Here is a 71,540-nt window from a genome sequence, read left to right as displayed (position 1 = left end):
TCACCACTTGACTGATCTATAAATGGAATCTCATTGAATGTTGAACTTGGGCTTGGGATGAACAACTTTTTGCGTGTGTTATTTCGAGGATGTATTTTAAGGCATTTTTAAAGGCACCGGCAGCTGTGTTCATGGAGCCTAGCTATCAGGGGACAGGACTAGAGTATGTTACAGTTAGGGTTGAGAATGGAAGCCCCAGCTGAGAGGTTGTTGCTAACGTACCCTTTTGTGTCTTGTGCGTGGCTCCGCGCGGGGCAGCTGGGCTTCTACAACGCCGTGGCCATCCCCTGCTACACCACGCTCACGCAGATCTTCCCGCCCACCGAGCCGCTCCTCAAAGCCTGCAGGTACGTACCACCGCCCGGCCGGGCTGGGACGGGGCTGGGGCGCCGCAGGAAGAGGAAGACTCTGCTGGATGTTCCTCTCCCGCGGTCCACACGGATGTCATTTCGTGGGCTGCGTTTGCCTTGGGAACAAGGCCACGTTAAGGGTGTTCGTAAAGTCCTTCATTCACAAAAAAGGAGCAGGAAGGTGTCTGGTTTCTGTTTTGGTAGGATCCGGGGATGCACGCCCAACGTGTTTTTAAAAAGACAGCCCCGTAATGTGTGCTCAGGGCTGCTTGCTGGGGACGGGCTCAGCTTGACCCCGCGTCGTGTGGAGGAGGAGGGGGAGGAGGGGGAAGCCTTCACGGGGACCTTCTTTCTCGGTGAGTTTTAGTTTCTTCCCAAAGAGGGATGAGCCCCCTCTCATCCTTCCCAGCTTCCGACTCCCCTGCATTCTTTTCCCATGGCTTTTGAGGGATGCGCTAAGCTACAAACACTGGAATTTTTTTTAAGATTTTCATGTTACTTTGAAAAGAATTTCCCTCTGGGGAAGTCAAAGGGCAATGAGCAGAGCAGCCATATGTGCCGCTTTTCTGCAAGAGACCTGGCGTCCCGCTGGTTTTTCTAACTATTTAGTCCCAGAGCACCCTTGGGGGTTGGGTGGGCACACAGTCCGGGAGAGAACAGATGTGGGATTTTAAACAAATCCCAGGCCTTTGGTATACCCCACCCTCTGTTGTTGAAACGTATTTCGTGAATCATGAGGAAAATAAAGAAAACCAGTGAGGAGGGAGATGGGGGGAAAAGATCCTGTTTTTTTTTTTAATTAATTTTTTATTTTTTATAAACATATATTTTTATCCCCAGGGGCACAGGTCTGTGAATCACCAGGTTTACACACTTCACAGCACTCCCCAAAGCACATACCCTCCCCAATGTCCATAATCCCACCCCCTTCCCCCAAACCCCCCCCCCCCCCAGCAACCCTCAGTTTGTTTTGTGAGATTAAGAGTCACTTATGGTTTGTCTCCCTCCCAATCCCATCTTGTTTCATTGATTCTTCTCCTACCCACTTAAGCCCCCATGTTTTTTTTTCCTATGGAAGTGATGGTTTCTCTTCTCTGCTCTTGGGGAGTGGACATAGCACCCCAGCTGATTGCGTGAGCGGTCACTGACCTTGCTCCGCAGCTAGCGCATCACAGTGTCATCTTATTACCTCCGGGCTAAGCCATGTGGACAGTGTGGAGTACGAGCTGGAACTCATTCCTAATGGAACTGGGTTGGAAAAGTCAGTGCCCCACCAAAGACAAATGTCGATATCAAAATCCATGTCATTACAAACAAAATCGTAGGTAACAGTCAACAGTCCTTTCCTATTTAAAAATTACCTGTATTTTCCGTGAACTATCCAGAGCTAGCGGAATGAGTGCTTGCGGGAGGATACGGACTCCTCCGTCCCAGCAGACTGCATGCGTCTTCGCTTCATTGTGCTTGGCTGAACCACAGAATCTCTTAAAGGCCATTTTAATCTTACTAACACTTAAAAAAAGTTCGTGTCTTGTTGGTGTCTAAGGAAACATGGCAAAATCAGTTTAGTGTCTATTTTCCAGTATATCAAAAATCTCTTTAGGCTCTGGGCAAATAATATGTGGTAATATGACACAGAAGCTAAAATTACTCCATTTTTAGGATACAACTGAGAGATTTCTTTCATCCAGAGGTGCTTTGCATTGTACATGCTTTGTATGAATTTTGTGTTTGCCAGTGCAAGGTTCCCTTCTGATTTTGGCTTTGTGTCTAAGAAAGCAAGGTCCGAGGTGGGAAGTGTTGGTGAGATCTCTGCCTGGTCAGCCAGATGGGGCGGGGGCGGTGGTCACTCTGTTCATGGAGATCAGGATGCCCATAGCATTTGAACCGCAGATTTGGAGAGAGAAAAACCGATGGACAGGGGGACGAGCAGGCTGAGTCTGAGACCACAAGGTGCCAGGGCAGAAAGATGCCTTTACCGCAACAAAGAAATTCCTAACGTTGGTACTGCATGTAACTTACAGTGACTTTCTATATATGACAGTGTTCAAAATAAGGCTACTCCCCAGTTTCCGGTATGAGGTGGCAGGGACCCCAAGTGGCACACTGCGTCCACCTGCACAGGGGGAGCTCCTGGCTGTCAGTGCTGCGGCCGAACGTTCTTGCCACCGGGGTTCCCTTCGTCTCCATTAGCCGCCGTGCCTCTGGATAGGACACCCTGTGGCTTGGGCCCCTTCCCAGGCCCTCCTTCCTCACTGATTATGAAATGGTATGTCCTGAGCTGAGCTCAGCGGTTGCCCCGTCGCCTGGAGCTCCTGGGACAAGGTTCCCAACCCCCCAGGCCCCCAATCTTTGCTGGCTGCAGGCTCTGCTGCAGAAATGAGCTGCGGGACCTCATCAGGGAGCCTCGCTGGGACCCTGCCCCTCCCAGCGGCTGCTCATTGTTGGCCTCAGAAAGGTGCCAGAAGGGGCACCTGGGTGGCTCCGTGGGTTAAGCCTCTGCCTTCAGCTTGGGTCATGATCCCAGGGTCCTGGGACTGAGCCCCGCATCGGGCTCTCTGCTCAGCAGGGAGCCTGCTTCCCCCTGCTCTCTCTGCCTGCCTCTCTGCCTACTTGTGCTCTCTGTCTGTCAAAAAAAAAAAAAAAAATAAAAAAAAAAAAAAAAAAAAAAAGGTGCCAGAAGGCCACGGTGCTCAGCTACGCCTCATGCGGTGGGGGATGCGATGAATGATGGAGACCGGCCCGAAATCCTTTTTTAAACACCCTTGTCCCCGCATCTTTTATCCTTAGGAACAACCTCAGCCAGTGGGAGAAGGTGATCCGAGGGGAGGAGAGCGCCGTGTGGGCCTCATCCCGGCCCGCGGCCCCCGGGCCCTCGGAGAAGCTGCCCGTGAAGGTCGACGACTGAGGCCCCGCGAGCCGCCGCGCCTACACCTGCTCGTCCCGCTTCCTTGACTTTTCTTCCTTTTCTTTTCGTGGGGGAAACCTACACCGGGTGACTCGGGCACAAGCCTCTCGAAGAAGGTGGCATCCGGAGAACACGTCAAGCCGATGACTCCCCGCCAGGCTCCCCTGTGACGCGCCGGAGACCGTGACCGCCCAGGACCCCCCCGTGGCCGCCCCGGGGGCTCCGTCTGAGCCGTGAACTGGCCTCTTCTAACAGGCGCGCGTGGCCGAGGCCTTAGTGGACACGGACGAGAATTACTCAGAAGGGGGTACTTTTCCACTGTATCTTTCTAGGGAGGGGTTAACATGGTACTATTATGGTATTGTGCTTTGGCTTAAACACCAATGTTGCTTTGATGTTGTTGGTTATAAATAGGAATTTTTACACATTACTGTTGTGAATGTTTGTGTGTGACCTACTCGTAATTAGCGTGAATTATAGCGGGCAGCCTCGGGACAAGCGTCACTGAGGTGACAGTAAGTGTCTTTCTGCAATCAGTGATGGAAACTAGATTCCTGTTTCAGAGCCTCATGAATGAAAAGCGAGGTGGACGAAAAGTGTGTTCTTCAAGTTTATACTAAGGGGCTTGGATGAGTAGATTTGCACTAAAGGAAGTAGCCCTTCTATCCTCTTGAGAAGAGATGCAGATACACATCAGAATAAATCTCAGAACTCCAAGTATCAGTTCAAAATATGTCAAAGAATGTTTTTTTATTTTTTGTTTCCTTCATTGTAGGCACGTTTTCTAAACCCTTTGCATAAAGAGCAACAACAACAAAAATAAGCCAGGCATATGAATTGTTCTTAACAGGTCTTACGGGATGTCAAATGTGAATTTTAATAATGATTTCTTTATATTTTCACTTGGTGTCATTGCAAAATTTTAGACTCACATTCAAAGTGAGAGGTTTATTCTATGAATTATTTAATTAAAATACCATACATTTCTCTTAAAACCAAATTAAACCATACAATTTAAGTCTTGTGTAATTTTTACTTTGCTCTGCTGCACCCATCCCCCGGTCTGGCCCCCGCTTTGTGCTCCCCGGTCACGCTTCCCAAGTGCTCTGTCCACGACGGGAGGGAGGAGAACACAGTGCGAACGCATCGTGGCGCGGTTCTGTTCTCTCTCCTCTGCTCCAGTATCAAGTGTCTACATCCAAACCTATAGTTTGGACAGTCTTCTGTATAATTTTTGTAGACTAATATTACTCTACAATGTAAGTGTTCGGGGAAAAAAAAAAAAAAACAAAAACCCACACAAAAGTAGAGGTCTGGACCCCTTCCTGCAAGGATTATAAGCCAGTTACTTCTGGTGCACACGAAAGCTGTTGAGATCTTAGCACAATGGCAAGGTCACCTCCAGAGCTGTGTTTAGTCCTGACCTGAAGGACTGAGAGAACTAGAGTCTCAAGAAGTGATCAGCAGATCCGTAACAAACAGCTTATCTGCTGTTCACTTGGCAGGAAACTGGAATATTACTTTTGATCAAATAAAATTTTAAAATAATGCTTTTACATATTCAGTACTGTACACATTGTTATCCATATGGTTTTTGCAAAAAGAAATCACATGTTCCTACAACATGACTTAAGTTGTAGCAGAGTTAGGTACATAGAAACATTGTTCTTATTTTAAAACTAACACTATGTGTTCAGTTTCCCTCTGGGCTTCTGAAAGTTGCCATCTTCCCTCCCTGGCACTCCACTCGCTCTTATGGTTATACCATATGAGATAAAATGAAAGATCTAAAGAGAGAAATACCACCGTGGCTTGACACACACCTACGGAAGTACATGTGTATAAAGGATAGAGATGCAAATGCATCTGCAGAAAGTAAAAGTCGGCCCCATTCTTCAAAACCCGATTTCTTTGTGTTGGAAAATGTGAGCAGAAAAGTCCTTTTTTCATGTTAGTGCATTTATAGAATTGAATTCTAAAATGTTGCATGTTTTTCTGCGCTCAGGTTTATGAAACTGGACCCACCCAATCAAATTTCAGTCCCAAGAGTTAGTATGGTCATGTATTGGAACTCGACTGACTCGAAATACCACTGGAGACTGTTTAATTAAACAGATCTTAAACAAATGCATGAATTTTGCTTTTTGATGTAGGAAACAGTCCTGAGGGGAGGGAACCTCATGGCTATTTTTGCTTTTTAAGATTCCTTTTCTAAAATTACTACCAAAAATTCTCTTATTTTGATAGAGCTGTCTTATATTATTGACCTTGTACCTGGAACAGTTTTCCAAAGAAACATTCATGGGTTTATGGGTTGGTTGATTTCTCTTGATATATTGTCATAATCAAAGCAAAGTTCGAACAAAGGAAGGACTGTATTCTAATGTAAACTGTCAATATTCTTAAGATCTAGTTAGGAATCATTTAGCATAAATAGGCTCAAGATGCGGTGTTATTTAGTCAATAATTTGCTTTGGAAAACATGCAGTTAGCAGTATTTTTGTATTGGGGCAGATATACTTAGCAGACAAACTTTTGAGTTCTGTTCTCATCTTTTTCCCAGATCTTTTCTTGAAAAGGCAGATGGTTTTTATTACCAAAGGTTTTGACGAGTTTCTCATGAAGGCAGCATTTTATATTGGGCCCAAATTTCCCCATTCGGTATAAATTTGGTAGCCAGCTGTTCAATTTGTGGAAGTTTTTATTGGTTGTGCTGATTTATAACAGACACAATTTTATTGTCAAATGCAATTATTTCATTAAATTCCCAGAGACAGTGAATAAAATTTTTAGCTAGAAATTTTCTTGGAAATGCATGCCAGCAACACGAAATACTGAATGTAGGCAGAGGAATAAAACTCTAAAAATTGCAAGCATCTTATTAATTAGTAGGTGACTTTGACTTAATGAATGATTTTAAATAAAATGGAGGTGGAAAGTAATTCTCAAAAACGGCCCTTTTCCTGGGGCAGAACTGAGATCCATTGCCCAGCTCTCGTTATCCCCACGGGGCTCATCAGAAGCGGTCATGGGAGAGAGACCACGCAGAGCAGCTTACCATAGCCGTCCTCATCCGGACTCGTCCCTCCGCTGGAAGGATGGGGTGCCACTGGAGGTGACTTTTCTCACGACGACGCAAACAGAACTACTTTGAAACAGGATTTGTCCAGTGTAGGTTTCCTCTTCTTAGCATGCTTTTCAGATAGCTTTAGATTTTTTTTAAGTTTTGTATAGTCTCAGTGACTTTGCTTTACTGGTACGTTTGGGCACACTAGCTGTGTCTGTACAGGACACACATAGACGCATAAAACCTTAGCTCCCTGGATTTTTAATAGATTTAGTTTGAATATTATGTTTCTGGTCTTTTAACTCAAAATTAAGGTTTGAGCTTTAACGGAACTAAATTATTCACCATGCCTTGGCCTGTGCCTTTATTTTAAATACTATAATTTTATTACCTTGTTCATATATTTATCATTTTGCTTTTCTTGCTTAACTAGAACTAAAAACATCTAAAGGGACATATCCATGGTAATTGGATCAAACCGAGTGGATAGGGCCATTCTCTCCTGTCAGAATCCTGTCCTTTATTTGATGTCATTCTGATGACTAGAAGCAGTGAACTGTTCAGATGTCATCTTTTTTGCAAGAACTTCCAAGAACTGTGACACAGTTACAGCGGGTGTGATTTTTTTGGGTTTCAGGTACCTATGCATGATTTAGATTTTGAAAATCACTTCTGACCTTTATCTATTTCAGACATGTGTTTGCTTTCTACACTTTGCTGATTTTATTTAGGGTTTAATTCTTTAAAGACTTACTCACTAAGTCACATTAATGTATCCCTTTTATTGCCTGACTTTAAATTCTGTAGAATGTAGCCTAGCGGAGTATGCCGTCGGTTCTTGGCCCCTGCCTGTCAGCAGTGCATGGCTATTCTGTTCAATCTTTGCACAGGTGTTTACCCTGATACACATTCTGCCCATTTCTTTAAGCACTTAATCTTAAGTTTCAATTAGTGATTCCCAAAGCAGCACTATACCCTTTCTGGATTTTGTCTTTTTTTGTCCCGGATATTTTGGTCGTCTGAAGCATTAGACGCATTTCTGTGATGGTAGAAATAGCAGAAAAGAAGGAAAGAAGTTTCAGTGGTGGTCTGGTTCTAAAGTGAAGGGGTGTGATAAAGAGAAAGACATTAATGTTTCCCAGACATGCTATTTCTGATTCCAAGAAGCATCACTGTCTTCACCCGCCCGCTCCGACGCTCCCCCTCTTCAGCCCCGCAGCGGACAGCAGTGCCGTTTGCCTCTCGCATCGCCGGACCTTGCTTTAAAGCGAGCGTGAGCAATCGGTTGCTGAACGCGTGCAGACCCGTGTGTGCCGCTGCTGGGTCGCTGTCGTCGGAGGACCTGGCCTGCCGGTTAAGAGCTGAATGCGATGTGTCAAGTAGAGAAGTCAGTTTATACACGTGCCCACTGCCAGCTGGTAGCCTGAGGTACTGTGTGTGCAGAAGTGTAAATGGAAGGCTTTCATTCCTGCTGCAAGGGAGGGTTGCGAAGTATTACCTGGCCCTTCAGCTCACCTGAAATATGATGAGACCATGAGTGTTGCAGCGTTTGTTTTTCCTTTAGGCACTTGAATAATAAGCAGTCCTGTGCCATCTCTTCAACAGCCAATGTAAATGCCACAGGGGAGCATTATTTCCCATACGATCTCGTGTATGGTGTATGTTCTACACATGCCTTTGGTGTGCACATGGAAAGGTCAACAGATTGATCTGGAGAAGGTATTTCTAGACAATGCCCGGACCTATTCACCTGACCCAACACAGTGACCCATGTGAAATCCTGTGCTTGCCCAAACACTGTGAAAGTTATTAAAACTTAGAGATAGGCAGCATCTTGAATCTTTCTGAAAAGGAAAGGTGGCTTTCTGTAGGAACAAAAGAATCCTATATCCCTACCTAGTTCAGTTATCCCCCGGGTTTGCCAGCTGTGATCTTGCTGACCCCATGCTGCTAAGGTGTAAGATGGGTTATAAGCTGTCCAAAATACAGTGCACTTAACAGACCGACTTGTAGAGCTGATGGCTCTACCACCAACATTGTAGTGGGCTCTCTTTTGGAAGGAGAAAAGATTTCAAGTTAATAATATCCGATTTCGTTGTAGTTGATGAGTTAGCAAACAAAACAATTATTTTATATGTATGACATATAAAAAATCTTTGTAAAATGCACAAGCGCAATAATTTAAAGAGGTCTTAACTTTGCATTTATAAATTATAAATATTGTACATGTGTGTAATTTTTCATGTATTCATTTGCAGTCTTTGTATTGAAAGAAACCTTTACCGTTACGTTTGTATAATAGAGCAGTAATCATTTATTATAACCGAGGCACGTTGTAAATAAATTCATAATTCAAACTGCCGGTATATATGCATATATGGGTGTGACACTGCAAAATGGAGCTTTGATTTTACTTACATGCTTAGGACAGCCAGAAATTTTTTGTCGATATGTAACTATACATACAAAGTATATATATGTATGATACATGAAATATATGTAGAGATGTTCATAATTTTAATGGATATCCTTTGGTGTGAATAATTGAATACAGAGTTTTTAAAATATCCCTTTTCACGTTTATCATTTGCTGTCATTTGGGGGGAAGGGAAGAGATGCTTTGTTGAGGAGGCGGGGCCATGGCTCCGTCAGAGTGTGTCTGCGTGGAAGACCCCAAGTTCACTTTGGCGAGATGTGGTGTGTCTGCTTCAGCTATTTCCTAGCAGAAAGGATGAGACAAAATACATTAAATTGTGTAACATGATTTATTAACTCCATTGTATAATTTTAAAGGCTCGAAGACTATTTGGGAGGAACTAGTCTTTTAGATCGAGTCCTTCAGATTACAAAGCTAGTGGCCCCCGAATGCTGGCTCTAAGACTCCTGAAATAACTTCCCTGGCCTCCAGGGGCCCCCAGAACCATCCGGATTCTCTTGGTCAAGAGCAGGAAGGGCTCCCATTGTGGGCATGCTTATGTGTCTAAGTGTTGGGATTCTCTGTTCCGGTAGAGAAGACGGTTAAAGAAGTCGGTAAAACCTCACATCATCTGTGTATCACAATAAGTATACACATGGCTTTATCTTGACAGCTTCAAGAAATTGTGTTTATTTGACTATCCCTGGTTACCAACAGGTGGGCAGGCGAATGGTCAATATTTGAGACCAGAAAGTTAGAAGTTCATTTGTATCCATAGATGCACACTACCACAAACATATTAGAACTAAATTTGGGCATTAACAAAATAAATGTTTCCTGGAATAAAGACCTGTTACATTGTTAAATATGAGAGTCCACAGCCTTGTTAATTGGACAGAAGTGTAGACAGCCTCTAAAATGGACTTCTCCTGCACCACCAACTCTCACTAACGGAATGCCCTCAGCGTGTGTAGCACTGTATGTGTCGAAGATAGGATTTTTGTTAAAGTATTCATTTCCTGTGAAACCGAATAAAATGTTGACTGTGTTAAAATGAATTTCACGAATTAATATATCCATAAACCTATTTGGTAACTCAAGTTGCAGATTGGTACTCCGTAGAGCTGATCTTAATTTGAATCCTTAATTACACACACTTCTGATTTTTCCATCAATCTTCTGTAACTTGAGAGCTTTGAGGAGAGGAACGTTTCTCCAATGAATCTATGTCCTGAAGCTAAAAAAAACCCTGAAGAGCAACACTTATCAAGCAAACATGCATTTAATGTGGGCACTTAATGTGTGCAAGGTGGAAGGAGGGAATTCGGAGCAGAAGGCAGGGCACGCACGAGGTTTCCTTGGGTTTAGAATCGACGGCTTCATCTCCCTGAAGCCTCTGCTGCTTTGCCATTACTTTCTGTGCACCTGCCCCGGCCTTCCCAGAGAGGTGAAACTACACATTTGTAGACCTGAAAATCTCGCATAGTTAACAAGATGATTCCTAAACACGTTCCAAGTATCCACACCTGCTGCTGTTCTCATCAGAATACCAAAGTTTGGGACCCCCGCGTGGCTCAGTTGAGTAAGCGTCTGCCTTCGGCTCAGGTCGTGATCTCAGGCTCTCCGGATCAAGTCCCATGTTGGGCTCGCTGCTCAGCGGGGAGCCTGCTTCTCCCTCTGCCCCTGCTCTGCCTGCTTGTGCTCACTCTTTCAAATGAATAAATAAAATCTTAAAAAGAAGAAGAAGGATACGGAAGCCTAATGCAGCAGAAACCACCCAGAAGTGCTGTTCTGTGAACTCTCTGCCCTCCTCTCGCTGTCAGAGCAGAAGTCTCCCGCCCACTGCCCACAGATGTAGACTTTTCCTTGAGTGACATGGAGGAGAAAAAGGAAACTGACCAGAAAAGAAAATCAGGAACTAATTTGAAACACAATCTTCCACCTTTTTACTTGGTCCTATGCATAATCACATAATGTCTAGCCTTTCAGTTGCCGGTACCACTGATCAGGTAGACGTCTTGCTCAGAATGATCCTCTCAGTGTGCGGTGAACGCTTAGTCATTAGGGGAAAAACCCAAACATTTTAGCATATGGAAAAACTAAGACACATGGATTCAATTAATATACATCAAGAAAATAACATAATAGGCCAGGGGTGCCTGGGGGGCTCCATCAGTGAAGCCTCTGCCTTCAACTCAGGTCATGATCCCAGGGTCCTGAGATCGAGTTCCGCACTGGGCTCTCTGCTCAGCAGGGAGCCTGCTTCTCCCTCTGCCGCCCTCCCCTGTTTGTGCTCTCGCTCGCTCTCTCTCTCACGTTCTCTGTCTCAAAACCTTTAAAAAAAAAATATTTAACTGCTTGCCCTTGAATTAACTAGAAAAAGCATGCATTAAAACACCCCATTTGCTAAGCCTTCTGAGTTACCGAGTTTTTGGCCTCGTGAAATCATGATGGCTGGGGCATTGGTTCAACCTTCCACCAGGGGCAGGAGATCTTTCCTTTGCGTCGATAGCCGGTCATCCAGCTTCATACTCTAGGACTGAATTCATTAGGGAGGTGACTCCCACCCTACCTCCTTTCTTGGAAAGTGACAATGAAAGGGGAAAAAAATAAAGTATGTCCCTCCTTGGAGATTAGTCCCAAATAGCTCTTTTTCACAGAATCATGGCCGTGAAAGGCCCGAGGCTGACTCAGGCGGGGCAAGCCCCATAGGAGAGGGGAAGGGTCCCCTCACAGCACACTCCCCAAACACAAAGGAAACAACCTACCTTCAGGGCCACAAGACAAGTGGTAGCCCCTCCTCCTGCAAGGAAGGGATCCAGCTGCACTGGGAGAGCCCCAGACCCCAAGGGACCTCAAGCTCAGAGTTTCCTCTCCTTCTGGTCGGCTTCTCCCCCACCGAGGCTCTGTTCTTCGCCGCAGCAGGTGTCCTCCCGAGCCACTGTCTTCCAACACAAAGGCCACGCTCCAGAAAGGAGACTCAAGGCAAACACCTCTGCCCCTGCCTGCATCACCGCCCTCCCCAGAAGTGGAAGTGGACAAGGGAGGCGCAGAGGACAAAGCAGACATCAGAGCGCTCTACCGTCTCCTGGAATCCCCCCAAAAGCAACTATGATGCTCTCATTTAAGGACGAGGAGGCTTAGAAAGGGAATCCAACGAATTCAGCTTCTCTTAAAGCCTGTTGTCTCATCAGAGTTGTACCTTAAAAACAAAAAAAAAAAAACAAAAACAAAACAAAACAAAACAAAAAACTAGAAAGTTCCACCATCAAGTAAGTTTGGGGCCGCTAGAAAGAATTACGATTGAGCGTGAACTTTCTCTGGCGTGTTCTGAGAACTGGTGCAGCAAATGAACTGGGGACAGCATGTGTCTTGTGGAGGTGGAGGCGAGCAGAGCGGGAGCAGGGCAGAGGGAGCAGAGACATGTGGGGGAGGGGCAGTGCAGTGGGGGCTCAGCGGGTTGGGGGCAGAGGGCCCAGCGGGGTCCCCGGCCCATCTGCTGCAGGCTCGGCACCCGGCCTGGCTTCCCTCCTCCGGACTGGCACAGCTTTTCTTCTTACAGTGGCTTAAACTCTGGCTTGATTTCTTATTGCAGTAAGTGTTTCCCCCACCTCGGGAATAATCCTCTCGCTGCCACATGGCCAGGAAAATACCCCTTGGAAAGACAACAGGAAGAACTCTCTTCTTCTCCACTGACACCTCCGTGGCTGCCACATCTGCCTTCTAGGGAAGCATCTGCTCTTGGAAAGGCGAGGAGGACTGTCCTCCCCCTAAGGAGTGGGACGCCCACACCTGCCCCTGCAGGGAGCTAGGATCTCCACGCCTGCCTGTATTTGCGTTCAGGGAAGATTATGCCACTATTATCATTATTATCATTAATGTGAGCAACTCTTGCTTCCAATGGAAATACAAGTGATGCAAAGTAAGGTTAAGAAACAGGAAGTGGGGGCTCCTGGGTGGCTCAGTTGTTAAGCCTCTGCCTTCTGCTCCGGTCAGGATCCCAGCCTCCTGGGATCCAGCCCCGCATCCCGCTCCCTGCCCAGCGGGAAGCCTGCTTCTCCCTCTCCTACTCCCTCTGCTTGTGTTCCCTCTCGCCCTGTCTCTCGGTCAAATAAATAAATAAAATCTTCAAAAAAAGAAAGAAAGAAAGAGAAAGAAAGAAAGAGGAAGTGATCAGCAAGCCAAGTAGGTTTTCAGGGGCGCCTGGGTGGCTCAATAGGTTAAGCCTCTGCCTTCTGCTCAGGTGATGATCTCAGGGTTGTGGGATCGAGCCCAGGATTGGGCTCTCTGCTCAGTGGGGAGCCTGCTTCCTCTCTCTCTCTCTGTCTCTCTCTCTATCTTTGCCTACTTGTGATCTCTGTCTGTCAAATAAATAAATAAATAAAATCTTAAAAAAAGGGGGGGGTGAAAAATCAGGGTCCTCTGGCACGCCCCTCCCCCTTCATTTGCAGTCGGGTGCGGGGCTGGTGCAGGGCTCAGGCTGGGATCTCCGTGACCCCTGACCGTGGCCTGACTGTGGCCTGACTGTGGCCTGCGGTTGCTCTTGCTCAGTACCTCACCCTGGGGAAATTAAAAGGCTCTAGTACCAGGGTCTCCCATGTCTGAGAAAAGCCACCCTGGAAAGGATTTTGTGCCTTAAGGTCACGGCTTCTACATGGTCCCATGTGGAGCTCGCAGCTCATTTAGATTTGTACTTTTCCCAAAAACTGAGTTAACATCAGAGCGACTGAGAAATGCCTGGCAAACTAGATGGAGTACGAGTCTGGTTTTCGTTCTGTTTTCTGCAGGGACAGGGGATCCCATACCCCCTCCGTGGGGCAGAGGTGTACCAGTCCAGAATCCAGTGCCCTTCTTTTGTGGATGGTCAGCCCTCCCTACTCTCCTGGATGGGTTCCCTCAACATGCCCGGGCCTCTCCAATCACAACGAGTCAAACAAAACTCAAAGAAGCCCAAGTCTGCGACAATCCACAGTCCGCTGCTGGAGAGAGGCCCGACCTCTTCTGTCCTGTCAGAGACAAGTTTGGGGGCAGTGGGTCCCTAGGTCAGCTCTAGCTCCAGCTCAGGGCCTCCCTGGAAGCCAGCAGTCTCCTCCTTGGCTCCCAGCACAGCACTTCCGACTGCTGCCTAAGGGCTTCACCCTTGGTTGGGGCTGGGGGGCGGCAGTTGGCAGAATAGTGGTCCCCAGAAAGGTCCATGGCCTGAAGCCCAGAACATGAGGATGTATCAGGTCAAGCGAGAGAGGGAAACTGAGGCAGCAGGTGGACTGAAGGCTGCTGCTCAGCTGACTTCAGGATGGGGAGAGCAGCCAGCATTGTCCGGGAGGGCCCAGAGCTGGCCCCAGGGTCCTTGTATGTGGACGAGGGAGGGTCAAGAGCTTCTGTGGTGAAAGAGACCAGCCATGGTTCATTACTTGTTTTGAAGGTAGAGGAAGGCCCCAGGAGCCCTGAAGGGCAGACGCCTCCAGACCTGGGAAAGACAAGGGAACAGATGCTCCCCTCAGCCCCCAGAGGGAACGCAGTCCTGCCGACACCTGGATTTTATCCAGTGAGATCTGTCTAGAACCTCTGAACTATGGAACTCTAGGATAGCACATTTGTATTGTCTTAAGCTACAACATCTGTGGAACAGGAGCAACAGGAAACACGGAGAGGCCTCTCCGATCGTCCACCTAAAATAGCAATCCTTCCACTGTTTTCAAAAGTTATTACATCTTATTTATTTCCTACACAGTTTAATGGTGCATTTTTCCTCTCTCACCAACCAGTTTGCAATTTTGTATTTGCAAAGATCAGGGATGTGGTAACATATTGATGGGTGCCCCACGTTTGGTGGTGAAGAAGTGGGGACAGGCACTCTTGATGGTTGAGAAAGGAGCAGAGGTCAGGCCTCGCTGGGGCTGTCTCCGGGCGGGATTCTTGAGGATGCAGATGGTCACACCCCTCCTGCTCCCTGTGACTGTGAAAGACTTCCCTTCATGTGTCCCCAGAGCTCGGCTTCTGACGGTGTTGCTCCCCTCTGATGACTGTGAACACCACCCCACACCCAAGATACCTGTTAGCGTTCATCTTCCAAAGCTATGGCCCACCCATCTGAGGGTCTCAAGACTAATGATTTACTAGAAAGTAGTTAATAACCTTATCTGCATAGCAGCCAGCCCCTCAAGGTCATGGAAGCCTTGCTGCCAATTCCTTCGAGACTTATGCACTCGGTACCCTCACTAAATTCTAAATATAAATAAAGAAATATATAAATTATAAATGTATAAATAAGTTTATATATTAAAATTTTTAAAGATTTTTTAAATTTATCTGAGAGAGAGAGAGCACACAAGCTGGGCAGAGGGAGACAGAAGCAGAGTCCTCACTGAGCAGGGAGTCCTGTGTGGGACGCTATCCCAGGACCCTGGGATCATGACCTGAGCTGAGAGCAAACACTTAACGGACTGAGCCACTCAAATAATATACTTAAATTTGTATGCTTACTTATATATTTATATAAGTATAAATTATATAGTTTATAATGATAAACTCAAGTATATGGTCAGTGACTCCTCACAGTCCCAGAGCAGTGCGACCTGCCCCTGGGTCCCATCCCTGTGCTTTAATAAGAACACCTTTTTTGCACCAAAAACATCTCCAGAAATCTTCCTGGACCATCGACTCCCAGGCGCACATCACCCTCACTGTGGCGCGTCCTGGGTGAATGGGCACAGCCTCTGGTCACAAACTCTGTGACTGTGGGCTCACCTGGCTCCTTGGGTTTCCCTGCATACGCTCATACCTGAGAGGTGACCTGAGGGGAGCACAGGAGTTTAATATAAAAGAGTGGAAACAATACATATTAGTCCGTTGTCTGTTGATTTTATAAAAACGAAATACAGCTGTTTAAAATCTCAGGATGGGGCACGTGGGTGGCTCGGGTCTGCTGAGTATTTGCCTTTGATTCAGGTCATGATCCTGGGAGTCCCGGCATCCGAGCCGCACTGGGCTCGTGCTCAGCCCCGAGTTGGCCTCTCCCTCTTCCCTTCGTCCTGCTCCTGCACACTCTCTTTGCTCTCTCTCTCAAATTAAAAACAAACAAACAAACAAACAAAAAACACACCTGGGGGGGGGGGGAAGAGAGAAAAAAAGAAAGCCAGACTCTCTAGATACTGGTGTGGAATGATTTCCAAGACTTTTTTTTTTTTTTTTTTTTAAAGAGAAATAATCCAGGTTGAGGAACTGTCATCCTCTGTGCAACGGAAATCATGGGGGGTGAGAGGCGGGGCGGTTAGGGGCCCCTGTCTGTGGGTGGCCTGACTCTTGGAAGCTAAGTAAGAAACCAGATGTGGTTTGTTTTGGGGGAGAGAAACCGGAGGCTGCAGGGGTGGGGGGCGGGTGGTTAGCAAGGGGAACTTTCATTACCCACTTATCCCTCACTTGATGGCTTTAATTCTGGTTTTCCAGAAGCCATTGCATCAGAGATAGTTTCATTGTTTTTAATGAAACATCCTGACCCAAGATAGCAATTTTCACAGTTGAAAAAACATTTCAATGAAACACGGAAACAGTTTTAGACAAGCAGTAAATGGCAGTTTCGAAGTAAAGAAACGCGGTTGCATGCACCACTCGGAGGAGAGAAGGTGTATTTTACTCTCTGGACAGCGAGGAGCTCGTGGAGGACATGGGCGGGAAGAACGGCGGGGGCCCTTCAGGGGAAGTTGTGTTCTCCATCCCATTTCCAACCTGCTTGTGTCTCGTAGTTATTTTGTCCTCGAACGCCACTTAAAAGTGAAGTTATATTGCAGAAAAGCCCCTCTACGGCAAAACCGAGGCTGCAAGCCGGAAGGTTTGAGATCCGCGGAGAGAGCGCCCCTTGCGGCAGACGCGGGCATGGCGGGGACCCCTGCGCCAGCCTCCGGGGCGCGCGCAAAGCTGCGGTGAGGTCCCCAGCGGCGCGGACCCGCCACGGGCCCTCCCGGCGCGGGGTCTGTGTGTCTGCTGGAGGGGAGGGTGCCTTTGCCTTAGAGAGACGCAAAGTCAAAGCAAATACTTCGTTTTGTGCATTTCTAAGATTGGAAGACCAAGAGCACGTGCGTTCTCAGAGAAACGGGCCTCCGGTGGAGAGCAGGGAGGGAAGCGGGAGCCCGGGGCCGACTTTGCCCGTGGGGGCGGACCTTGGGAAGCAGGAGGCAAGAGGCGGGGACCGCGGCGCTCGGGCCTTCGGTGGAGGAGACTTGGCCCGCACCGCGTCGGGGCGCGCGGGTGTCGGGGCTGTAACCGCGCGCGGACCGCGAAGCGCGACGGCCTGCGCTCGCCGCCGCCCGCTTCCTCCGCCTGCAGTGCGAGCCCCAGCGTTGTCTGTCTCCGCGCCAGCTCGAGGTCTCTGTCTGTGGGTTTGGAATTCTTCACGGACGCGTGCAGCGGGCGGGAGCGGCCTGGCCGTCCCCGCGACTCGCCCGGTGCGCGCTGGCAGCTGGCGGCCTCCTGGTCGCACCCCGCGTCTCCGGGTCGGGCTGGTGGGTGATTTCGGTCTACAGTCGGCCCGACGTCCTTAAACGCGGCACCCGTGTCACCCCGGAGCTTAGAAAGCACAAAGGCGCTTTAAAAGTGGTCTTCAGGGGCGTCTGGGGACTCAGTCGTCACGCGGCTGCCTTCCGCGGGTCAGGATCCCACAGTGCTGGGATCGAGCCCCGCGTCGGGCTCCGTGCTCAGTGCGGAGCCTGCTTCTCCCTCTCCCACTCCCCCTGCTTGTGTTGCCTCTCCTTACGGTCTCTCTGTCAAATAAATAAAATATGTAAATAAAAGATAAACAAAAGTTGTCTTGACTTTGTCTATTTTTACACAATGAAGTCTTACAGCTGGAAAGGCGGCAACTAAACGTTTGTTTTTGGTCAATGACGTTTCCAAAGAGTTGGTTGTTGCGAGCGCAGGGGAGGCTCTCCACTCCCGCTGCTGGCCCGCGGTGGGGCGGTGAACGCGGGGCCCTCCGGGAGCACAACCCCCGCCCCCATTCCGTCCCCTGCGCTGGTTTGCACCGCTCTCTTCCCTCCCTCGCGTCTTGCCCTTAAGGGGTTCGTCTCCTCTCCACGGAGCATCTTTAGAGCAGGGAATGAATCGTGCGTTTCTGCATTCTTGGCAGAGCGTCAGGAGCCGACAACACGTCGTGCTTTCTCTTTGAATGCTCCGAGGGTGAGAGGCCGTGCGTGCAGGACGGAGTTCGCGGGGACGCGCGCCCGAGTCTCATCCGCAGGGGCAGCTTTCAGCAGCTTTCTGCCGAGGGCTTCAGGGTGTGTTCCAGCGCCACCCAGAGCTGAAAAACAAGCTAGCACAGCACGAAGTCAAGTATCTGCTCGCTGTTTGCGTGGCGAGCAGGTCTTGGGGATTCCTACCCAGAAATCTGGCCTCAAGCAAGATCTCCTGATCTTGGCGGACCGGTTAGTTTCACCGATAATTATATCTTTCTGCCTCAAACACCTTGTTGAAATATTTAGCGGTCGGAGAGCTGCACTGGGTTTTAATGTTTGATGGCAATTTGACCATTGATTTCCTGATCTTTGGTGTATGAGAGACGGTTGAATTTAACTGTGTATGTGTCCTACTCGGGATGACTTGGGAGAAATACATTATTTTCTTTCTGATCTGTAATTCCATGTGGAATGAACCAAATCCGTTCTCGTACCAATGAATAGTACCAATATCCGTTCTCAAACCAATGAAGACGGCACAGGCTGAGCTCTGGAAAGTGTCCCACTGGTTCTGGGGGCCCACACTTTCCACGGCCTTCTCTCCCAGGGCCAGGAGCTCTGTCTTCTGAGCCCACCGTGGAAGGAGAGAGAATACCTCTGTCACCACCTGCCTGCCAGCCACCCAGTCACTAAACAGCTTGGAGCAGAAAGGCTCATTGTTTCATCAATAATAATTGGTAATACAAAAACATGGATTGCCACACATCTCACCCAAATTTATAATTAACAGAATGTGGAGAAATCTTCTCTCGTCCTGGGTCAATGCTTAGTTAGATAACCTTACGCAGTGTGTGTATTTTCATGTCAGCATTTCTAGTTATGGTCAGATGCCTAAAGACGGTGAATGCTGGAGAGAGAAAATCAGGAAATGCTTCTGTTCTTTCTTTATTTCTTTATTTATTCCAAATCGAATCCAGATGCTCCTATGTATGGAGCCACCGAAGCCATGCTAGGGCCAGGGCAACTTCATGCTTTCCAAAGCATTCACCCTACAAAGTGACCAGCACCAGGGGAGATGAAAGGAGATTGTGTGCCCGACTTTCTCACGCACACACTGTCTAACCTTATCGTCACCACTTCCTCGGTGAGCTGCGCAGCCGTGAGCGGCCGCCTGAGGTCACGTCTGAGAGTTGCAGCCACCATGCCAGGACACTCGAATTCTCCCTGGCTGAAAGAAATTTAAATAGAACGACAGTTTTCAAAGATAGGAAACTTAGAGAATTTTTGCTTTTCTTCCCTTGGCACATGGCATAGCCTGAGGAAAGAACACAGACTGCAAACTGATGTGCATTTACATTCTTCTACTCTGCTAACTGATGGTGGCCAAGTTATTTTACCTCACGTAATCTCATCTCCGTACTAGGAAAATAACTAAGTGATAATTTAGTGACTGGCACCTACTACGTGCTAGAAAGCCAGGTACGGTTGCATACGGTGTGCATTGTGCAACCTGAATGTCTCTATAAAGATGCCTAGCCAAGGACCAGTTGCTTTTTCGACCTCCAGGCTTTGGGAAAGTATTAGAGTACAGGGTATTTTGATGTTTCTCAAATGAAAGAAATTGTTTTAATTCAAAAAGTAAAATAAGCCAGGAAACCTGGTACTCCCGGTTCAGGAAGGCTTGCCTGGGAGGGCGGGGCGGAGGGCGGGGCTGGGGGGAGGGTGGCCCAGTAGCAGAGGAACCCCGCCCAGCGGGGGCGGAGCTTCGAATGTTGTCCGTCTCCGCGGTAACCGCGGCCGCACTCCTGAGCCGCGCAGCCCAGGCGATGGCGGGGGCTCCGGAGCCCGAGCGTAAGTGCGCGCCGGGCGCTGTGTTTGCAGGCTGAGGTCTGTGGGACCTGCGGTTTGCCCAGACCCCGAGGGGCTCCCAGCCCGGGGTGGAAAACGAAAGCCTTGCTGGGGCTGCCCCTCAGCCCCGGGTGCCCAGGGAGTGGGACTGCGTCTGGGGACGCGGTGCCACCTCCGAAAGCCCGGGAGCCACACTCTGGGGAAGCAGGTCGTGTGCGTGCGTACGTGCCGCGTGTGTGCAGGTGTGCGTGCCGCGTGTATGTGCAGGTGTGCGTGCCATGTGCGTGTGTGCAGATGTGCGGGCCGTGTGTGTGCGTGCAGGTGTGCGTGCCGCGTGTGCCTGCAGGTGTGCGTGCCGTGTGTGTGCGTGCAGGTGTGCGGGCCGCGTGTGCGTGCAGGTGTGCGGGCCGTGTGTGTGTGTGCAGGTGTGCGGGCCGTGTGTGTGCTTGCGCACGCGTGTGTCCTCTGCGAGGAGGCGAGCCGAAGGGGGAGACTTCCAGACGGTGGTCCGAGTGCGCTTTCCAAAAAGCCTCCCACGGGGGGCACGCTCCCCGGCACGCCGCCACCCTGGCGTCCTCCCCCAGCCGCCCACCACGGGACGGCCGTCGCGTTTATTTAGCTTCCGGTCCCCGAAGGCAAGGGTTACTGCTGTGATTCTAGGACCGGACCCCGAAGCCGTCGCTTTTCCGCCACACCGCGGCCTGAAAACGGGATCGTTGATCCCGAGGAATTTTGAATTGGGAGAAAGCTTGCTGCACGGAGTCGTAGAGTCTAAGTTATAACCATGTTGAAAGAAATTCCAGGGGCGCCGGGGTGGCTCAGTGGGTTAAAGCCTCTGCCTTCGACTCGGGTCATGATCTCAGGGTCCTGGGATCGAGCCCCGCATCGGGCTCTCTGCTCAGCAGGGAGCCTGCTTCCCCCTCCCTCTCTGCCTGCCTCTACCTACTTGTGATCTCTGTCTGTCAAATGATTAAATAAAATAAAAACAAAACAAACAAACAAAACCCCAGGAAACTCAAGCATGAGAAATTAAAAGAAAAGAAAAGAAAGAAATCCATTCCACTCCCTGCAGGGCATTGCGCCCCTTCTAGGCACCCGCCTTGGTGGGCTGGTGAGAGCAGGCGAGCAGGTAGCCTGGACTGACCCCCTCAGGCCAGAATGAAACCACCTGTGGCTCATTCTCCCCCGCGGTGAAGTGAGGGGTGCAGGGCACTCCTCTCCCGTGAGCTCCGGACCATGGGTGGCGTCGGGTCCTCCAGCAGTGACTGCACTCACTGACTGTGTGCACGAGAACCCCGTTTTTATAAAGGCTCTACATGCCCACGTCTGTCTAGTCTCTCGGCGCGGTCTGACTTTCCAGGCGTGCTGTTTCCGCGTTTCCAAGTTCCTTTTGGCTTCCGGGGGGGCTTCCCTGCACGGTGAGGTCCACCTGGGGCCCTGCCAGTCGTCCAATGGCTCGGTTTTGCACACGATACTTGTTTCTGTCTGGCCCAGGGGTGCTCCGGCAGCGGGAGGTGGAGCCCGTGGGGGCCCACAGACGCGGTGCTGCGTGCACCGAACGTCTGAGGCCCCTTTTGCCCCGTAAGCTCTGTGCGCGCGGTACTCAGCGTTCCAGAACTGCCCTGTAACCTCCATGTCTGTGTTCCAGAGTGGCTGCACCAGCTTGCATTCCCACCAACAGTGTAGGAGGCTCCCCTTTCTCCGCATCCTCGCCAGCATCTGTCATTCCCTGACTGGTTAATTTTAGCCATTCTGACTGGTGTGAGGTGGTATCTCATTGTGGTTTTGATTTGTATTTCCCTGATGCCCAGTGATGTGGAGCACTTTTTCATGTGTCTGTTGACCATCTGGATGTCCACGCGGATGGAACTAGAGGGTATTATGCAGGGCGAAGTAAGTCAAGCAGAGAAAGACAGTTATCATATGATCTCCCTGATATGAGGAAGTTGAGAGGCAACCTGTGGGTTTGGGGGGTAGGGAAGGAATAAATGAAACAAGATGGGATTGGGAGGGAAACAAACCATAAAAGACTCTTAATCTCACAAAACAAATGAGGGTTGCCAGGGGGAGGGTTGTAGGGACAGGGTGGTTGGGTTGTGGACATTGGGGAAGGTTGTGGACATTGGGTTGTGGACACCTCACATTGTGGACATTGCTATAGTGAGTGCTGTGAAGTGTGTAAACCTGGCGATTCACAGAGCTGTACCCCTGGGGCTAGTAATACATTATATGTTAATAAAGAAGAATTTAAAAAAGAAAAAAAAAAAAAAAAGAACTGCCCCGTAAGATTTAAATCACAAGCTGACTGCGTACCCTCGGGCAACCGTGTAACACGGTGGTTGGAAACAGAGAAGGGGCTCTTCTTATTTTGGTATTTCTTAGTAAGTACACCTCCCATAAGTTAAAAAATAGGAGGGAAAATGAGTTGCCAGATAAAACTCTTACAAGTAAATCGGGTGCAGAACAAAGGTATGCCCCCCAGAGAGGCAGGGTGCAGGCCCCGCACCCCGGCTCTGCAGCGGCTGTGCAGTGGGCCGCGGGGAGATTTTCACAGTCTTCCAGCCTTTGGAGGCTATATTTTCTTTAATATGCACGTAAAGAAACAGGAGCCTCTCCTCTGTAATGTTAGGCGGTATCACTGCATTCTTCCATTTGGAATCCTTGGTCTGGGGGGTGGGGGTGTCCTGTGCATGCCCCCCCCCACCTCACTCCCCTCACTTCAGGCTATCACTGAATTGTCAGGACTACTTAGCGATTTTCCTGCCTCTTCTGCTGGCGACTAACCCCCACCTCAGCATCACCACCCTCCAGCCCCACCAGGCCTGGGAAACACCCTGCCTGCATTCTGTAGGGCAGGGGTCTGGGTTTGCTCTGCTGGGCCCTGCTAGGGTGCCCGCTGGGTACCTTCCTTTCTCAAGGCTCTGGGGCAGAATCTCCTCCAGGATCCCTCAGTGGTTGGCAAGACCCACTTCCTTGAGATTGTAGGACTGAGCCCCTGTCCTTGCTGGCTGTCAGCTCCTGGATGCCTCTCCCTAGTCCCTGTCTGTGGGTCCTCCATCCAGAGCCCCCAACAGCCATGGAACCCTCCTCTCCCAGGGCATCTCTCTGACTCCCGCTCGGCCGCTTCTCCCTTCTGAGCGCAGCCAGAGAAGGTTCTCTGCTGGGAGGGACCCATGTGATCAGATTGGGGCCATCCAGGTAACTCTGGAAAATCTCTTCATTCTAAGGTCATAACTGTAACGAAATCTGCGAAGTCCCTTCCTCAGCAACATAGAATTGGGTGGACCCCTTAATCTGCTTCCCACGCCCAGCCCATCTAAGATAAGTCCTGTCAAGTGTGTTTTTCCTTCTCACTCTAGCACTGGAGATGTGTGCTTCTCCCCCGGCTGGTACATTTCCCCCATCAGGTAGCTCAGTCTCTACGGGACTTTCAGATGCTGCTGAGGAGTCCTCTGAGGGAGACAGCAGTGTGGTACAGAGTACAATTTGACCTTATTATTTAACATTCTAAAATATGAGCCTGGGTGGCTCACAAAGCAACTGCCTTTGGCTCAGGTCATGATCCCAGGATCCTGGGATCAAGTCCCGAATCCAGCTCCTTGCTCAGCAGGGAGCCTGCTTCTCTCTCTCCCACTCCTACTCCCCTCGCTTGTGTGCTCCTGCTCTCTCTCTCTGTCAAATAAATAAATAAATAAACAAAATCTTTAAAAAATACTAATTTTAAAAATTTTAAAAATATGATTTCTTTTCCACATTTACTCATGAAGCAAACTAGTTACTTTTGGTCTTTTTCTGGAGATGCCAATGTTAATAAAACAGTTTCTTCCCTTGAGAAAAAGTAGAAATCACAGGGGAAGGATATTACAGGGGGTAGCCAGTACAAAGCCAACCACAGAGTTCTGGAAAGAGAGCTTACAATCTTGAGAAAAGTTTTAAATATCCTACAGGTGATTAAAATGGGGAGAGCCAAACAGCCAGAGGAAGAGGTTCTGCACAGACAGAAGGGGCCCCATGTGGATGCTTCAAGGGATTCAAACATCCAGCCTGGCCTGCCTGGTTCCCCAAGGCCCCGGGGCTCTCCTCTGGCTGTATGTGCCCCACAGGGCAAGGAGTCTGTGGGGCTAGGATTGGCTGCTCTTTTCTCTCAATTCTTGCCTCTAACACATACTAAGGATATTGCTAACTTAAGTCTGGAGGTGAGGGAAACTGTCCAAAAAGATGTTCAGCTTCTATGGGATTCCAAGTTTCCCCAAGACCACAAAACGCAGGAAAGTGACTTGTAATAATTTTGACATTAAGGACCTACTGCTTCATCTTGGAAAAGATGAAACACCAGTAACTATGCCTTGTGTTTAAAAATTTCAAATGCTAATGCTTTAAATATTTATTAACTTGAAACTAATCCCCCAAACCTATTACTATGTCTTATCAATATCTATTCAACATTGGTTTCACTTAAAACAAATTTGTTTCCAGATTATTTGGCAAAGAAGCACATTTCCCAATGAATTATTTCAACCTTTTCTGTTCTTTTTCTGTCAGATTGAGATGGAAGAACATGCAAATAACAAACAATGTTTTCAGCTAAAAAAAAAAAAAAAAATTAAAATATTTGTGCCAGTATGGGAGCCCTGGTACATATTGTAAGAACTTGGGAAAGAGAAATGAAATCCAGAATCTCTAAATCTAGTGAAGCAAGTCTTGTTGTAATCTAAAGAAAAAAATTCTAAGTAGGAAAATGATTTTGCTCATTTTCTGGAGGTTTCAAATCCTTTTCAGAAATAAAATAAACAACTGAGCTGCCTCCTTCTCCCACTTTCCAAAGAGAATTGGAGTAACGTGCATGATGGTGGATTTTAGGCTTCACCTCAGCGAGGGCACAGTGCCCATTTCATTCTGGATATTTCTGTTAAGGATGTTTGTTGGATAAAAAATTAACATTTTTATCAGTAGATTTTGAGTCACGCAGATTGCTCTCTGAAATGTGGGTGGGCCTCATTTAATCTGTTGAAAGCCTTAGTAGAATCAAGACTGACCTCCCCAGAGCAAGAGGGAATTCTCTAGCAGAAAGCCTTGGACATGAAGTGGGTATCCCACATGCTGAACGACCGTGCAGATTCTGGACTTGCCAGCGGGCATAACCAAGTGAACCAAATCCTTATGACAAATCTATTTACATATTCTCTCTCTCTCTCTCCTATTGGTTTTGTCCTCTGGAGAAGCCCAACAAATACAACGTGTCTTCTTTAATGTTTATGCCTTTGATTAATTATAATGATTAACTGTCTTCAAAAATGGTACTTTTAATATTTTAACATTTTATAAGTGGTTTCTTTGAAGTAAGAAGCTGATCAATAGGGATAAATTCTCAAGAATCCTACTGCCGTAAGTATTTGCTCTACTATCTGACCACACAGATGGGAAAGGTTCATTTGTTTGTTCATGGGACAATGCAAGGAGAGACTGTGCTCTGGGCTCGTCAGCATCCTGAGATGGGGAGAACTCAGAGATGGCTCAAGTTTCCCTGACCTCTGGTGTTGTACTTGGCAGTCCTGAAGACATTGAACATGATGAGAGAGTGCTCTGTGATTGCACTATGTCCCACAGTACCAGTGACCTCAAGACAAGAAACCTGCTGGGTGGGCCTGACCTAATCACATGAAGCTGGCCATGGAGGAGGCGTCAGAGGTCTGGGGCATGAGAAGTATGAGAAGGGGGACTCAGGGATGAGGAGATCCGTGTGTTCAGGTATGAGGGCAGTCACTGGGAGCTTAGAGTGACCCCCACCAATAGCCAGGAAGTGGGGACATCTGTCCTACAATCTCAAGGAGTTGGATTCTGTCAACAACAGGAATGAACCTGGAAGCCAGTTTTCTCTGAAAGCTTCCAAGACCTCAACCAGGTCCACATTTTGGTATCTGTGTTGTAGTATCTTGAGTTGAGAACCCAACTCCTTCATGTTGGAGTTTGGACCTGCAGAATAGTGATCTAATACGTGAGTTTGAGGCTACTAAGTTAGTGATAATTTGCTACATAATAATAGAAGTGATTCTACTTCTTCATATTCTCCGGGCCTTTCTTTTCTTAGGTGAAAACAGAGGAGACCACGTATCCTGATTCATCATCATTACTTCAGACACGGCTTGGTCAAGGAAATGGATTTGGATGTGGCTTGGGTCCCAGAAAGTCCTGCCCTGTGTTGGCCAGGCCCCTGTGGAATGAGAGAGATGATCTAGTGGTTTGGTTAAAAATGCTGTATTCAGGAATCAGTTCTGCCACTAGTTAGGTGTCTGGACCTGAGTGGGTCCCAGAACTCCTTCTCAGCTTCCCTTTCACAAAATGGGGACAAAACCAGTTACGGATGGAATCCTTAAAAGTACCAGAGAGACTGAGTAACGCGTGGTCTGTGGGAGTTCAGAATGGGCCCTTGAGGCCTCTAGTGGGCCTGCTTTACCACTCTGCTGCCAGTGCCCTTCCCAGCTCAGGTCACATGCTGGGGACAGAGAATCTGCTTATTTGTTCCTCCAGGGTTCTCTGGGAAGGTGACGCTGTGGGCTATCTGCTCTGTGGCCCTCACAGTGCGTGGCCAAAAAGAAATCTCCTTTCCCCATGTTGAAGTCTGGGCCAGTTCATGTTTTACCAGAAGCATTTCAGAAGGTGTCCCCTGTCCTAGAATCCTTTCTTAAAAATATATACCATTTATGGAGTGTCTGTTTCAGGCCATGGGCCTTTCTGACAAATGTGATTCCATTTAGCTGCCAATCAATCCTTTTGAGTAGGATGATTATCCTGATCTTGCAGAGGGAGAAACTATGATTCAGAGAGATTATGTAAGCTTTTTGAGATCACGTGGTCAGGAAACTGACTCAAAATTTCAGGTTTTACAGTTTCATGTCCTGGACCAAGTGCCCTCATAGACCCTACCACTGGGGCATATGAGAAGCAGGGCCCTTTGTGGAAGGAGCTGGGGTCCTCATCAACTTACTCCTTATCTTCCTACAAGTGGGGATGGGAGGAGAAGGGGTGCCTGGCTCGGCAGTCACTGAGGGGTTTGATCAGGGACTCTGAGTCATTTCAATATGAAGAGAGAAAGAAAAACATCCGTCTTTATTTCTAAGGGGTGAATGTCTCTAAGCATCATCATTAGGAATTATAATTACACTGTTAAACTTTCCTTTCAGAACTTTTGCTACTATGGTAAGAGACCCTGTGTTGAACCAAAAATCCCTTCCTCGTTCTTCCTGGCTTTGAAGGGCCCTGGACGGACGGACTGACTGACTGACTGACTTCCTTTCCTCCCTCCCTCTCGCTTCTCTCTCTGACTCCCTTCCAGATTTTATTTTATTTTTAAGATTTTATTTATCAGAAAGAGAGAGAGAGAGCAAGCACAGGCAGACAAGGAGGCCGATGCGGGACTCGATCCCAGGACGCTGGGATCATGACCTGAGCCGAAGGCAGCTGCTTAACCCACTGAGCTACCCAGGTGTCCCCCAGATTATATTTTTAAGTAATCTTCCCACCCAACATGGGGTTCGAAACTACAACCCCAAGATCAAGAGTTGCACGCTCTATGAACTGAGCAGGCCAGCCAGACATCCCTGCAAGTCCCTGGGCTTTCTGATCAGAGCTGTGTATCCTGTGTATCCAGCAGCCCCCCGTTGGCTGCTAGGCCTGGCTTTTGTGTTGTTTTCTGTCTGTGTTTGTTGGTTCCTCCTCTGGGAATAGGATATGCAAGCTCAGCAAATGCACACAGCTGTTATCTTATTGTGGAACTAATATTTAGTAACCTTATTATCTCTTCTGACCAGTTTACGTGAGATGGAAGCACTGTGGAGTGCAAGGTGATAGGCCTTTATGCAATCTAACAAGGCTTTTGAACAAACTTCAGAAAGATCACAGAGATGACATCTATCTCTACACCTCTGGGCACTTGAATTCCAATAAGCTCTACAGGCCTCCTGAGACAATCCTCTATCACTGGCCCAATGCCAATAGACCAAAAGGGGAAAAGATCTTCAAAGTAGAGAAACCATCTGATAAGAAGATTGCAAAGATGAAAGATGCTTTGGCTTATTTTACCATCAATACAGCTCTGAGTCCAAAAGATGTCCAGACCACACCACTATTCAGGTATCTGGACCCTCTGGAGCCTATATCCCGCACTTCAGAAGAGGACTTCATTCCAAGGAAGGCTCCAGGAAAAGAGGCTTCTGCAGAACTGCGGAGAAGAGAAGAGCTGAGATTGCCAGAGATGAAGGTTCTCAAGTACAGAACAGTGGAGTCCAGCCGTCAGTGTGTGATGTCTCCCCCACCCAAGGATAAGTACCAGTACATCAGCTCCTACCTAGCTGGTATTACAAAGGCAGATAAGTACAGAAAGTTCCTGTGCTTCCAAAAAGAAGTTCTTGCAAAACAAGATCTCATGAAGCACGATTTCACTGGGAGAAAGGCAGCGATATGCCATGAAAAGAAGTTGGAACAGGTGAGGAGGAGGATTCTGCTGTACTGTGGTCACACTGCTGTAGTTCCTGGGGTCTAAATGTCATGGGTGGAGACCTGCATTCAGGCACCTCCTTTACATTTCCAGGTAGAAAAGAGTGCACCTAGCAGGTGCTGAGAACATCTGGCATGGGGTAGATGATAATAGGGGGAGGTAAAGGAAGGCTAAGTCTGGAAATGGGTCAGTTGGAGGGGACCTCATAAGCAGGGCATCAGATACTGCCTGGCAGCTGGGGTATACAATGTTCATGGATAGCAGACTCATCTGAGGAGAGGTTTGCCTAACTCACTATGGGAGCATGTGCAGGGAGAGTGAGGTGGGAGTAGATGGTTAGGTAGATACAGTCTTCCCAGAGTCACCCATGTCTATGGAACATGGTTAGCATGATGGGAAGAGCTTTGGTGAACTCCCTGGGGCCTGTGAGTCATCCACAGGGACCACGGATGTGATGCAAGAGTGAAAATGCAGGAAGGGAAGAGAGAGCAGCATAGCTGAGAAATAACCAAACCTGATGAGGGTTTTGGCTGAGAGGACTAATGGAAAGAGGAAGACCCTGGGGACGTTGTGGATGCAGTGTCCTCGAGTACAGCATGTAAGGGAGTGAATTAAAAAAACGTAGATCAATGACTTTGACAACCATGCAGTCAGACCTTCTCAGCACTGCTCAGAGGGAATCAGATGCCCCTTGGTTTGCTACCTGGCTCTGCCTGGACCCAACTCTGGGGTGGTGGGAGCTGGGCTCTCCGATAGAAAGCTCCGTGGAAGTTCTTATTCTTCCACCTGAGAAGTTATTTGGAAAGGAAAATGAAGACATCCTGAAATGACGGGTTCTGTTTTTCTACCAGGAGCTCCAGAAAGTGTGCATATGTGAACCTCAGCAGTTCAACAGACTGCACATCTTTGGAGAAGTCTTTGAAGATATTTGCAATAGTTCTTTGATATTTGGTGACATCTTGAAAGAAGTCAAGGTAATAAAAAATGTTTATTTCTCACATAACCACTGAGAGCCACACATGATGTTCTGCACACAGAGTCTCAATTCTCCCAGAAATTCTGCTAAGCATTATGGCCTCCATCCTACAGATGATGAAAATCACTCACAGACTCAAAGTAATGTGCATATACACATTACATTACATCAATTACAAGAAGGCCATGGGAGTAAATAACCAGCTAGCTCACTCCTCAAGCCCACACCCCCCCCCACTAAAATCTCCCAATTATTTATAGGTTTTTCTAAATTGCACATATGTAACATTTAAATTTTATAAGTATTCATAATTATTTCATATACATTCTTATGGAATTATAAATCTGCTGTGATTTCATGATGAAAGTGACCTTCATATCAAAACTGAGTTGAAAAGAGGTTGCTTCCGGATCTAGTGTGCATGTGTGTGTGTATTTGTTTATTTATTATGTTCAGTTACTCACTGTACAGTACATCATTAGTTTTTGTAGGGTTTAGTGATTCATTAATTAGGTATAACACCCAGTGAAGGGAGAGGAATCAGAGAGGGAGACAAACCATGAGAGACTATGGACCCTGCGAAACACACTGAGGGTTTCAGAGAGGAAAGAGGTGGGGATAGGGGGTAAAAGAGTGATGGGTATTATGGAAATTGCTTCCAGATCTTGCAATTGCCTAAGTCCTGAAGACAAGGAATGCTTAAGAGCAGCCACACAGTAGCTTGTTCTCCAGAGAACGTCCCCATCCCTAGGGAGCTCCTCCCTCTAGTCCCTGTATGTGGGTCCTCCATCCCAGAGCCCCCAACGGCCATGGAACTCAGTGAGTCCTGGCGGGTGGGCAGGACTCACTGAGCCTCTGTATGGCAGGAGATCACATGTTGTATGTGTGTCAGGGTATTTTAGGAAGCTATTCTGAGGTGATCAACAGTTCACGCTCAAATGTGCTTTGAAGTTGGTGAGATTTTATACACTTCATTGTGTGTTCTGTGGGTTATATACTGAAGGAACATTTTGTAGTTTTTAAAATGATCTAAACTGACACCCTTAACTTCCGTATTATTTGTCCCTGTGAAGAAACTTACACTGTGGTGATATAACACATTTTCAATGAATTTTTTGGTTTTTTTGGTACAGGATGAATATGAACTGTACATGGCAATCCTTCTGCAGTCCCGGGCCACGTCCCAGGACAAGGTAACAGCCCATCCTCCAGGCGTCTGAATAGAGACTACTCCATTTCTTCCCGTTTCACGAGTAGGGGAAAGCATTCTGAATCCAAGAAGCCCCATTTGTGTCTCCAGAGCTGAAGGACACCGTGGGTAAAGAATTTACCTCCTGCCCACGGGAGAGTGAGTGGTGGCATGGTAGGAGGCATACACAGCTCCTGGGGTTTGCCAGCGTCTCTGGCCACCCATCCTCAGTGACCTCTCTGGCTCCTCCCTTCCGTAACCCCGTCCTCACCGGACTGTTTCCCCAGGCGTGTCCCTCTCTTTTCTCCCTCTTGCCCTGGCTATGAGCTACACGTGCACACCCCTGCATTGCTGACCCCCAGCTCTGTGTATGTCACCCAGATATTTCCTGGGGGTTCTAGGTTATACTTGTTTCTAGCTTCCTGCTGGACATGAACACTTAGGTGTCCAGAGCGAGCAGATTGCAGACCTAAAAAATAGGGAGGTTTTCCAGAGTTACCTGGATGGGCCCAATCTGATCACATGGGTCCCTCCCAGCAGAGAACCTTCTCTGGCTGCGCTCAGAAGGGAGAAGCGGCCGAGCGGGAGTCAGAGAGATGCCCTGGGAGAGGAGGGTTCCATGGCTGTTGGGGGCTCTGGATGGAGGACCCACAGACAGGGACTAGGGAGAGGCATCCAGGAGCTGACAGCCAGCAAGGACAGGGGCTCAGTCCTACAATCTCAAGGAAGTGGGTCTTGCCAACCACTGAGGGATCCTGGAGGAGATTCTGCCCCAGAGTCATGAGAAAGGAAGGCACCCAGCCGGCACCCTGATTTCAGCCGAGGGAGACCCTAGCAGGGCCCAGCAGAGCGAACCCAGACTCCTGCCCTACAGAACGTCGGCGATAGGTTTATGTTAAGGCACACAATGTATGGTAATTTGTTATAACAATGATATAAAATTTAGAAGATGTCCCATAAATACCTCAAATAGAGTTTCCAACACCTTTTTTACGCTGTCCTTCATTGAACTTTAGCTACTGGAGTAGCTAAGTAGTAGTTGTCCTCAGCACACCAGTGCCACTCGGTGGCCTGGATGACACGCCTTCGCTGCACGTCCCGCACGAGGCAGCTGTGCGCGACTGAGTAGTGTCCTCCGAAACACCGTATGCGCTTGGAAACTGTGAGTGTGACCTTCCTGGGAAATAGGGTCTGTGCAAACGTAATCAAGTGGGGATGAAGTCGTTGTGTGGGGGTGTTCCTAATCCAGTGACAGGAGTCCTGATGAGACAAGAGGAATTTGGACCCAGACACAGAAGCGGGGGGTGGGGCGTATGCGGACATGCTGACAATGTTCCCAAACCACTAAAGTAACCATGTAGAAACAGTTTAGGAATGGAAGTGGCGCTCTGTCCAGAATTACCAGGGAGCAGGTGCTTTTGGTACCCTTAGGGAAAGCACGAAGAAGGCACTGTGATGACTGGCCACGGGGATCCCCCTCCCCCAGCTCACAAGCCCGCGGACTCCCTCCAGGCTTGTGTCCACATGTGTGAAGGTTCCAGTAAGAAGAACAGAGCAGGAGTAACTTTCTCAGTCTTGAAAATGAAGAGTGACGCTGCTAAAACTACTCTTGACTTCTTGAATCCAATACATGTTAAACATCCTATCTTCTACATTGGGAAGTATAGTTTCTTTGGATCTGAGAAAACTCACAGCTTTACAAGGCCAGTTCTGATTTACTTCTTAATTCTTTTCCTCTGGAGTCATTTTATTTTTTTATTTTAATTCCAGTTAGCTAACATACAGTGTCATCTTCGTTTCAGGAGTACCAGAGAGTGATTCATCATTTCCACACACCACGAGGTGGTCCGCAGGACACACGTGCTCCTTAATCCCCATCCCTCCGTCTCCCGTCTCCCGTCTCCCGTCTCCCGCCCCCGTCCTTCTGGGAACCATCCGCTCTCTGTAGTTACGAGTCTGTTTCTTGGATTATTGCTGTCTCTTGCCCCCTTTGCTTTTTTGTTTTGTTTCTTAAATTCCACATGTGAGTGAGATCATAGGGTATTTGTCTTTCTCTGGCTGATTTTTTTCACTCAGCATTACACTCTCTAGCTCCATCCATGTAGGTGCAAATGTCAAGTTTTCGTTCTTTTTTATGGCTGAGTAATACTCCATTGTATATCCATACACCACGTCTTCTTTATCCATTTGTAAGTCTATGGACACTTGGGCTACTTCCATAATTTAGCTGTTGTAAACAATGCTGCTGTAAACATTGGGGTGTATGTCTCTCTTTACATTAGTGTTTTGTATTCTTTGGGTAAATACCCAGTACCTCAATTACTGGATTGTAGTGTAGCTCTATTTTTAACCTTTCGCAGAATGTCTGAACTGTTTTAGAGCCTGGATGCACCAGTTGACATTTCCACCAACAGTGTAACAGCATGCCCCTTTCTCCACAAATCCACCAATATCTTGTTTCTTGTGTTGTTGACTTTAGCCATTCTGATAGCTGCGTGGTGATGATCTCATTATAGTTTTTATTTTGCATTTCCCTCATGGTGAGTAGTGCGGACCATTTTTTCATGTCTCTTGGCCATCTATCTTGATGTCTTCTTTGGAGAAATGTCATTCATTTCTTCTGCCCATTAAAAAAATTATTTATTTTAGAGAGAGAGAGTGCACGATCAGAAGGGGCAGAGGGAGAGAGAGAGAGAATCTCGAGGAGACTCCATGCTCAGTGTGGAGCACAATGTGGGCCTCAATCCCACAACTCTGAGATCACGACCTGAGCTGAAACCAAGAGTCAGATCCCTAACTGACTTCCCCACCCAGGCACTCCCTTTCTGCCCATTTTGAACAGGATTATTTGGTTTTTCGTGTGTTGAGTCTTGAGTTGAGTTTTGAGTGTTGAGTTTAAGTTCTTTACATATTTTGGATACCAACCCCTCGTTCAATATGTCATTTGCAAGTATCTTCTCCTATTCCATAGGTTGTCTTTATTTTTGTTGATTGTTTCCTTCACTGTACAGAAGCTTTATTTGATATAGTACCAATAGTTTATTTTTGCTTTTATTTCCCTTGCTTCAGGAAACAGATCTAGGAGAATGTTGCTAAGGCCAATGTCAGAGACCTTACTGCCTATGCTCTCTTCTAGGACTTTTATGACTTCAGGTCTTATATTAAGGCCTTTAATCCATTTCTCCTAAAGATTTTATTTATTTATTTTATATATATAGAGAGAGACAGCTTGAAAGGGAACACAAGCGGGGGGAGAGAAAGCAGGTTACCCACTGAGCAGGGAGCCCAACATGGGTCTCCATCCCAGGACCCTGGGATCATGACCCATGTCAAAGGAAAACGCTTAACCAACTGAGCCACCCAGGTGCCCTTCTTAATCCATTTTGAGCTTATTTTTGTATATGGTGTAAGAAAGTGTTCCAGTTTCCTTTTTTCTCAATGTAGCTGTCCAGTTTTCCCAGCACTGTTTATTGAAGAGATTATCCTTTTCCTTTGGCTATTCTTTCCTGCTTTGTCAAAGATTAATCAACCATATAATTGTGGGTTCATTTCTGGGCTTTCTGTTGTTCTATTGAGCTATGTGTCTATTTTTGTGCCAATACTAGACTGTTTAGATTACTACAGCTTTGTAATATAACTTGAAATCTGGAATTGTGATACCTCCAGCTTTGCTTTTCTTTTTCAAGACTGATTTGGCAATTGGGGTTCTTTGTGATTTCATATAAATTTTAGGATTTTAAAAATTCTAGTTCTGTGGAAAATGTTGTTGGTATTTTGGTAGGGTTTGTATTAAATCTGTAGATTGCTTTGGGTAGTATAGACATTTCAACAATATTTCCTCTTCCAATCCATGAGCATGGAATCTCTTTCCATTTCTTTGTGTCCTTTTCAATTTCTTTCATCAATATTTTAGTTTTCAGAGTACAGGTCTTTTATCTCTTTGGTTAGGTTTATTCTTGGTGTCTTATTATTTTTGGTGCAATTGTAAATAGGCTTGTCTTCTTAGTTTTTCCGCTGCTTCATCATTGGCATATAGAAATACAACAGATTTCTGCACATCAATTTTGTATCCTGCAACTTTATAGAATTCATTTATCTGTTCTAGTAGTTTTTTGGTGATATTTAGGGTTTTCTTTATAGAGTATCATGGCATCTACAAATAGTGAGTCTTACTTCTCCAGTTTGGATACTATTTATTTGTTTGTTTGTTTATTTCATTGTTTCATTGTTGTGGCTAGGAATTCTAGTTCTATTTTGAATAAAAGTGGTGAGAGTAGACATCCTTATCTTGTTACTGACATTAGAGGGGAAGCTCTCATTTTTTCCCTGATGAGTATGATGTTTGGTATATATATATTTATATATGGCCTTCATTATGTTGAGGTTTGTTTCTTATAAACCTACTTGAGGGCTTTTATCATGAATGGATGTTACACTTTGTCAAATGCTTTTTTCCTGCATCTATTGAAATAATCCCATGGTTTTTACCCTTTTATTGATTTGATGTTTCACATTGATTTGCAAATATTGAACTACACTTGCATATTGGGAGTAAATCCCTCTTGATTGTGGTGAATGATTTTTAAAATGTATTGTTGGATTTGGTTTGCTAGCATTTTGTTGAGGATTTTTAAAAAAGATTTTATGTATTTATCTGTCAGAGAGAGAGGGAGAGAAATGCATGGGGTTGGGGGAGGAGCAGAGGGAGAAGCAGCTCCCAGGAGAGCAAGGTGTTGCATGTGGGACTCTATCCCAGGACCTTGGGATCATGACCTGAGCTGAAGGCAGACATGTAACCAACTAAGCCACTAGGTGTCCCTGTTGAGTATTTTTACATTTATGTTCATCAACCATACTGGTCTGTATGTTTTTTTGTTTGTTTTGTTTTGTTTTTGGTGGCGTCTTTATCTTTTATGGGTGTCAGGGTAATGTTGGCCTCATAGAATGAATTTGGAAGTTCTCCCCCCTCTTCCATTTTTTGGGAATGGTTTGAGAAATAGTATTAACTCTTCTTGAAAAGTTTGGTAGAATTCAGCTATGAAGCCAACCGATCTTGGATTTTGGTTTGTTGAGGGTTTTTTGATTACTGATTCCATCTCCTTTCTGGCACATAGTCTATTCAATTTTTCTATTTCTTCAGTAGGTTATATGTTGCTTGGAATTTGTCCATTTCTTTTAGGTTGTCTGATTTGTTGGCATATGGTTTTTCACAATCGTCTCTTGTAGTTGTTTGTATTTCTGTGATATTGGTAGTTCTTCCTCCTTTCTCATTTGTAATTTTACTTACTTACTTATTTATTTTTACAGATTTATTTGTTTTGAGAGAGATAGGGAGAAAGAGAATTTTGAGCAGATTTCCCTGAGCACAGAGCCCGACATGAGGCTCAATCTCACAACTCTGAGATCATGACCTGAGCCAAAATCAAGAGCTGGAGGCTTAAAAAAAAACAAAATAAAGAAAAGAAAAGAGAAAATCAAAGAAAAAGGGGGCACCTCGGTGGCTCAGTTGGTTGAGCGTCTATCTTTGGCTCAGGTCATGATCCCAGTGTCCTGGGATCAAATCACAAGTCAGGCTCCCTGTTCTTCAGGGTGTCTGCTTCTCCCTCTGCTCCTCTCCCCCAACTTGTTCTCGTAATCTCACTCTGACTCTTTCTCAAATAAATGGGTAAAATCTTAAAAAAAAGAAAAAAAAGAATTGGGGGCTTAACTAACGGAGCCACCCAGGCATCCTATATAGTTTTATTTAACAATTTTTGTTAGTTTTTTTTTTTCCAAAGTACCAGCTCCTGATTTCATTGATTTGTTCTACCCTTTCTTCTTTCCTTCCTTTCTCTTTCTTTCTTTCTCTTTCTATATCATTTATTTCTGATCTAATCTTATTATTTCTTTTTCTCCTCCTCCTCCTCCTTCCTCTTCTTCTTCTTCTTCTTTTGTTTTGTTTATTGCTCTTTTTCTAGCTCCCTTAGGTATAAGGTTAGGTTGTTTATTTGAGATTTTTTTGCCTTTGGTGGTAGGCCTGTATTGCTATAAACTTCCCCCTTAGAAGAGCTTTTGCTGCCTCCCAGAGGTTTTGGACCATGTGTTTTTTTAAATTTTCAGTTGTTCCCATGTACTTTTTTTGGATTTCTTCTTTGATTTCTTGGTTAACCTATTAATTGTTTAGTAGCATGTTATTTAACATCCTTTTATTTGTAGTCTTTCCATATTTTTTTCTTGTGTTTGATTTCTAGTTTCAGTGCATTGTGATCAGAAAAGCTGCATAGTATGACTTGGATCTCTTTGAACTGTTAATACTGTTTCTGTGGCCCAATATGTGATCTATTCTGGAGGATGTTCCATGTACACCTGAGAAGAACATGTATTTCGATGTTGTAGGGTAGAATGTTAAAATATATATCTCTTAAATCTACCTGGACCAATGTGACACTCAATGCCATTGTTTTCTTGCTGATTGTCTGATTGAATGATCTGTCCATTGATTTAAGTGGAGTGTTAAAGTCCCCTACTATTATTGTATTACTATCAATTAATTCCCTTATGTTCATTAGTAACTGCTTTATGTATTTGCATGCTCCCATGTTGGGTGCATAAATATTTAGAGTTGTTATATCTTCTTATTAGATTACCCCTTTTGTTACTCTATATGGTTCTTCTTTGTCTCTTGTTCCAGTCTTTGTTTTACAATCTATATTGTCTGGGGTACACGGCTGGCTCAGTCAGTTGAGCAGCTGCCTTCAGGTCAGGTCATGATCCCAGGGTGCTGGGATCGAGCCCCACATTGGGCTCCCTGCTTCTCCCTCTTCCTGCCACTCTGCCTACTTGTACTCTCTATCTCTCTGTCAAATAAATAAATAAAATCTTTAAAATATATATTGCTACTCCAGCTTTATTTTGATACTCATTTGCATGATAAATATTCCTCCATCCCCTCACTTTCAATCTGCAGGTTTCTTTAGGTCTGAAATGAGTCTCCTGTAGGCAGCGTATAGATGGGTCTTGTTTTTTATCCATTCTGTCATCCTGTGTCTTTTGCTTGGAGTATTCAGTCTGCTTACATTCAAAGTAATTATTGATAGATATGTATATATTGTCATTTTGTTACTTATTTTGTCTGTGTTTTTGAAGTTTTTTTTCTGATCTTTTCTTCTTTCATAATTTGTTGGTTTTCTTAGTGTTACATTTGGATTTTGTTATTCTTTGTATATCTATTACTGGTTTTTGATTTGTGGTTACCATTAGGTTTGCAAATAAATCCACATACAGCAGTCTATATTAACTTGATTATTGTTTAAGTTTGAACACGTTCTTTAGTCCTCTCCTTCCCACATTTTAGGTATATGGTGTCATAATTTATATCCTTTTATTTTGTGAATTCCATGACTGACTTTTGTAGAAATATTTGTACTGCTTTTGTGTTTCCTACCTTTGGTACTGTCACTTTTGGTCTTTTCTTTATACTCAAAATATCCCTTTTAATATTTCTTGTAGGGCTGGTTTAGTGGTCATGAACTCCTTTAGTTTTTATTTGTCTGGGAAACTCTTTATCTCTCCTTCTATTCTGAATTTTAGCCTTGCTGAATAGAGTATTCTTGGCTACAGATTTTCCCCATTCAGCACTTTGAATATTTCATGCCACCCTTTTCTGGCTTGCAAAGTTTCTACAGAAAAATCCACTGATAGCCTTGTAGGGTTTCCCCTATATGTAACTGTCTATATATGTCTTTAAAAATTTTTTTTATTATATTTTATTTATTTATTTGACAGACAGAGATCACAAGTAGGCAGAGAGGCAGGCAGAGAGAGAGAGGGAAGCAGGCTCCCTGCAGAACAGAAAGCCCGATGTCGGGCTCGATCCCAGGACCCTGGTATCATGACCTGAGCCAAAGGCAGAGGCTTTAACCCACTGAGGCACCCAGGTGCCCCTGTCTACATATGACTTAATGCTTTAAATTTTTTTTCTTTATCACTACATTTTACCAACTTAATTACAATATGTCTTGGTGTGGATATCCTTTTAAAATTTTTTTTAAAGATTTAATTTATTTATTTGACAGGCAGAGATCACAAGTGGGAGAGGCAGGCAGAGAGAGAGAGGAAGAAGCGGGCTCCCTGTTGAGCAGAGAGCCTAATGTGGGGCTCAATCCCAGGACCCTGGGATCATGACCTGAGCTGAAGGCAGAGGCTTTAACCCACTGAGCCACCTAGGCACCCCTCCTTTTTAAATTAAAAAAAAAATCTTAAAAATTTTAATTTTGTTGGGTGTTCTCTCTGCCTAATGGATCTTAATGTCTCTTTCCCTTTCCAGATTAGGGAAATTTTTAGCTATTTCTACAAATAAATTTTATGTCCCCTTTTCTCTCTCTTGCTTCTGGAATCCCTATAATATGATTGTTATTATGTTTGATGGAGTCACTGAGTTCCCTAAGTCTATTCTTGTTTTGCATAAGTCTTTTTACTCTCTTTTGTTCAGCTTGATTACTTTCCTTCACTCTGCCTTCTATTGTTTTCTCAAGTCCAGTGAATATCTTTATGATCATTACTCCTTCAAGATTGTTACTTACATCTGTATCTTAGATCTCTGACTGTGGCCTTATCCTGTTCTTTCAATCTGGACAAACTCTTCCCATTTTGTCTTCTCTTTTGTCTTCTCATTTTGTCTATTCCTGTTTCTCTGTGTTAGAAAAGTCAGCTACATCTCCCTGTTCTTGAGGTTAATGGCCTTATGAAGAAGAGTCCTGTAGTGCCCTGTCATGTACTGTGCCCTATTCCACAGGGCCTGGCACTTCAGGGAGTGTCTCCAATGTGTGCTGCATGCACTCTGCTGCTTTTTCCTGGCCACTTTATCCTTTAGGACAGTTATCTGCAGAGGCTCTCTTTGTCTATTGTGGGCAGTGTTTTGTCCCTTGCCTGAATGTGGTGCACTTTAACTAAGCGTATTCTGCTTTTGAAATAAGACTTGTCACCACTACCATTGGCACTGAGGCCCTGGAAAACTCCCAGATTGGGAGATATGGTGTTGGCAGGGGTTTAGGCTATTCTTCTGGGACAGGAGATCTCCTTTACTAGGACCATGGCAGATGTGGCTGGGATAGTGGGTTCCACTGAGCAGAGCTTGGTATAAGCAAGTTAGGTAGAGAGTGTCCAAGTAGCATTGGTTCCTGAAGGTGGCCCTGTGCTTATGCTGAGGGTTGTAAAGGAAATGGTGCTTGTCAGTTCCTTTGTTCCCAGAGGGGTCTCTCTGTGAACACGTCCTCTCTAGGACATACTCCAAGATGAGCAAATAACCTCCCCACTATGTGCTCCAGGCACTCTTTGGATTGCTGTTTCCATTCTGTATCTCTGCTGCTTGCCCTGCCTTGTCTCCTGGAGTAGCTCCAATGACCTTGGAGCTCTCCCTGAACCAGGCGCACTGACCTTTAAAACTCAAGGCTTTAAGCCCTACTAGTTGCAAGAACTCATGAAATTCAGCCCCTCTTGTTTCCAAGCCAATTGGTATGGGGATTTGTGTTCCCCCTTGTGGGTTACCCTATGTGCTAGTCTGTCTCTCACCCTTATTGGAGACTGTAGCACTCTCCTCATTACATTGGCCACCACCCATTTCTCTCCCAAACCACGTCTCCACACTTCCTGCCTTCCTTGATGTGGGCTTCTGTCTACCTTTAGTTGTGGAGTTTGTTCGGCCGGTCTTCAGCTCAATTTCTGGGGGGGTATTTACGGATTTGATAGTTAGCTAGTTGTATTTGAGGGATGAAGTGAGCCTGGTGTCCTCCTACTTCATTGCCATCTTCCCCATCTCTGATTTACTCCTTAATCCAAACGTGCATGTTTTGAGCTTTTCATGCTGCAGAAAAATAAACTTTTGTTTGACAGGAATAAACAAAGCCTCCAGTTGGGGGTCTACCATATTCCTTGGGTTTTGAGGTTGAGTCCAAAAGGAGCATACATGCCTTCATCCCAATCAAATATCAGCATGAAAATTCCCTGGCCAACAGGGTGTCAGATCCCTCTTTCTGTTTCTGGAAATGTGGCAACCTATCACTTAATGAAGCAGAGATCTTTGTTCCTCCACATTTGAGTTTAGCATTGCTTTATATCCATGTAGAATAATCAAATTAAATGGTTTCTCATCAATTTAGAAATAATTCTGGTGCTCATGATAAGATACTTGGAACAATTTATTTAGCATTTCTTTTTCCCACCCAAACCCACAGTGAACTCCTACCACTTTTTAACTTTCTTAAGAAAATAAAATCTTAAAAAACAATATTTTACCGAGATCTTTACATGACTAGTTATCCCTCCTCCAATATTTTCTCCTCCCTTTCATCCTATTTGTCTATTTTACCTAGAATTTCTATTTGACACAGGATATTTTGAATACAATTAATAACAAAAAGGGAAAATGTTCACCTTTCCTGCATGTGTCTTACTCATTATGACCTTGTAATTCCTAGACTCTGCTGGCTAATGCCAAGGGGCTGGAGAGGAGACCAGTGAAGACTGCAGATGTCACCCAGGCCAAGGAGGACCTGAGGGCGATGGTCGCAGCCACCAAAGCAGCCATGGAGCATAATGACAAGTAAGAGTTAACAGTCTGATTTGATTCATGTTGAGATTATATTATTTTATAATATTTTAAAACCATGTGACAAGCATATATATTTACATTTTTTTCTGCACTGTTGCGGAAGGTGCTTTGCCTGTACTAATACCCTGTCATCTGGCCTCTTTCACAGGCCATTACATCTGTTGCTAGGAAATTCAACAAAATCTGGTGTTTGTATGGGAAGGAGAGGGTGGTTTGGGATGGCCTCTGAAGACATCTTCTCTTTGTTTAAGATTGGGATTTGTCACCTGCTTTGTATAAGCAGGTGACACTGCTACAAAGTCAAGATACCTTTCATGAATGATATTATTATGTTTTTAACTTTAAAAAAAATCTTTTAATTTTTCTGTGTAGTCTTTCAGATGAAATCGCAACTGGATAGGGCGTATATTTTATAGAGGATTTAAAGAAGATTGAAGCAGAGCCAACACACCCAAAATATCATTAAGAAAACAAAATAAGAAACAAAAACCCAAAAGACACAACCATGCTTTCAGGATAAGTAGAAGACAAAAAACCCACCAAACTTCAAAATACTTGTAATTAGAATAATACACATCAAATGCCAGTGAATCATTATCTGCTCTCTTTCTGCAAACCTTGGTGAGAGCAAGGGAGGTGGGGGAAGAGAGAAGAATGGAGCTGGTTGAAGGCCTATCATGTTCTAAAATTAGTGCCGGAGGGAGAGAGAGAGAGAGAGAGAGAGAGGAAGAAGTGGGACGGGAACAGAGAGAGGAGGAGGAGAGAAAGAGGGGGACGGGGAAGTCCTGAGAGAGGGAGAGGGGTGGAGAAGGTGAAGGAGAGGTGGAAAGGGGAGGGAAGGAAGAGGAAGAGAGAGAGAGGGGTGGGGGCGAGGAAGGGAGGGAGAGCAGCTTTCCTAAATAAGACCGCAGAGTTTACTGGTCTATCAGAGCGCTGACTTAAATGGAAAGGACTTTAAAGTGAGCATAGAAGCAAGGAACACTGCTGAAATGATAATGATATGGTGGGAAGAGCTTTAAAAGGAAGTGATCAGCATTCTTTAGAGCTGTGCATTGAAGAGAAAAAGAAGGAAGGGAGCGGAGTTTAGAATCCCATAAAAGAAAAAAATTGAAGGGTACATGACCCTTTCACTACTGTTCTTTCTTTCCTAAAAAAAAAAAAAAAAAAAAAAAAAGTTGTCCAGTAAAAGATCAAAATAAAATGGAATAAAAGCATACTTTGCTATTCTGACAAAAATGTGTCCTCTTAAATTAGGAACCTCACACACTCCCCAAACTGCTATCCCTGCCCATGAAAAATGCAGATTTGCAAATGATCCCTGTCTGCACAAGCAACTGTTTCTTGATAAAATGAGGACCAGGCAATTGAACTGATGAAAACCCCTACCATCCAACGACAACAGTTGGAGAAGAAAACTGTACCACAGCACACCAAACTTAGTGAAATAGTCTTAAAAGAACATTTTGAGCTGTGAAAATGACCTTGAGGTAGAAATGTAAACACTACGCATAGCAATGAAAAAGAAGACATGAAGCAGGATTTGACCACTGAGGAAAGATTGTTGAAAAAGTGAAAATTATGTCAGATATCCAGACAAAATTATGACACACCCAAGGAGGGATAGTCTTTTGGGACAAACAAAAAACCAGTCAGAGAATGAAGATGAGATAACAAAAGAAATAAGAAGAGAGAGGAAAAACGGAAAACTGGTTAAAATGGAACACAGGCAAAGAAGATCCAATTTACATATAACTGAAGTCTCAGAAGAAAAAGAAAAAGCAACGGAATAAAACATAGTATTTAAAGCTATAACATGTTTAACACTTCTGGAAACTAAATGCCCTGACTCTGCATATTGACAAGGCTGTTACCATTCTTATTAATTCATTTAATTTCAAATTCCTAAAATTATGAGTCAGAATACTTTTCTATTTCTTTTCATCTCTGATAAAATGAACTAATGTCTGTGAAGCTATTTAACCATTAGGCCCTTGTATATTGGAAGCATCGACTCATTTGTGGTGCTGATGTTTTTAACAAAATCACAGGATTTCTCTGTACAAGAGATATGTAGATACATATTAGACTCCCTTTTCCCATCCCACAATGTATTAGACATTAGACAGCTGATTTAGTTTTTGTTTTGTTTTGTTTTAACCTGGGAGAGGATACAAAGAGATTATAGATGTTTTCATTTCCTTCTTTTAAAATGTCTTTTATTTTATTTTTAGTGTAAAAATAGTGGGATTTGTGAATTGTATCTGTGGGAGGAAATCACCCGGGCCAGGGAACAGGCAGTGTGCATTCTAGCTGCAGTCATATGTCTTCACTGCCCCTTATCTCTTGTCCATCTCAGAGTGTAAATTCTAGTTTCTTTGCCTCCTTGCTGTGTAGAATTTCCAGTAACAAAATAATATCCATAAACACTATAGGAAATCATTTGTTTTATATTAACCAGCTTTTTCAACTAGTGGTTTACACAATCTGCATAAGAAAGTATTCTTTTGTTTATTTAGTTTGACTGACTGAGGCTTTCATTTTATATAGGGTTTCAAAGAACCTTTTTTGATAGAAACTGAGATCACTTTTTGTTTCTCAATTTTTTTAAAAGATTTTATTTATTTATTTGACAGAGATCACAAGTAGGCAGAGAGACAGGCAGAGAGGGAGGGAAGCAGACTCCCTGCCGAGCAAAGAGCCTGATGTGGGGCTTGATCCTAGAACTGTGGGATCATGACCTGAGCTGAAGGCAGAGGCTTTAACCCACTGAGCCACCCAGGTGCCCCTGTTTCTCAATTTTTAAGAAAGAATCATGGCATAAAATAGGGAAGAAAGGTATGAATGGAGTCCTGATGTTTTACTGCCTTTTTTTTTTTTTTTTTTATCACCAAACCTGTAGACTCAGAAGTGAACTCGAGAGGGAGCAAACACTGCTGCAATCTGCTAAGGAAAAATCAGGCAAGTAGTTGTGGGACGTGTCCTTCTGACGGCTGCGTGAAGGCTCTTCATGTCCTTGTCTGTGACTATCTGCAATTTACGGTTGCCGGCTATTATTCCTTTGAAAGTTTTTATCTTTTTTTCTTTTTTTTCAGAGAGCTTATTAAATTTTATTTGCGTACTTTTTTCCATCAAGTTCTGTAGAAATACAGCAAGTTCTCATTTAATTTGAAGAGGTTAAATTAAGTACTTTAAAGGTGCAGGAGACTGTTCATCTCTGTAATCGGTCCTGTCAGGTGTGGAGACTATGACTGCTGTTGCTGGTGCTTTGTGCACCTTCGGCTTTTTAGTTTCTCTGGACATGGACACCACATCCTTCTTCTCTAAGATCTTTGTGGTTTTTAGCGGAATAACGAGTTTAGTCAAGACCTCCTGTAGAAAGAATTATGCCACGTTTTGACCAAGATGTGTGGAATAGATGCTAAGAAATTGAGCAAGTGATATACGTAATGGAACAGTTCCCATGAGGGAATGCTGAAGGACTAATCGTACCCTATAGAAAGGGTCTTGACATAATGACAGGCTTCGGAGGGGGCTGTGGACACAACTCAGCACCCTACATGGGACTGAACCACAGTACACGGGATTGTGGCCTCTTGTGGTTGCCAGGGTAGCAGCAAGGGAGACAGTCCATTCTGGATTCCAGAACCTGTACATCTCTTTTCCCGGCTCAAAGAAATCAGTGTTCACAAACAATACGTTTCCCAGGCTGTCCCAGTTTTCAATGCCCTCTGTCTTACAGACACATTCTATGTCAGGTCAGCCCCACTCCCATGGTGTGCTGGGCTGGACTCATCTCCCTGGCAGGCCACGGGGCTGGTAGATCACCAAGACCGCCAGCTTCGTTATTGCAACTCCAAGTCTCAGCTGCCTGCCTGTTAGTTGAGGATAAGAATGGTACTTCCCTCTCAGGTACGCTGTGAGGATTAAATAAATGAAAGTATCCATGGGAAGTAGGACCAGGGAACTTGGCTCGGGGGAGTGGTCCTGCCCATTCCTCCTCTTCCTCATGGCTGCTTGTGAGGAAGACTACACAGTTGAATTAAATAAATTTTATTATGCATTTATTTATGCATTAAATAAATATTAAAATTATTTTAAAATTAGATACACAGATAAGAATATGATTAAGTAACCAAAATACGCTCTATACTATTAATGCAATGATTCAGCCAAATGCCATTTTTCTTCCAAGTTTGTTAAATACTAACTCATGCTGGAATCACTTTCTCCCCACCTCAGCAGCTTCTGGGGGATACTTACAGACTAGCCTGTTTTAAGTTCTTAGCAGAACTTGGCCTCAAATGCCTCTTCTTGCTGGGATCTTTTGTTTCCTTCTGTTACTTCTTTCCTCCCTGCGAGCAGCACTTGGGTGAGTCACCTGTTGGCCAGCTTCCAAGGGCTTCTTGTGGCCACAGTCCTGGCGTCTTTTTTTTATCCTAGGCTGGTGCAGTGCTTGTCTTCTGACCCTGTGTTAGGACTTATGAGGGGTGGGGTCCATCTTCCTCCTGCACCCATGTTGTGTATTCTTGGGTTCCTCCTATAGAAAAGTCATGGATGGGACTCCAGCTCCCTGTTTCCTATTTCCTTGCTGTCTCCTAAGACAGCTCCACTATTTTCTTTTCTTTTCCTTTCTTGTCTTTTCTCTTCTTTTCTTTTCTTTTCTTTCCTTCTTTTCTTTCTTTTTTCTTCTTTTCTTTTTAATATAACTGACACAATGTTACATTAATTCCAGGTGTACAAGTTGGTGATTTGACACATTTGTGCATTATGGGATGCTCACCAGGAGTGTAGCTATCATGTATCCAAGTACATCACTGTTACAGTATCAATGACTGAATTCCTTATGCTCTGCTCTTTAGCACTGTGCCTTACTCATTCTGTAACTGGAAGCCCGAGTCTTCCTCTCCAATTCACTCATTTTGTCCACCCCTCTAGCCCCTTCCCTCTGGCAACCATCACTTTGTTCTCTGTAGGTATAGGTCTGATTCTGCTTTTTATTTGTTCTTTTTTTTTTTTTTCCAAGATTCCATTTATGAGTGGAATCATATGGTATTTGTCCCATTTTTCTTTTATTTATTTAAAAGATTTTATTTATTTATTTGAAAGAGAGAGATCACAAGCAGGCAGAGAGTGAGGGGGGAAGCAGGCTCCCTGCTGAGCAGAGAGCCCGATGCGGGCCTCGATCCCAGGACCCTGAGATCATGACCTGAGCGGAAGGCAGCGGCTTAACCCACTGAGCCACCCAGGCACCCATGTCCCATTTTTTCTTTTAGATTTAAGATCTTTATTGCTAACTGCTAACAGGATAAAACATCAGTGATTTAAAAACAATAAACAAGAAGATATTGCTAATTTCTAGAACTGTAGTAGATGTTCCTTAATAGTTGATTCTAGCTGTTTCTGACACTTTCCCAGTGCTATTGAAGAAATCTGGTGGCTTGTGTTCATCTTCCTTTATTCTTTTCCTAAAGCTTTCTAATTCAGGAGCCTCTGTATGTATGTATTTTCTGTGGAGCTTCCCCCTCCTGGTACCTCAGTCTTTTTCTCTCTTTCTCTTTTTTAATATTCTATTTATTTATGTATTTGAGAGAGAGAGAGAGAGAGAGAATGAGAGTTAGTGGGAGGAGAGGGAGAAGGGCAAGCAGACTCCATGCAGATCAGGGAGCCTGATGCGGGGCTCAATCTCAGGACTCTGAGATCATGACTTGAACCAAAGGCAAATACTTAACTAACGGAGGCACCCAGGTGCCTCCTTTGTCTTCCTCTTTTGGTAGAAAAGGGGTAACAACTGTTGGGTCATTGAAGTGTTCTTTCACTATTTTTGGCTCCTGTGTCCCCAGGTAATTGTTGCAGGTTAAAACCTTCTGCTTAGGTTAAGGTGGGGATCAAACTTCATAGTTGAACAGCTTAACCTTGGCTGTTTCTGCTTCCTTGTTTAGTTCATTGTGTGTCTGCTTAGCTAATTCCCCCAAATTTCAAAACTCATCTTCAAAGTTTTTTCTTCTTCCAAATGTGGCAAGTTGGAATGATGGCAGTGGTTTCTGTGTTGTTCCCCACGTATGGGTAAATGTTATCACTCTTTGAATTGCTTTTTATTCCTACCAAAAAGGATTAGTTATTCTTTCTCAAAGAAATTGTCTTACCACTACAGTCAGAATCTAACTGTGCTGTTTGATGATGAAGTTTTTTCAGCAGTGAGTTACTCTTAATGTCTCCATCACCTTTCTGAACCCTTCAATACTGATATTTGTTGGAACCCAACATGTCTTTGGTTCAATGCACACATCTTTCATTCCAGATCTTTTTCCTTCCCTAATCTCTTTTACTTACTGGATATGGCCACTTGAGTATCCAATTACTTACTGGAGACCCCTATATCCAATTACTTACTGGATATGGCCACTTGAGTATCCCATAGACACCTCAACTCAGCACGTCCCTGATGAAACTCTCTGTTTCAGTGAATGGCGTCACCAAACACATGGAAGTAGAGTCAGAAAGCCTGTAGCAGAAATCTCCCCCTGCCAACCCTATCAATCACTTCAACACAGCTTGTAGTTAGTGGCCCAGGTGAGATTCAAACCCAGCTCTCTTACATCTCTGCTGCATTGAACGCCCTTCCTTCCTACTGCCTCTGTTCCTTGCTGTAGCAAAGCTGAAACCTAGGTGTTATTTTGATACCTGCCTGTCCTCTGCATCTGGATCCAGTCAGTTACCAAGCCTTCCTTGTTCTGTTCCCTAAATCTTTTTTGTATCTCTCCACTTCTCTTTATGCATCAGGTACTATCCTGATCTGATCTTGCTTGGATGAGTGTAGTAGCTTTCTGCCTGGTCATCCTGTTCCAGCTTCACCCTTTCTCACCTACTTCTGGTACTGTAGAAGGACCATTGCGTGTGCTGACCCCAGCTTAAGAGCCTTCCACATTGACTTATTTCCTAATTTTCAGATCTCCCCCTGCTTCCTATCTAGTATTCACTGATGTCACTCCCTGCTCCTCAATGTTCCTACCCTACTATATCATTGTTTTTTTGTTTGTTTTGTTTTTGTTTTCTGAGACGTGCCAAGTTCTGCTCTTCTGCCCCATTCCTTATCCCCTTCCCTTGTCTAACGCCTTTTCACCCTTTGGGTCTCAACTTGGTCACACTTCTCCTGCAAAGTCATCCTGGCACCTTCCTCATGTTATGTTGGGTGCTCAAATTGGGCACTCAATAAATGCTTGTTGATTGTATAAATAAATTAGAGGAGGAATATCCCCATTCTCGGATCAGATCATTTTTTTTCATTTCACTTTTTTAAAAATTTTTTATTTTTTATAAACATATATTTTTATCCCCAGGGGATCAGATCATTTTTATTGATATGCTTGGAGCTTGAGTTACATTAGATCTTATAGCTATATATAACATACATAATAATACTGTTAGTAATGCATAATGCCATTAATAAGAGATGATGTAATAAACAGTACTACTTTGCTTTTAAAAATATTTCCAGAATTATCTAAGAAAGATGTAATGGATGAGGATCACCTCACTCTTATTGAGAAGGTTGAAAAGAAGAGGTGTGAAATACTTAATAAATGGGATGAAATTCAAGCTCTTGAAAGAGAAATCAAAACAACTTTGCTTCATACGGGAATTTCACATATCACTGAGAATAGGATTAAAAGCATAGAGGTATGCAACTTATTTATTTGAATGTTTACATTGTTCTTCTGCTTGAAGATGTTGGCAAACACATGAAGCAATTTCATTTTGCAGCTGGGTAAGCAATAATGGAAAAATTGGTCCAAATATATTTTTGTTGCAAAACATTTGTAGCAAATGATCAGAATAATTAATATGTCTAGCTAAAACAACAAAAATAGAGGTGATTAAAAATTCTGTATTGGTCTGTAAAGGTTCCAATTGGGTCTCTTTCAGGTCAATTGATGTCTCTTAAAGTTTCACAATTTTGAAGATGCTTGTCATAAAAGTCATGACCGCCAACTTTTAGTATCTATATGTACTAATTAGATTGAGCTGAAGCTCAGAGGGTTTAAGTAACATGCCCAAAATGATACAGTTTACAGGTGGCAAAGCTGGGGTTGAAGCTTAATAATTTGGGGGCTCCAAAGCCCTTATTATTTTCATTGTGTCACACTGAAACTTCGCAGTTAGATTTTCAGTGAGTTGTACAATTACGTTAGAAGATAGAAATCAGTTACTACCATAGAAAGGAGAGTCTGCCGTGTTCAAAGTAGTCTTTAACAATTATCACTAACCGATTTTTGATGAACAGTATAATGTAGATTGTAATCTATGTTTTGAAATGTTATGCTGCCCTGCTTTTTATATGTTATAACCTGATTTTTATTTGTGTAGAATCTGACTCAATTTTACCACTTAGTTACAGGTTTATAAGTGACGTGTGATTCTTCTTCTTCTCATGGTTGTATAGTTACATGTATTTTCCAGCACTATCTTTTTAAAATCTTTTTTAAAAAAGCAGAATTATAAAGTGTATAGGAAGGTGGTGATGGTTTAAACTTATTTTGACTTCTCTCTTTCTTTTAAAATAATGCATCAGACTGCTTCTGTTTTTTTTGTTTACAGTCTGTTCTTATTTATTTATTTATTTATTTAAGATTTTATTTATTTATTTGAGAGTGAGCACAAGAGAGAGAATGAGTGAGAGCACATAAGTGGAAGGAGGAGCAGAGGGAGAGGGAGAAGCAGGCTTCACGCTGAATGGAAATCAAGAGTCAGATGCTTAACTGACTGAGCCACCCAGGTGTCCCTGATATTTGTATTTTATCTTGTATTCAGCCACCTCAACAAAGCCTGTTATTAATTACAAAAATTAAGTAACTTCTTTAGAATTTTCCTAAAATTCTGTGGGTTTTTCTTTTCTTTTTTTTTTTTTTAATTTATTTGATAGACAGAGATCAAAGGTAGGCAGAGAGGGGGAGGGGGAAGCAGGCTCCCCACCAAGCAGAGAGCCAGATGCGGGGCTCAATCCCAAGACCCTGAGATCATGAACTGAGCCGAAGGCAGCGGCTTTAACCCACTGAGCCACCCAGGGGCCCCTCTCTGGGTTTTTCTAACATCAACCTTTATCTCCTCTAGTTTTTGACGTAGGAGGCTACTGATCTCTCTTTGCCTCATGTCCTTTAAGTCATGCTCTGTTTATTCATCTGTTTTTTAAATGGTGTGCTCTTGGGTACTTTTGAAATGAGAATAACATCGTTTACATATACTTTTTGCCCCATAAATGGGGAGAAGTATTTAACAAATATTCTTAACCAAGCATCTTACTTTTAAAACCATTTCTTCTTCAGACTGAAGCTATAAAATTGGAAACAGCAAACAGAATTTTAAAGAAGAAAATGCATGTAAGTATTTGTAAATTAATGTTCAATAGGAATATTTCCTTTATTGATGTGTGTGTGCCTCTTGTCCTAAACAAAATAAGAATATATACATTATTTTTCTAAATGATATCTTTCTGTAATGCTGAGAATATCTCACTATGCAGACATTAGCTTAAAACTGGACATGTGTAAGCTAATGTATTAATAAAAAAATAAACATCCTTTTTAAATAGCTGAATATGCCGATCAGAATTGACCTTTTCTGTAACCCTTGCACATGTAACAGTGAGTTGTAATGAGTTTATCTGGTAACAGGGAATATAATGAATTGGTTCTCTAATGACTTTCAGGATACCCTTCCAGAACAACTAACAATTTGCTGCTTAACAGATTGTAATTCTGCTTCAGTTGGATATGTATATTCCTCTGAATTATATACAACATACATTAGTATGTTGTGCCTGATTCTAGAAGTGGTATTCAATTTTGATTCAATCTTCTCATCAGATAAGGTCAGTCTCATGCCATTACACATGCCCAAATGATTTTGGTTCTGCAGGTTATTGAAAGCCAGGTGAGGCAGACCATGGAGAAGAGTAAGATGAGCGAGGAGGGGCAGCGGTAAGTGTTGATGACGTGATAAAAGAAGTGAGGCAATTTCATGCTCTCCTTAAAACCGTCCACTCAGATCTGCATTCGACAGGACAGCGCTCTGACATGTTTATATTCATGAGTGTTTACTTTAAATATATATGTTATCTTCTTTCCTGGACTCAAGAATTCTTAGCCCAAGATTTAAATCTCAACCACTATATATTACTTGGCAATGTAGAAATAAATTCTTTGGAAAGAACTGAAGAATTGAGGGTAATTTCTCACAGGCAGGGATCAGGAAGTTGGGAAGATGGTGACTTGCCTTTCTCAAATTTTATGGCTTTTAGTGACATTAAATTTTTGAAGAATGCTCTGCATTTATTACTCTGACAGGCTTTTTTTTTTTTTTTAATTATGTTATGTTAGTCACCATAGAGTACATCATTAGTTTTTGATGCAGTGTTCCAAGATTCATGGTTTGCATACAACTCCCAGTGCTCCATGCAACAGGTGCCCTCCTAGATACCCATCACCGGGCTCAGCCATCCCCCATCTCTCTCCCCTCTAAAACCCTCAGTGTGTCTCCTGTAGTTGATAGCTTCTCATGGTTCGTCTCTGCCTCTGATTTCCCCCCTTCATTTTTCCCTTCCTTCTCCTAATGTCCTCCATGCTATTCCTTATGTTTCACAAATAAGTGAAACCATATGATAATTGACTCTCTCCACTCTGACAATTTTAATTTAAAAATGAAATGGCTGATTTATAGTATCAATTACATACATTTAGCTTTATATAGTTAATTTTCTTAGAATTGGTACTACAGTTCACATTTCAGGATTTGGTAAGGCTGGGAGCAACAGAAAACCATTTCTGGTTTAAGTATGGAAAGTGCTAATTTCTAACAACAGTTAAAAGACATTTAGTTGTAGGTGATCTCAGTTCAATGATGATATCAAGGAACCAGTATCTTCTGTCTTTCCTCTTTGTTTTCCTATGGTTTTCCTCCTGGAGGCCTCAGTGTGACTATCTTCAGGCATGGGTCCACATCCCATAGAGAAATAAAGGGGAAAGGGGAGGACAAAAGGCAAAGAGCTTCTCATCAGGAGACTTTTCTGTTTTATTTAGAAGGGGAGGAGCTTTCAGGGACTTACACCCATATCTCAGTGCCCAGCACCATGTCCCAAGACAATCCTTAGCCACAGAAAAGTCTAGGAAATAGTACACTCTACTTTCTAGCTCACATGGTAGAGAGAGTCACGGGAGAACAGTGGTAGAATGGTGACTGTGTGAACCACACAGGTGGGTTGTTTATGTTGGGTGTCCTCAAAGAAAAGAAGATAGAATTACAAATACAAAATTGGGAAGGCTCCTTCCATAGTATTGGCAATGAGAGTGGGTGGACCTAAAGTTTAAACATCATTATCTCCAAGATAAATCTACATCTGCTGCCTCACTATACTTAGTCTGGAAAATACTGCAGGGGATTGTGTCCAAATACAAGGAGAATCTTTGCTACATTCCGGGCCAAAATTCTGCAAGAAATCCTTTAAAATGGAAGTGGAAGATTACAGAGTCTCACTTTGTGTTTTTGAGTAAATATGTCTTAAAATAAATGTTTGTTTTAAAGTTTTCTCTTATGCTTGAGGCATTTTTGTCTAATCTATTGTGTTCACTTGTGTTTAAGGAACCTTTGGGATTTTATTAAAGAATTTGTAAACTTAAAGGAAACAGAAACTAACTCAAGTGATTGGAAAATGACCTATGAAAATTCATAGCCACCATGTGCGTAGCACGAATGTTTGCAGATTTATAAATTAATGAAGATACATCTTGTTTTGTCAGTTTTAATCTCTAATAAAGTTAATGTAGCATATGTATCCTACTCAAGATATTGGAATAAATACATGTGTGCATGTGATTAGTTTTCCTTTCGTATACATATTCATAGCAATAGTAGTTCTTAGAGTATATTCTGCTTTCCTTCAGTACTTTTCTCCGAGGGAAAATACTTTCAATTATTTGATTGGAATAAGAAATTCAGCACTGCTACAATACAGATCAAATGTGTTTATTTGCCAATGCAAGTTTATATATAAACATTTACTGTAGCAATCATAGAATTAACATTCATAAACTAAATAATCTTTACTGATTGTAAGTGATGCAGTGCTTTGAAAGGTTGCAGCACTAGCATGGTGTTTGGCAATACATGTGGATCTTGACTGATTGTGATCTTGATGACAACATTGTGACTCGGATTTTTTTTTTTAAGATTTTATTTATTTGTCAGATGGAGAGAGAGAGAGAGAGAGAGCACACAAGTAGGCAGAGAGGCAGGCAGAGCCAGAGAGAAGCAGGCTCACTGCTGAGCAAGGAACCCGATGCAGGACTCGATCCTAGGACCCTGGAATCTAGACCTGAGCTGAAGGCAATGGCTTAACCCACTGAACCACCCAAGAGTCCCAAGACTCAGATTTTTTTAATGCCCACTTTGCCTATAATCTAGTCTGAACCCTTAGAACAAATACAAGTCCAGTTTCTTTGGACAGCCGTATACAGGGCTGTGGTGAGGATCAAAGGTAGGGGTGAAGTACACAAGAGACTTGATCCCAACGTGGAAGAGTAGAGTTTGAGCTCAGGGTGAGAGAGGGGTGATGTGTGTGTGTGTGTGTGGGGGGTGAATGGGTTTTGCTTCCTATGGGCTGGGAGGTGAAGGTCAGCATGTGTGTTCATCACAGCTCTGTTCAAATCTAGTAGCTGTTCCTGGGGCAGGTGTCATCCTGCTTTTAGAGATGAAGCTGCAAATGTCACTGTATATAGAAATAAATTGGGCTTTATTCATGTTTGTTGAATTCTTTAAGTTCAAGTTGCCTTCTATTGGTTATTCATGTTTGCTGGAATCTTTTTAAGTGAGCACCATTATTTCCCATCATACGGCAGAATAAAAATGTGAAGGGGTGAATTGACTTGTTTAAACTACACTGTGAGAAACAGAGCAGGGATCCAATCCCAGATTTGGTGTGCACAATTCCTCGAGTTTGACCACTGCATTAGGCTGTACCCTTTATATGTATCACTGGTCAAGATCTAGGGAAACACGTTTATACATTGCGGTGACATAAAGACTGCTAGGAGTAAGAAGAAACAGACTAACAATCAAAGCCGAATTTATTTGCTTGTTGAGTGAGGGACAGCCATTGACTCGAGAGGCAGGATTCAGGGATGATCCGATTAGAAAGGAGGGGAGGCTGGATCCAGAGGCAGAAGGGCGTGCTGGTCTGTTTAGGGGGACTTTAGTCAAGAAGGCCTGAGTGGATTTCCTGGGGAGGAGAATGGGGGCTGGAAGGTCCCTTTGTTGTTTGGTCTTTATTCTGGAGTCACAAAAGCACTGTTTTCGAAGAGATGTGACATCGGTTGTAATCAGACCTTGTCAAGATCAAACTCTTGTAGCTGGCACTTTGTTATGGGTTCTCTTTGGATTGGTAAACTTTTCACTTAAAATATAAGTAATCCCACCAGTCATTTGTGTGTTTAAGCAACATTCATTAGATCAACTTCAGGTACATTTCAGATGGTTGCTGCTTGCTGGAAGTATGGAAATGAAAACATGGCCAATGGGAGGGGGAGACGAGCCACGAGAGACTGTGGACTCTGGGAAACAAACTGAGGGTTTTGGAGGGGATGGGAGTGGGGGGGTTGGATGAGCCTGGTGGTGGGTGTGATGGAGGGCACGAATTGCATGGAGCACTTGGTGTGGGACATAAACGATGAATTCTGGAACACTGAAAAGAAATAAAAAAAATAAAATAAAAAAAATAAGCATGGCCCCAATCTTCAAGGAGCTGATAGTTGTTTGTTGTACAGATTTGTGAAAAGAATGCCAACAGCTAAAAAGAAAGCCTGATAAAACTAAAGGATACAAGGATGTGGGTAGATACACTTTTACCCACTGCTGGAGCAAGTGTAAATCGACAGGAACGGTTGGGAGGTAATTTGGCAACAAGCTCACGGAATACCTGTGTTTTCCCGGAATCTTGCAGAATCATGCCTGCTGGCATGAGGGTTATGTAGCTTGTTTGAGGCGATGTGGGACGGTTGTGATAACACATGACAGGAAGGGTGAGCTCTGGAGAGATCAGCTTATTTGTAGAAAGAAAGAAAGAAAGAGGAATACAGAGAAACAAAAATGTGACTTCTCAGTGTGGGAAAAGATGACTGATTTCTGTTTACAGATTTAAGAGGTGAAGTTTTAAAAAATCTACAGGCAGATTATATGTCTGAAAGTAAAGAATGCATTACAAGTGTGGCCTTTTCATCAAAGCCCATAGCTTCCTGTCTAAATGGACAATTAGAGATGAGCCATGAGGAGGAGAAAAGAAGGAGATCTGAGAGCGGCTCTAAGCAAACCGTGGGCACATGGAACTGACTGGAAGCAAATGGATTGGAAGGGCACTGAGTTTTTGAGGGAGTTTGTTGATTACAGGCTATCAGGCAACCAAGGTAAGTGAGTCCATTGCCGCTCAAAAGCTTTAACAGCCTTGGGTCCCCTGAACATCCATGAAGAGCAGAAGACAGCTGAAGAATCCATATATCCCCTAAGAGAACATAGTCCCCTAAGTCCACTTCAGATGAGCCCGAGGAGGGCAAAGGACGGCCAAACCAGTGACAAGGGCAATGAACAAGACCTCCGACCCGATGCCGTCAGACTTAACCCTGTGCCTGGTCTTTTCTTTAGAGCTTCGGGAACGCTACAGACCATGCATTGCTGTGTGTGTCCTCACCTTGGTATGAACATCCACTCATAAATGTATGGAAATTATCCTGGTTCTCAAAGGATGGAAAAAAAGCTGTGTATCCTTTAGGGATCTTGGACTTTGAGCTGGATGTGGTGATGGGGTGGATTTGTCTCCCTTAGAGAGGATGGCACTGTGTTTTATGCAAAGAAATAGGTGAGCAAAGGGATTTCTTAATCAGAATGTGGACTGTGGGAGAGAGATTTCTCTACTGTAGAAGTTGTAAAGACTTGTGTTTCTTCCAGGTGGTGAGGCTGCTGGGACACTGGGTCTTCTGTGTACCTAGTTCTTAAACAGAGCTCACCATTTTGGACACAGAACATGTGTAAGGCATAAACTTTGTCAGATCAGGCCAGTGGAGATCAGGGTTAACTCATTATTGTGACATGACCCAGTCTACATGATTTACTGTGTTTACCCTAAAGAAGCTCATGTGCACGTACCTAAGGAAGCTTCTCTTCCTCATTTTCTCTTGTTGTCTATCTTGTCCTGTCTATCATCCATCCATCCATCTATCTATTATCTATCTATCTATCTATCTATCTATCTATCTATCTATCTATCATCTATCTGGTTATTTAATCTATTGATGTTCACCGAATAACCCTGATACTAGAAAATAGAAGCAGCATCATTTTTTTCTGAGTAGGGTAGTAATGGTGCTGGTGGTCATCTTTAAATGGAACACTACAAAGCAGATAAAAGAAATAGACCCACATACATCGACATGAGTAAATAGCAAAACCGTAATGTTGGGTGAAAAAAGTAGTTTCAGTGGAGTACATAATGGTAGTATTATTAATATAAATATAAAATTAAACATGCATTGGTATGAAATTCACTAATTCTAGGACGTTGATTAACTGTAGGGAAAAGAGGAGAGGGAAAAGAGAAGGCTCCAACTGGATTTAGTATTTCAGTAGCATATATGGTGTTTTATTTCTTTTAAAAATATGAAGCATTATATGTTAATAAAAGAATATGAAGCAAATGTTCTGATATCAATGTATGTTTAATATTGATAGTAGATTCATTAGTATATTATTTTCTATAAATTTCTATAAGTATGCTAACACTTGTTAAACACTTATTATATGCTAGACACTATTCTATGAATTTAACCTAGATTCTTTTAGTTCCCATGTGATCTTACATGGTAGTTACAGTTATTATTTTACAGATTAGGAAATTTCTTATTTAAATTTTTAAATTTTAATTTAAAATTTAAATTTAGGGGCACCTGGGTAGCCCAGTCGGTTAAGCATCTGCCTTTGGCTCAGGTCATGATTCCAGGGTCCTGGGATTGGGCCCTGCATCAGACTCCCTGCTTAGCGGGAAGCCTGCTTCTCTGTCTCCCACTCCCCCTGCATGTGTTCCCTCTCTTGCTGTGTTTCTCTCTGTGAAATAAATCAATAAAATCTTAAAAAATTAAATTTAATTCCAATTTAAATATATTTTAAGAAATAATGAATGCAACAATTTATCCTGGGGCTGTGGCATAAGTAAGGAAAGTACAAAGATGAGCTCACAGAACTCAATATTCTTCATGGGGGAGAAGGGACAGAAAGGCCAAATAAACTTTGCAAGTTATTTTTTACCATTAAGTTTTCATGTGTGGAGTGGTGATTCGAGGTAAGAGAGAACCATGTGAGTGAAAGAGCAAGCAGACTGGAATTGGTGCAGACATTGCTGGTGGTGGTGCTGCTGATGGTAATGGTGGTGGTGGTCATGATGGTGGTGCTGGTGATAGTGGTGGTGGTGATGGTGCTGGTGATGGTGATGATGATGATGGTGATGGTGAGGATGGTGGTGATGGTGATGATGGTGAGGATGCTGATAATGGTGAGGATGGTGATGATGGTGATGGTGGTGATGGTGGTGATGATGGTGATGGTGGTGATGGTGGTGATGGTGGAGATGATGGTGATAGTGGTGATGGTGGTGGTGGTGATGGTGATGGTGATGATGGTGGAGATGATGGTGGTGATGATGGTGATGGTGGTGGTGCGGGTGATGGTCCTGGTGGTGGTGGTGATGATGATGGTGATGGTGATGTTCCTGGTGGTGCTGGTGCTAGTGGTGTTGGTGTTGGTGTGTGTGTATGTGTGCTCAGATGCTGGTGGCTGGTGGTGCTAGAAAATGAAAGGATTGAGTCAAACAAGATAACTCGTTGAAGACCTTTAAGCAGTAAAGGATCACATTCAATATTTAGAAAGATCACTCTAGCATTATTGTTAAAAAAAAAAAAAAAAGTACTGTAGGAGATAGGACTGGAGAGAAGGATGCCAAGTAGGAGACTACTGTGGGAGTCTGAGTTGGAGGTGATGTGAGTTTGAGCTGCAGGAAAGGCAGTGAGGAGGCAAAAGGGACCAAATGCAAGGGCGGCTAAGTCAGTATGAGGGGCTAGATGAAGATAGTAAGGGTTGCAGGAGTCCAGGCTGACTCCCTGGTTTCTGGCTTGGATGACAACTCAGATGGTTCATTAAAATAGGGAACACAGAAGAGGAGTAGACTTTGAGGTAAAGATTCATTCATTTGGGGACATTCTGAAGCTTAGTGTCTCTAGGGAATTACATCCGTAGGGAGGTGTTGGGTGGAACTGAGTCTGTGGGTGGGGTGCTGGGAGAAGAGAAGGAGTCAGCAGCAGTGAGTGGAAGTGGAAACCGGAGAGGAGGGAAATCACCATGGAGGGTGTCTAGAGGGAAGAGGAGGTGAACAGACTGGAAGGCTGAGCCCTGAGCCCTGAAGGTCAGGACCGAAGAAGAGGGAATGAGTGAGAAGAGAACAGAGTTCCCATCCGCTTGTGTAGGAGAGCAGTTGGACATGGGACATATTCAAGTGAGTCTACCAGTAACATATTCGGAAGCTGAGAATTTATGCCTATGAATTATGATTTTTGTGAGCATGGAGGTGAAACCATGAGAAATAGGAGAACAGGTTAAATAAGGCAGGGTCACTTGAAACCTTTTTCTTCCAGGTGCTGGCTTCCTAGGCACATCCCCATGTTCTTCCACCTGCTAGGCTGCACTGACTCCACTGCTGTCCACACTTTCAGAGGCTTTTCTGGATTCTGACTTGAGAGTCATTTGCAAGAACACCCTCTCCAGCTTCTAATCCAGAATTCTGCCTCCAGGTTCCTCGGAACTTACTTTGCTGCCACTCTCATGTTTGAGCAGCTGGCCACTCCTCAAATAAGTGTCCTCTCATCTACTGATAAAAGACTGTTCAACCTCTCCTGTCTGTGTGCCCTGCTTCTGGGCTCAGAGAAGTGATTCCAACCAAGGTCTTGGGATGTGCAGCTCCCCAGACCTTTACCATTCTGGTGCTCTGACTCCAAATAGACCAGCTGCTCTTCTTCTTCCAATTTTACCGAGAGTTGCATTTGACATATAACACTGTGTAACTTTAAAGTGTACAATGTGTAGGTGGTGTTGTTTATATCCCAGGAAACGATCACCCTTACAGAGTCAGCTACGACCTCTAGCACACGGCAGGGCCACAGTCCTTGTGTGGTGAACACGTGTAAGACTGACTTACAGCCATTTCCAAGTATATAATACAGTATTAACTATAAGCACCATATTTATTATACATCATACCCAGAACTTACTCATAACTAGAGGTTTGTACCCTTTGACCAATATCTTCCCTTTTCTGCCCCTACCCTCATGCTGGTGGCCATCATTCTGTTCTCTGTACGAGATCAGCTTTTCTAGATTCCATATGTAAGCGACATCATAAAGTATTTGCTTCTGCCTGACTAGTTTTACTTAGCATATAATGCCCTTATGGTCTATCCATGTTGCTGCAAATGGCAGGATCTCCTTTCTCGTGGCTGCTTCACCAGCTGAGCCATGCCAAGTGCCCTCAGAGTTTAATTTTTTTGAGGAATCTCTATACTGTTCTGTACACCAATTTATATTCCATTTCTGTACCAATTTACCTTGTACCAACAGTTCATAAGGGTTCCCTTTTTTTCCATTTCCTCGCCAACACTTATTAAGTCTTTTTTTTTCTTTCAGTATAGTTGACATACACTGTTATATTAGTTTCAGGCGTACAATGTAATGATTGGACAATTCTGTATAATATTCAAAGCTCATTACATTAAGTGTCATCACCAATGTTCTGGCAATAGTATTGACCCTGTGCCCAATGCTGTACGTTTCAACTCTGTGACTCATTTTTTTTATAATAAAAAGTTTGTACCTCTTAATCTCTTCACTTGATACTACTGCCCCCTTCCCTTCTTGCAACCGCCAGTTTGTTCTCTGTATTTATGAGTCTCTTTCTGGTTTTTCATTTGCTTCCTTGTTTTGTTTCTTATATTTCACATATGATTGAAATCATATGGTGTAGAAAACAAAAACACTAATTCAAAAGTATCAATGCACTCATATATTTCCTGAGGCATTCAGAACTCTGCCCGTTTTTTTAATTGGATTGTTTGTTATTTGGCTATTGAGTTCTTTGTGTATTTTGGATATCAACCCTTATCTGATATATGATCTGTGGATACTTTCTCTCATTTGGTAGGTTGCCTTTGTGTTGATGGTTTCTTTTGCTGCACAGGAACTTTCTTAGTTTAGTGTAGTCCCACTTAGGAATTTTTACTTTTGGGGCTAACGCATTTGATGTCTTATCCAAAAAATTACTGCCAAGACCAATGTCAAGTTGCTTTTCCCCTGTTTTCTTCCAGGAGTTTTATGGTATCCGTTCTTTAAGTCTTTAAACCATTTTGACCTAATTCTTGTGAGTTATGTGAGATAGGTTCCAATCTCACTCTTCTCATGTGGCTACCCATTTTCCTGACCCCATTTATTGAAGAGACCACCCTTCCTCCACTGAGTCTTCTTGGCTGCTCTGTCAAACATTAGTTGACTGTGTATGTGGGCTTTATTTCTGGGATCTGGATTCTTTCATTGGTCTATGTGTCTATTTTGATGCCAGTATCATACTGTTTGATCACAGCTTTGTAGTTGGTAAAGGAAATTTTCAACTTTTCATGGCTGTGGGCCCTGCTCCTGGGCTCCCAGGGAGGCTGTTCTTTAATGTTTACCAAGGTCAGAATGACTTGGCAAAACCTCAAAGCATGGGCTCTATTTCTGCCCCAAGCACACATTGTAGGTCTGCTTTGTTAAAGAAAACAACCAAAACGAGCATTCTGAACACAATAGATAAGAAAAAGGAAGAGACTTCCCTGGCTCCCATAAGATTAAAGTCATGCAGCCCTGCATATATCAGAAGGTTAAAATAAGGTCTGCCACTTTCTGAAACGTCCTTTGTTTTGATTTGTAACTTTTTAATGTAAAAAAAAAACGTGTATAATCCTACACCAAAAGTTCCTTTCCTGGAGCGCTTTCTTCTTTGTGAAGATTTTGTATCCTGCGCAGCTGCCCTAACTTGAGCTTAAATACAACAAATTAAAAAAAAAAAAAAGTGGGGGTGGGAGGAAATAATGAGCTTTTAGTTGTTAAGATTCTTACTCATGCTTTTAAAAAATATTTTAATTTCTTTGCTCATTAACAAGATTGTGCATCTTAAAATACACGCATTAGCTCTTTCTTTTCCCCCTTCTGTGTATTTTCTGGCATGTAAAATATTCAGTAACTATTTTTAATAGCTTATTGACTATCCATTTATATCACACCCATTCATTTTATGGGTTTTTCATCTTAACTCTGTGCAGTTTGTGTCTTGTGTTGCATTCACCGAATACAAAGCATTGATTTCTATTTGGATAAGAGCAATTTAGACAATTGGATTCAAAGTTCTAAGTAATCATGAATCTATTCCCCCTGTCAATAATATACAAGATGTATACTATTAGTGCTACTTTGTTTCTTTAATTAAAACAATAAGAAAGTTGAAATTGTGTTATCTGTAATAATAAAAAAAAAAGACTTAGTTTTTTTTCTGCCCCTAAGGCATGTGCCTGCTAGATTAGGGCCATGAGGTATGTATGGATGTGCTAGTTTTTACCGTGATGAATCAGTCTTTTTGTCCAATTTAGTTGTCAAATGCCAACTGATTGAATCTTTAATTTTGGGACTGCCAACTTGTAAATTGTTGCCAGATTCTGAAGGAGGAATGAGCAACATAAACTTGTCATTATTCTCAGAGCTGATTAGACTTTTTTTTTTTTTTTTAAGATTAACTTCTTTATTTTAAAAAGAGAGAGGAAGAGTGAGAGGGAGCGTGAATGGGGGCAGGGGAAGGGCGGAGGGAGAGAGAGAGAGAAAACCTCAAACAGGTTCCGTGCTCAGCATAGAACCCAACAGGGGACTCGATCTCACAACCTTGAGATCATGACCTGAGCTAAAATCAAGAGTTGGACACTCAATTGAGCCACCCAGGCGCCCCTGATTAGACCTTCGTGAAAGCACCTGGTGAGCCCTCTTTCAAGAAAATGTTGTCCCCATTTTACAGGTAAGATTACTGAGGCTTAGCCATGGGTGTCTAAGGGCCCAGTGTCAAAAGTGATGCATTACAAAGAGCACACTCATCATGAACACTGAGTAGTGTATAGAATTGCTGACGCCCTGCATTGTACACCTGGAGTGAAGACATCACTGTGTTAAGTACACTGGAATTAAAATGAAAAAACTTTATTTTATTTTTATTTTTTAAAGATTTTATTTATTTATTTGACAGACAGAGATCACAAGTAGGCAGAGAGGCAGGCAGAAAGGGGTGGGGGAAGCAGGCTCCCTGCTGAGCAGAGAGCCCGATGCAGGGCTCGACCCCAGGACCCTGAGACCAGACCTGCACCGAAGGCAGAGGCTTAACCCTCTGAGCCACCCAGGTGCCCCTAAAATAAAAAGAATTTAAAAAAGTGATGCACTGGAGGAATCCATGTCCGTAACTTACTACTGGAAATCCAACAACAGGTATCACCATGAAGCTCAGTGCTGTGCCTTTCATAGACAAAAATACCTTGACGTGGCCAGTGATTCAAAAAGCAGACCTTCTCTCTGTCCTTAGCTATAGAGGTTAAGCCCAGAGATAGGCGGTTCCAGAGTTGACCGGTGTCCTCGGATATCCTAGCTCCTTCTCCGGTTCTGCCATCCTCATATTTTGGCTTGATATTTAGATTTATTCTGTCATGGTAAATGGCCAAAGAAGAGAGGCATTTTGTGTTATTCCTTGCTTTTATCAAGGAGAGCTTTCCCAGGAGCTTGATCAGACTTCCCATCAGATCTCAGAATTAAACTGGGTAGATGCTCAAACTCTATCTGCAGGAGAGCCTCGTGCAACCGTCGGGGCCCTACAGGAAGGAGGCTCACTCAAATTAGGATCATCTCAGAACCTTTTATTTACAGAGAACTGGTTTCCGAGGTGCGGGGAGGGGGCACCCACAAAGCCCAGGCAGTACCCTGCAGCTGGTACTTTTGGAGCGTCAGTATAACTAGGCTAAAGGGATGAGGGGGAAGAGCAGTTACTGGACCCCAAAAGGAGGGCGTCATGTGGCAGAGACCACCTTGCAGGGAGCAGAGGCACAGTCAGCCCAGGCCGACCTCCAAGGAGAAGGGTCAGGAGAGGCTCTGGTCTCATCCTCAGCCGACCCCAGCAGGAAGAACGAAGGTAGGGCTTCTCTGCCCTTCCAGGGCAAGGCAGAGGAGGAAGGAAAGTGGATCTGAAAGGGCCCACAGGATGGTGTGTGTCACAACTGGGAGACTGGGAACCTGGCATTTCCAGCCCAGATATGGGAGGCAGGGAGTGACACAAGCAGCGGGCACATTGCAGACAAGCAGTGTCCCCAGGCACCGCCTGCTCGACCCGCTGTCTATCTCCCTGTGAGTGTCTCCATCTGGGGAATGGCGGTGATGCTCATCCCTCCTTCATCTAATTATTTGGGGATTAAATGGGAAAATGAAGGTTAAACACTTAACACACTGCCCGGATAGAGTAAATAGGGTCAGCTAGTGTTAGCACTACTTTTACTAGGTCTCCTTCCTAACCCATCCCCTTACGTGTGCCTTCAACTTGGAGTCCTCATTGCCTTGGGATGTGCTGCTCACCTGTGCAGTGGTACTTCTCCAGGTCTGATCCTTGACCAGCCACGTGGGTGTCACTGGGAACTTGCTGGGAATTCACATTCTCAGATCCACTTCCAACGTACAAAATCCTAATCTGGGGATGGGTTCCCATGGCGAGCGCTCCTAAGCCGTGAATAAGTCCCCATGTCTGACTCTCCAGGCATGCTCTCCAGGCACTGCAGGAGCTGCATGGCATCAGGCAGAGGTGACCCTGGGTGGGGGTGGGGGGGTCTTTGATGTTTTGCTCATAGCTCAACTGCTGAAAGCATGTTCCCTGTGTGTGGTGACAGAGAGGGGCACTGGGATGAAGCCAACCTCGGGAACACAGCCACGAATCCTTGGGGAGCCCTGGGGGAAAGTGTCAGGAGGAGGAATGCCTCCCCACATGAGTGCAGGGCTCAGAAGGATCCCAGCACACTCACCTGGTGCATGGAGACATCTGGGAAACGGGTGATGCTCGACAGGTGAGAATGCCCCTGGAGAATGATGTTCCTAGTTGTCTGTTAAGACATCATCTCATTGCCCTCTGCCCGTTTTTTTTTTGTTTGTTTTGTTTTGGAAAATGAAGGAGTGGGGCTGAATCTGCTCCCACCCCCAGCCCCACAACAGTCTGTACGTACGTGCACCCACCTGCGCCGCAGCTGGAGGAAAAGGTAAGAATATTTTCTAAGGAAGTCCATGAATTTTAGATTTACATTAGAGCAAAGTGTACAGATCAACTCACGTAAAATGCAAACTCTAATTATAAATATAGCTATTGTAAGTACTGCAAAGTGTGTTTTCTAGGCATTTCAAGCTCATTAAAGAAATGTTCCTTCTGTTGCCAAGCCTAGGTACGGCCCCGTCTCCCCCTTGTCCACATGGTGGACCTGAAGCAAGCACCAAGTTAATATAAGAAGCGGAAGCCCATCTACCAGTGAGCTAAGTTTCAATTGCTATGTTACTTAGCTTTTATGAGAATTTCTGTTTGTGAGAATAATCCGTTAGGATTAAAGTATGGATCTCTTTTCAAGGGACAGCAAGCAACTTAAATTCATATCATGTTAAAAAAAAAAAAAAAAAGGATCTAGTATTGGCCTGTGTTATAGGTACATCCATGTGGCCCCCAGGATGGTGGCAAGAGTGGTGGAGGAGGGATCAGCACAGGGGTTGGGGTGGGGGTTAGTGATGGGTGCGGGGCTGGGGGGTCAGAGGTAGTGTTGGGGGAAGGGGGTTGGAGATCCAAAGTCTCCAGCAATGTTCTCTTTATAGATCCTCAGAATTATTCCGTCTCCAGCAATGTTCTTTTTATAGATCCTCAGAATTATTCCCCAGGATTCTCCTCTATCTCTACGTTATTCTTTGCATTAAAAGCAATGATTTAAAATCCCAAGGGGAGAGGCACTTTATTTATATTTATAAATAGAGTTATTCAGTTTTTTAATAGACTTTGTTTTTTAAGGCAAATTTAGATTAGAGCAAAATTGAACAGAAAGCATGAGATTTCCATGTAATCTCTGGCCCTACAAGTGTATAATGACATGTCACCATTTTCATATCAAACAGAATAGATTTACTGTCCTAAGAATCTTCTGTGCTCTGAGTAGTTCTGCCTCCTCCAGTCACCTCTGGCAACCATAGATCTTTTCATGGTCTCCATGGTTTTGTCTTTCCCAAAATATCATATTATTAGGATCATAATGTCTGTAGCCTTAACTGACTGACCTCTTTCACTCAGCAATATGCATTTAAGTTTCCTGGATGTCTTTTCTTGAATGGATAACTCATTTCTTTTCAGTGGTGAATAATATTCCATTGTTAGGAAGCTCCACAGTTCTGGCAGTTATGAGCAAAGCTGCTATCAACATTAATATGCAGGTGTTCATTTGGGCAGGAGTAGTTGGCTCATTTGGGCAAATATTAAGGAGTGCAGTTGCTGGACCATTTGGTTAGAGTGTATTTCGTTTTGTAAGAAACCACCAGGCTTTCTTCCAAAGTGGCTGCACGTGTGGCCATGTGCATTCCCACCAGTGGTAAATGGGAGTTCCCATTGCCTTCGGTGTCCTCTGTGTTCTGGAGTTTGCTCATTCTGATAGTTGTGTAGAGATACTTCATTGTTTTAGTTGGCATGTCCCTCATGGCATGTGATGTGGAACATCTTTTCACCTCCTATTTGCCATCTGTGTGTCTTCTCTGGGGAGGTGTCTGCTTAGAGCTTTTGCCCATTTTTAAAATTGGATTGTTCATTTACTCATTGTTGAGTTTTAAGAGCTCTTTGTATATTGTGGATAACAGTCCTTCATCAGATATGTCTTTTGCAAAAATTCCATCTCAGTCAGTGGCTTGCTTTCTCATTCTCTTGACAGTCATTCACTTTTTACATAAAATTAAGTTATTTTGAAAATCTTTGAAAAATGGATTAAGCAACTGACAGAATTTTCACTTGCTCTTACATTCCCCTAGTTTTGAAATTAGGAAGTTGAGCTTTTCTGGGGGGAGAAGGGTAAAACTTCAGAATATGTATTATTTTCTGAGAGTAATGTTTTGGTCTTCTAAAAGTAATGTTGACCTTTTGGAAATTTTGGCCAATACTGAACAAGGTAAAAATGTAGGAAACTGTCTATAGTTCTGTATACCCAGAGGCTATCCATGTTCATACTTTGGGCATGTTTACTTATTCTAGCCTATGTTTTTTATTTTTCTAGTTTTCCACACATTCTTTTACAAAAATAAATTATCCAGGCTTTTTCACTGAAATTATTGTTTAATTCATCATAATAGGCAAACTTTTAGCATCTTTTATTAGATAATCCTTTCATAGGAATAAAAACATAGCTTTTCATAACATTGCATGCACACATATAAAATAGAAATACGTGTTTGATCAGACCAGATGACTTTAACTTTCACTTCCAATTTTACACATCTGTAAGCTCTAAATCCAGTCCCTAATTTAGAGATTAAGAATGAAGAAGCAATTAGATGAAGGGATTTGTCCAAGATTAGAACTAAGTCCGAGATCACCTCATCTTCTACACCATTCTTTCAGTGCCCTGCCCATCTCTAAGAAGGAGATGTACCACACAGCATTTTCTAAAAATAACTCATTTTCTTTTTTGAGCATCTAGTGGGGTTTGTGGTGTGTATATAGACATAGTGAAGCCTTGATCTCAATTCTGAGGGTTTTTCTTCTGTCTCTGTAATGTGGGAAACATGAAAAGAACAGGAGAAATTGGCAGTGGAAGAAACTGGGAAAATGTTCAAGGATGAGGCATTAACAGTAGCAGAATTGAAATGTCATAACACCAAACTAATTCTAGATGACGTTTAAAGTTGCAAGGAATCTTGGAAGATTACTGTGCGTTTAATAGTGTTTTATCACAAAGGCTAATTTGCCACTCGGTCAAATGTATCCAATTACTATGTATTTCTATTAAAGAACTGAGAAAGATACTTACATATCCTTATTCACAACACTGATAAAAGACATTGACCAAATCAACAGAATGAGTGAAACAGCAATAACTTTAATCAAACACTGCCTTTGTTGTGAACTATTTTTATAATCTTAATTAACTTGAACATGTAGCTAATGAGCACATTTTTGTTGTCGTCGTTGTTAGCTAGTGAGCACATACACACAGGAGAGAGGAGGGTGGACGGAGAGGGGAGGATCTCAAGCAGACTCCACACCCAGCACGGAGCCCCATCAGGAGCCCAACACCGGGCTTGGTTTGAGGACTCTGAGATCATGACCGGAGTGGAAGCCAAGAGCCAGACACTTCACGGACTGAGCCCCGCAGGTGCCCCATGGGTCTTTTCACTTAACTTGTGAACATGCCCCAGTAAGCCACAATCCAAACATAGGGGAAAAGAAAACTGAAGACCTCCCTTGATTTTATTCTTCTACTGTGTTGACTGCTGTATTAAGTAGGATTTTTAAGCTCTGATGTTCGTCATGTCCAGAAAGCTGTCCCTTGCTGTCACAGAGTGGGCATACAGCCCTTCTTGGGTATATATCGTCACAGATGTGGTCATACGCTGTTTATGGGTCAGTGTCCCCAAGAAGAGGGGTTTGATTCTTGAGGGCATGTAACTTTTCAGCACCTTCAAAATCTTCATAATACTTGATGCCTTCTAATGACTGTTATGGGGAGAACTATGTCCTCCCAATGACGTTGGGATTCTAAGACCCAGGATCTCAGATGTGACCTTACTTGGATATAAGCTCTTTGTAGATGATTAAGCTGAGATCATACTGGAGCAGTGGGCCCTCATCCACAGCAGCCAGCATCCCTAGAGAAGGGAACCATGGACACAGGGAGAATACTGTGGGAGATGTGAGTTCTTCTGCTGTAAGCCAGGGAACCAACAGGAGCCAGGAGAGAGGCTGGGACCTTCCCTTCAGAGGGAGCATGGCCCTTGGATGCCCAATCCCAGAACTGCTGCCTCCAGGACCATTGAGGCGGGTAGTTTTTGTTGTGTAAGCCAGTCTGTGGTACTCTGCTTCAGCCGCTGTAGGAAGCAAATGCAATGAAGTCTCCCTGTATGTCTGCTGCATGACTGAGGGATGAGTGCACAGGCGGTTAACCTTAACCACGGGAATGAGCTCCACCCCCAGTGCCAGGGACACTCAAAGGGCAGGGGAAGCATCCTTCATGTAGGACTGTGGCAGCGGTTCAAATCTAGACCACTCTTGCGTAAATACTGGGTGACTTTTTTTTTTTTTTTTTAGATTTATTTATTAGAGAGAGAGAGAGAGAGAGAGCATGCGCAGGGTGGGGAAGGGCAGAGGGAGAGGGAGAAACTCAAGCTGACCGTGCTGAGTGCATAGCCTGACATAGGGCTCGATCTAATTATGCTGAGATCACAACCTGAGTCAAAAACCAAGAGTTGGACCCTCAGCTGACTGTGCCATCCAGGTGCTCTGGGTATGATTTTTTGTATGTGAATTCTGACCCTTCATTTTTCATTATGAAAATTTTCTTTGAACCAAGTCACCTAGACTTCTTATTGTCTACTTTTAGAAGAACTGATCTTGGACTTTTCTGAAATGCAATCACTCTCATATGTGATTGCATATTTAAGATCTGTTTCAAGGTAATTATTTGCTTCACCGTATTTTCCATTTCAAATCCTCTCGGTTCATTGAAAGTAATTCAGATTTTCCTTCTCTCTGGACAATACTCTGCTACACATTTTCCTCTACTTTCAATACATACTGACTCACAGTTCTTGGCAGAAATGACGAAATGTGCTAAAATTCTCTCGAGGTAGTGAAGTGAAACGACTTCTATTGATTTTTCTAATCTCAAGGACTTTGCACACAAATAAAATTGGTTTATGCTCTTGTAAAATGGCTGAACATTTATTAATCTAATTGTTTCGGAAACATAACTCTTGGTTTATTCTTTCTCAGAACATCTCTTCACGTTTGTGCTAAGCCCATTGGGCTACTGTGCTTCATTCTCACGTGTTAAGTTTAGAGCATGACTATTCATTTCCCCCCATCTAAATCATGCACTTTCAAGTTTCCTTAGCATGTGCAGAATGCTGACTTCAGCACTGGTTCATTCTCACTGGTTCATTCTTCACAATATTTCAAAGAACCCCAAGTATCTGATAGGAGCATCCAGTCGCTGAAGGAGAAGCTGAGACAGGGGATCTTTCAGTCGGTGTCCTGTGTCCTGGCAGGACCACGAGGGTTCTGAGCGTCGTCGAAATTGTGTTAGTGGCTTAACTTCCTCCAGTTTCCCTCTTTCCATATGAGAGGTGATCACAGTGCATGATAACAATTGGGAGAATCAAGTCCCATGAGAGACATGGTTTGGAGATGCCAAATTACTTTAATTAATTATAAATTAATTGCTGCAGCAATCCCCCTCCGAGGGGGTCCCACACCGTCCGTGGTGGGTGGCAGGTTAGAATATGCCCGCCCTTCATGTTGCCAGAGGGACCCTGGGTCCTAGGGTGATTGCCTAATGGAAAGCATGTTGCAGGCCTGCTAGGGGCAGTTGGGAAACCTGGGGACACCTAGGCTCTGAATGATCTCACCTAGGAGTATGGATGCTGGGGAAGTGACGTGTTCAGTCCCATCTTGACTAGTTCAGGAGTACCCCAGCATGAGCCAGCAGGCCTCTGAGGCCAAAGATAGATCTCAGGAGGAGGCACAGGGGCTCTGGAGTCAAGCTGCAGGTGTCGGCCAGAGTGAAGGGAGGGGCTGTGGGTGGCAGTGACAGTCACAGCACAACAGGTTAGAGAGAGCTCGTCAGAAGCAGGTGCGTGCATCAGGGGTTAACTGGACGCTGAGGGACTGAGGAGCAGGGTCCCCAACAAGAACACAGGGAGCCGGGACAGCTAAGAGGAAACCGCACTAGCGCCTTCTTTGACAGCTTAGACGAGACCACAAGAGCTTCCTGTCTAGCAGCCTCTGCAGGGGTGACTTGCAGAACATCCTGCAACAAAACAGTGAACCTGAAACATGGGCCACTGTCACAGGTGGAGGCAGATGGTCTCCAGATGTCAGCCCCAAAGACCATCAGCCCTTCAACGATAACCCACTGGGTAGATGGGGGCATGATCAGAGCCCTGATGGACACACCTCAGCAGCCAGGCCACAGGGGCCTGCACTCAAGATGCTCAAGACAGTTCTGCAAAAGAGCTTAAAAAACCCCTGAGATCTGAACACTGAGCAGCAACCCTCTTGGGTCCCCTCCCTCTCCAGGAGCTTTATATTGTCGCTGTGGTTTGCTGCCTGTGACTCCTCACCTGGTCTACCTCTTCATTGTTTGGAGTGGCACAACCAAGAGCCTTGGGCACTGACAGAATAAAAATCCTGTAACATGCGGAGAGAGGCTGAAATCCCAGGTGCCACGTGTCCCCAGGGGGCTGAGAGCTGCTCTTTGCCTCCCCCAGGAACGCCAGCTTCATGCATCTGAGCTCTGGCCTGTAGCATCCTCAAAAAACCTCTCCTCTGCCAGCTCGATTCGATCTCTCTTCCCTGCAGAGCTCGGGTCAGACTGTCTTTATGATTTCATGCATCCAAGCATTTATTCCTAACACTCGATTGCGTCCTGAGTCTGGGCTGGCTGATGCTGGGGGGACAAAGATTAATAACACTGTCCAGAGTCACTTACACCGTGTGGAGCTGTTCACTGAAACCGGTTATTATTTCCCCAAAAAAGGATGAGGAGACGTTAATATACAAAGATATGTTTCAATATATGTTTGGAGTTCAGATTTATTTATTCATTTCCTTGGAAAGGAGCACATCTAGAGAAAAATGTATCTGTTGCTCAATAAAGAGAACAACAGTGGTATTGAGATTGAGATGATCTCGTCGGTGGGGTTCGCTGGGCCATGTCACATGCTTGCTACGGGCTGGGGCTTGGGCACTGCCTCCATCACCCTATATGGGAGTTGGGGGGGTGGTTCATGGTGTCTTGTTTGTGCCGTGGTGGCTCTGCCCTGAAACTCCAACACCTGCTCTGCTTCTGATACTTTTCTCTCCCCCACCAGCATTCTCCCAGAAGTCCTTACACTTCACAGAAAAAGGTGACTCCTTTTTTTTCCTTTGCTTTTCTTGACTTTATTTATCTTTAAATTTTTATTTATTTACTAATTTAATTAACTTTTTTCAGTGATCCAAGATTCTTGTTTCTGCAGCACACCCAGAGCTCCGTGCAGTCCGTGCCCCCCTTTGTAACCACCCCCAGGCCCACCCATCCCCCACCCCTCCTCCCAAACCCTCAGTTTGTTTCTCAGAGTCCACAGTCTCTC

General features: G+C 44.1%; 2 protein-coding genes across 4 annotated transcripts in view; both read left to right on the top strand.

Moving 5' to 3' along the window:
* Positions 1 to 8,892, top strand: part of PDE10A (phosphodiesterase 10A) — a 565,247-nt gene extending 556,355 nt beyond the window's left edge. For all 3 annotated transcript variants that reach the window (XM_059401406.1, XM_059401405.1, XM_059401404.1), the window contains 2 exons: positions 259 to 347; positions 3,141 to 8,892. In XM_059401406.1, the coding sequence (XP_059257389.1) occupies positions 259 to 347; positions 3,141 to 3,258 (207 nt within the window). In that variant the 3' untranslated portion in view covers positions 3,259 to 8,892. The remainder of the gene's footprint in view (positions 1 to 258; positions 348 to 3,140) is intronic.
* A 10,820-nt stretch (positions 8,893 to 19,712) lies between these two features.
* C5H6orf118 (chromosome 5 C6orf118 homolog) lies at positions 19,713 to 52,868 on the top strand. The gene is made up of 10 exons (XM_059399296.1): positions 19,713 to 19,759; positions 27,565 to 28,238; positions 29,102 to 29,224; positions 30,360 to 30,419; positions 40,870 to 40,994; positions 43,903 to 43,961; positions 48,499 to 48,680; positions 50,324 to 50,377; positions 50,916 to 50,977; positions 52,635 to 52,868. Exons 1-10 carry the CDS (start codon positions 19,735 to 19,737, stop codon positions 52,723 to 52,725), a joined length of 1,455 nt encoding a protein of 484 aa, XP_059255279.1. The 5' UTR covers positions 19,713 to 19,734; the 3' UTR covers positions 52,726 to 52,868.
* The last annotated feature ends 18,672 nt before the right edge of the window (positions 52,869 to 71,540 follow it).

The sequence above is a fragment of the Mustela nigripes genome, chromosome 5 (genome assembly GCF_022355385.1).
Source record: "Mustela nigripes isolate SB6536 chromosome 5, MUSNIG.SB6536, whole genome shotgun sequence".
Lineage (NCBI taxonomy): Eukaryota > Metazoa > Chordata > Mammalia > Carnivora > Mustelidae > Mustela > Mustela nigripes.
This window is presented reverse-complemented; position numbering and strand designations above follow the sequence as displayed.

Coding starts and splice junctions, on each gene's coding strand:
- C5H6orf118 (XM_059399296.1), top strand. CDS start 19,735: ATGGCGGGGGCTCCGGAGCCCGAGC. Junction 28,239..29,101: donor ATGAAAAGAAGTTGGAACAG/GTGAGGAGGAGG, acceptor TTTTTCTACCAG/GAGCTCCAGAAAGTGTGCAT. Junction 29,225..30,359: donor ACATCTTGAAAGAAGTCAAG/GTAATAAAAAAT, acceptor TTTTTGGTACAG/GATGAATATGAACTGTACAT.